The sequence below is a fragment of the Vulpes vulpes genome, chromosome 4 (genome assembly GCF_048418805.1).
Source record: "Vulpes vulpes isolate BD-2025 chromosome 4, VulVul3, whole genome shotgun sequence".
Classification (NCBI taxonomy): Eukaryota; Metazoa; Chordata; class Mammalia; order Carnivora; family Canidae; genus Vulpes; species Vulpes vulpes.
The window spans coordinates 24,242,603-24,314,691 of record NC_132783.1 but is presented as its reverse complement, the minus strand read 5'-3'; the positions used below and the strand labels follow the sequence as shown (position 1 = coordinate 24,314,691).

Genomic DNA, 72,089 nt, shown 5'->3' with positions numbered 1-72,089 from the left:
CCAATTTTCCCAACACCATTTATTGAAGAGACTGGCTTTCTTCCAATGGATAGTCTTTCCTCCTTTATCGAATATTAGTTGACCATAACGTTCAGGGTCCACTTCTGGGTTCTCTATTCTGTTCCATTGATCTATGTGTCTGTTTTTGTGCCGGTACCACACTGTCCTGATGACCACAGCTTTGTAGTACAAACTGAAATCTGGCATTGTGATGCCCCCCGCTATGGTTTTTTTTTTAAAATTCCCCTGGCTATATGAGGTCTTTTCTGATTCCACACAAATCTTAATATAATTTATTCTAACACTCTGAAGAACGTCCATGGTATTTTGGTAGGGATTGCATTAAACGTGTAAATTGCCCTGGGTACCATTGACATTTTCACAATATTAATTCTGCCAATCCATGAGCGTGGACTATTTTTCCATCCCTTTGTGTCTTCCTCAATTTCTTTCAGAAGTGTTCTATAGTTTTTAGGGTATAGATCTTTTACCTCTTTGGTTAGGTTTCTTCCTAGGTATCTTATGCTTTTGGGTGCAATTGTAAATGGGTTTGACTCCTTAATTTCTCTTTATTCAGTCTCATTGTTAGTGTATAGAAATGCCACTGAATTCTGGGCATTGATTTTGTATCCTGCCACACTGCCAAATTGCTGTATGAGTTCTAGCAATCTTTGGGTGGAGGCTTTTGGTGTTTCTACGTAGGGTATCATGTCATCGGCGAAGAGGGAGAGTTTCACTTCTTCTTTGCCAATTTGAATGTCTTTAATGCCTTTTTGTTGTCTGACTGCTGAGGCTAGGACTTCCAGTACTATGTTGAATAGCAGTGGTGAGAGTGGACATCCCTGTCTTGTTCCTGATCTTAGGGGAAAGGCTCCCGGTGCTTCCCCATTGAGAATTATATTTGCCGTGGGCTTTTCGTAGATGGCTTTTAAGATGTTGAGGACTGTTTCCTCTATTCCTACACTCTGAAGAGTTTTGATCAGGAATAGACGCTGTATTTTGTCAAATGCTTTCTCTGCATCTAATGAGAGGATCATACGGTTCTTGGTTTTTCTCTTGCTGATATGATGAATCACATTGATTGTTTTATGAGTGTTGAATCAGCCTTCTGTCCCGGGGAAAAATCCTACTTGGTCATGGCGAATAATTTTCTTAATGTGTTGTTGGATCCTATTGGCTAGTATCTTGTTGAGAATTTTTGCTTCCATGTTCATCACGGATATTGGTCTGGAACTCTCCCCTTTGGTGGGATCTTTGTCTGCTTTTGGAATTAAGGTGATGCTGGCCACATAGAACGAATTTGGAAGTACTCCATCTCTTTCTATCAAACAGCTTTAGTAGAATAGGTATGGTTTCTTCTTTAAACGTTTGATAGAATTCCCCTGGGAAGCCATCTGGCCCTGGACTTTTGTGTCTTTGGAGGTTTTTGATGACTGCTTCAATTTCCTCCCTGGTTATTGGCCTGTTTAGGTTTTCTATTTCTTCCTGTTCCAGTTTTGGTAGTTTGTGGCTTTCCAGGAATGCGTCCATTTGTTCCAGTTTGCCTAATTTATTGGCGTATAGCTGTTCATAATATGTTTTTAAAATCGTTTCTAATTCCTTGGTGTTGGTAGTGATCTCTCCTTTCTCATTCATGATTTTATTAATTTGAGTCTTCTCTCTCTTCTTTTTAATAGGTCTGGCTAATAGTTTATCTATCTTAATTAATTCTTTCATAAAACCAACTCCTGGTTTTGTTGATCTGTTCCACATTTCTTTTGTTCTCAATTTCATTGAGTTCTGCTCGAATCTTTATTAACTCTCTTCTGCTGGGTGTAGGATCTATTCGCTGTTTTTTCTCTAGCTCCTTTATGTGTAAGGTTAGCTTTTGTATTTGAATTCCTTCCAGTATTTGACTGGATGCTTGTATTCTGATGTATTTCCCCCTCAGGACTGCTTTTGCTGCATCCCAAAGATTTTGAACGATTGTATCTTTATTCTCATTAGGTTCCATGAATCTTTTTAATTCTTCCTTAATTTCCTGGTTGACCTTTTCATCTTTTAGCAGGATAGTCCTTAACCTCCACGTGTTTGAGGTCCTTCCAAACTTCTTGTTGTGATTTAGTTCTAATTTCAAGGCATTATGGTCTGAGAATATACAGGGGACGATCCCAATCTTTTGGTATCGGTTCAGACCCGATTTGTGTCCCAGTATGTGGTCTATTCTGGAGAAAGTTCCATGTGCACTTGAGAAGAATGTGTATTCAGTTGAGTTTGGATGTAAAGTTCTGTAGATATCTGTGAAATCCATCTGGTCCAGTGTATCATTTAAAGCTCTTGTTTCTTTGGAGATATTGTGCTTAGATGACCTATCCAGTGGAGAAAGCCTTAAATCGAAGTCACCAAGTATATTATTATCTAAATATGTCTTAATTTATGTTATTAATTGATTGATAGTTTTGTCAGCTCCCACATTCGGGGCATATATATTGAGGATTGTTAAGTCCTCTTCTTGGATACATCCTTTAAGTATGATATAGTGTCCCTCTTCAACTCTCACTACCGTCTTTGGGAAAAACTTTAGTTTATCTGATATAAGGATGGCTACCCCTGCTTTCTTTTGAGGACCCTTTGAGTAGTACATGGTTCTCCAACCTTTTATTTTCAGGTTGTAGGTGTCTTTCTGTCTGAGTCTCTTGTAGACAGCAAATAGGTGGGTCCTGCTTTTTTATCCAGTCTGAAACCCTGTGCCTTTTGATGGGGTCATTAAGCCCATTCACGTTCAGAGTTACTATTGAAAGATAGGAGTTTAGTGTAATCATGATATCTATTCAGTCCTTGTTTTGTGGATTGTTCCACTGAACTTCTTCTTAAAGGGGAATTTTAAGAGTCCCCCTTAAAATTTCTTGCAGAGCTGGTTTGGAAGTCACATATTCTCTCAGTGCCTGCCTGTCTTGGAAGCTCTTTATCTCTCCTTCTATTCTGAATGAGATCCTTGCCGGATAAAGTATTCTTGGTTGCATGTTCTTCTCATTTAGGACCCTGAATATATCCTGCCAGCCGTTTCTGGCCTGCCAGGTCTCTGTAGAGAGGTCTGCTGTAACCCTAATACTCTTCCCCATAATAGTCAGGGATTTCTTGTCTCTTGCTGCTTTAAGGATCTTCTCTTTATCTTTGGAATTTGCAAGCTTAACTATTAAGTGTCGAGGTGTTGAACTGTTTTTATTGATTTTAGGGGGAGATCTCTCTATCTCTCTAACTCCTGGATTTGAATGCCTGTTTCCCTTCCCAGATTAGGAGGGTTTTCAGCTATGATTGGTTAAAATACATATTCTGGCCCCCTGTCCCTTTCGGCGCCCTCGGGAACCCCAATTATATGTAGGTTTTTCTTCCTCAGGCTGTCGTTTATTTCCCTTTATCTATCTTCATGGTCTTTTAATTGTTTGTCTCTTTTTTCCTCTGTTTCCCTCTTTGTTGTCTTCTATGTCACCCACTCGTTCTTCCAGCTCATGAACGCTCGTTGTGAGGACTTCTAGTTTGGATTGCATCTCATTCAATTGATTTTTAATTTCTCCCTGATTAGGTCTAAATTCTGCAGTCATGAAGTCTCTTGAGTCATTTATGCTTTTTTCTAGAGCCACCAGTAGCTGTATAATAGTGCTTCTGAATTGGCTTTCTGACATTGAATTCTAATCCAGATTTTGTAACTCTGTGGGAGAGAGGACTGTTTCTGATTCTTTATTTTGAGGTGAGTTTTTCCTTCGAGTCATTTTGCTCAGTGCAGAGTGGCCAAAAACAAGGTGTATTGGGAAAAGGAGAAATTGAGAAGAGAGAAAGGAGGAAAGAAAAGAGAAAAAGAAAAACGAAAAAAGGAAGAAAAAAAGAGGAAAAAGAGAAAGAAAAAGAAGGGAAAAAAAGGCCAAGGGAAACAAATAAAATTCAGAAAGCAAAAAAAAAAAAAACACAAAAAACAAAAACATCAAAAAAAAAAAAAAACAAAAACAAAAAAACAAACAAACAAACAAAAAACACAGGGGAGTATCTTCTGATTCTGTATACTTTAAGTCCCTTGACTTCCCCTGGAACTTGTCCGTCTAGTTGGTCTCTGGGGGACGGGCTTGTTGTGCTGATTTTCAGGTGTTAGCGCTTGGGGGAGCTGCTCTACCCCCTGCCTGGTGCAGGGCTCAGAGGGGCTTGTTTACCCCTTGAGGCCCCAGAAGAAACACCTGCAGTGGCAGCGGCCTGCTCTGGAGCCCTGGAGTCAGCTCCTGCAGTTACTACGGAGCTCTCCATCTGCTGGGGCCTGGATGCTCCTTGGTCGGGGCCGCTGATCTGCTCAGCTTGGGGCAGGAGCGTCCTTCCCATCCTGGACCCGCCTGGCCTCTGCCTGTCCCGGGAGGAGGCCGGATCCTGGGCTGTGTCCCTGGCGCCCTGTGCTCCTGGGCCTGTGCTGTGGGATTTGTGCTCCCACCACACAGCCGCCTCTCTGCGGAACTGTGGCCCTAGCCCCTGTGAGCTGCTCCCGGGTCCAGCCGTGTCTGCGCTGCAGCGCTTTAGGGAGCTCAGCACACTCTCCCCGGGGCGCAGTTGCTCTGTTAGTGTCCCATGGAGCCTGCGGGCATCCCCGCCTTTCTGGGGTCCTGCTCCAACTCCCTGCGAGGCCTTTCTGCCCAGGAAGATTGGTGAAGCTCCTGCTTCTCTTGGCCTGGGCTCTCCTGTCCTGGGGACACTCGCCCTGGCCTTCGCCTGGCTCCTTGCGGGGCCCCTCCCCCTTGGATGCCTTTTGTTTCTTTATTTCTTTTTTCCCCGTCTTCCTACCTTGATAGAAGTGCGAACTCTTCTCACTGTAGCATTCCAGCTGTTCTCTCTTTAAATCTCAGGCCGAATTCATAGATTTTCAGGATGATTTCAAGATTATCTAGGTAATTGGTGGGGACAGGTGATTTGGGGACCCTACTCTTCCGCCATCTTGCCCCTCCCCTGGAAAATGTTTAATAATAAAAACAACTTGATATAACATCTTCTTTGGAGCACTACAGAATTAGACATTTATGTATTCCTAAAAATGCCAAAATGATTATGCCAATTAAAGATCTTAGATACTAATTGTTATCTTTATTTTACAATATGCTGAATGTTTCCTGACTTGAAGCACTTGGCAGGTTTTCTGGTCATCTGTTATTTAATGACCTGATACTAAGATCAGCCTTAATCACTGGAATAATAAGTGAAATTATAATTGTTTTTTAAAAACTCCTTTTGAATGCATTCCTTAATTTGAGTTTTGAAGCATTTAATCAAACAAATAATCTTACCAGTGTTTTAAATAACTTGTTAAAACTTAAAATGAATCAACTCATTTGGTTTCTTCAGTAGCACACCCAGAGGAAAGTCTCAGAAGGCCATCCAGGATGAGATCCTCTCCGTAATCCGACAGATCACAGCTACCATGACGTTTCTGCCGCTGTTGGAAGTCTCTTGTAAGTATTATATGACTTCATGATGGTTCAGATTTGTTGTGGAAAGATTAAGCTATTACTTTAAGAATTAACAGTTTTGTTGAGTTTTTTCTTAATTATCCATGTCATGGTATATAAGTGAGAAAAACGTCATGAATCTAAAGCGATGCTGGTTGTGTTTTATTTACAAGTGCCGAATAGGGAAAGAATGAAAGTTTTCATTCAGTACTCCTGAATATTTTGACGTAATTTCTTCCATTACTTTTATTTTATACACATTTCCTTGTATATAATTAAGACTTAGACAGGAATAACTGTGTCTTTCTTTTCTGGCTTAGTTACTCCTTCATTCATCAGATATACCCTAAATGCCTACTTTATGCCTTCCATGGTTCTGGGCATTGGGATACAGCGGTCACAAAACCAAGATGTTCTTTTTCTCTGGCTTAGATTCATGCTGTCTCGTGATCAATTATATACTTTCTGCAAATATCTTTAATGGCTTTTCTCTTTGAAGAAAAAAAAACAATCGAGTTTTTCATTAAGTAAAAAGGAGTACAGTATTTTCTGTACTAAAATTTCCATTGAAGAAAAGCAATTAGCTAATATAACTGATTAGAGATCAAGCCAAACTAGCTTTTCTGACATGATAGGTGGCTCACATGTGAGGGAGAGAGGAAGGATACTTGTACCTTTCAAAAAATAATTGTACTTTAATGATCTTATCCCCAATTTAGGTTCATTTGACCTACTGATTTATACAAAGATTTGGTTGTACTTGAAAAATGGGAAGAGTCGGGACCACAGTTTATTAGCAATTCTGAGGAAGTCTGTCTTCATTCATTTACTACTACTATCCACAAAGTAAATAGCATGGTGGCCTATAAAATTCCAACCAGTGACTGAGGATGAGATTAGGACAGTGATGTACTTGTAGTTCTCAGATGCGGTTTTCCTGAAACCAAGTCAACTATAGTTGATAAATTTTGTATCACTGGTTAATTTTTAGACTGGGGAAACTTAACATTATACATCTATTGAACTGTGCATAATTGTCCCATTTTTTGTTACCTGTATGACTTGATACAGGGTTGGCATAAATTATTGCACATTATTCAAAAGGGAACTAGCAGATCACATCAGCATTGTTGTCAATTCCTTGAAAGTGGTAACTGTAGATGGATAACTTTTGCCATAAAACTAAATGCCTTCTTAAATCAGACCTTTTGGTCAAGGACTTTGCCTCTGGATTATAGGTAGGGAGATATTAAATGAAAATACAGCAACAGAAGTATGAATATTGAGAGTCTTTGTTTAGATTCTGAAATTATCTAATGACAACCTGCAAGTAATGAAACATTGCTCATAATAGGTCTCTGCCATTTATTTCATTTGTATATTTTCCATATTGAAAACACTTCCAATTATTTGATTTTGATTTGTTGTAGAACTCGAACCTACAAAGCTATGTGCATTGCCACTGTTTAAATTCCTGTGATACAGAACTCTTAATTTTTTATGTTTTATAAAATCAAGCTTTAAATGATGATGAAATGAAGTTAAATATGTATGTTTAAAATTTGTCTTAAATATGTTTATATTGGTGTGGTATTAACACATATAATAGAATGGATTCAGTATAGCAAATAATATCTTGTGCCTACTGAGGCCTAAGGATACCAACTTGAATAAATCTGGAGGTACTTTCAATTTAACGAACAAGCTTTGATTATATCCCTTTAATCTTATAACCTTAGACTTAAAATAAGAATCATTCTCTGTATAAAATAATACATGTCATTTGGAATTAATTCATTTTAGCATGTAGTGGACTGGAGAACTTTTCTATCCTCTTAGCTTTATTGCCAGCCTAGTTTTCCTTATTTTTTAAGGGTCAGTTTAAGGCAAACTTCTGACGTCTTTTCTAATCTCTATTCTAAATGTTACCTTGTTTTGTAATTAAGTGCTTAGTATCAGACACCGTTCTAAGCTTTTTATATGAATTAACTCATTAACCTTCACTATAAAGTAAAAACACATAGCCTGTATCACTCATTCAGAAATGACAAAGTGAGCACCTGTTAAAGTGCCAAATATTAGGATGAATGAAACAAAGTCTTGGTCTTTCTGAAGCTTGAGATATGGAGAGGAAAATAGATGGCAAGCTTCCAGGCAGTTACTACACAGGTTTATCTCATTATGTATTTGTTTTTTCACCTGAGTAATCTAATTTCTTTGATCCAGTTGCCTGCTTGTTAAGAATAAAAGGCAATTCTCTCATTGCAAGACAAATAAGTGCCAGTATTTGATGACAGGTATAGTGAATGCTATTATGAAAGCCCATTGCCTGGAGAATTGTTGAAGCTATCTAATTGAGGTCCACCCACATATGTCCTTTTCCTGAATAAGAAAAGCAGTTCTGAAGAAAGGAAAATGATGTTGAATTAAGGTGTGGTCAAGAGTCTGGTTTTCCAAACATGAGGTATGTTACAAAGTGGACACTAGTAAGATTAAAGCATTTAAATTCTGTGCTGTTTGTAACCTCTAAACATGAAACATTAGGTTGAGAAGGAAAGCAGAACTGGAAGTTCAGTAAAAATATGAAGAGTTAAAAAATCTGGTCCTACTTTTGGGACAAAAGTTTGAAATTCTTTTTAGAAAGCAGTAACTGCTTTAGGAAACACTAAATGCCTCTGCTAAATAACCAGAAATAATGTGGTCATTCCCTGAAAAATGTTCACCAGTAGCAACTTTCTTAATAGATCACGGATAATACTTAAATTTCTGTCAGTTGTTTTTATTCGCCAAATTAAAAAGTCCTAATATTACCACTTATACTTCGTGGCTTATACCACTACTGACTCCTACTAGTACATATATTAGAGTTGAGTGGGAGCCAAGCTACAAGCTTTATTGGCAAAGCTCAACCGGAAAAGCTTTAGCCTATGGCTCCAACTAAACTTGTCCTGCCCTCTTTTCCTATACCTTGAAGTCCACCTTAAGAGGAAGATATTTAAACCAACAGATGTAAGAATTGCAAATGACCTATGAACAGTGGGTATTATATGTAAGTGATGAATCACTAAATTATACTCCTGAAACCAATATTACACTATATGTTAATTAAAATTTAAATAAATGTTTGGAGGACAAATAAAAAAGCCCTACATGACTTCCACACCATGTTATACAGTGAAACCAAGATTCTAAGAGAGCCTAATGGGCCTGCCCTGGACTCTTGACTCAGTTTTGCTTACCATAGGTAGAGGAATGGAAACATGTTCCGACTGGGCCTATCCGGGTCTGAAATAGAGCCCCAGAAGGGACTGAACCACACGTCTCCAGGATTCTTCTCCCAGTGTCATCAATTGGAGAGAGGAGTCAAGCTTCCATGGGAATTCACACAGAGGTGTGTAATAGTCTCATGTATTAATTGGCTTTTGCACAAACAACCATAGAATAACAATTTTTTCCCATGTAGTCTGTGGGTTATCTGGAGTGCTTGTCTTCTTCTTTGCCCCTGCAAATCTGCAGGGCACGTGTCTCCTTCTATCATTGAAGGGGCAATGGCTCACCAGGACTCCTAAAGCTTATCTTCAGAACTTTCACACTGACATTTTTGCCCATATTCCACTGATGCAGGTAAGTCTTAAGGCTAAGCCAAACTTCAATGGGGCCAGAAAGTACACTCTTCCCATGGACGTGGGGAGAGGGCTGTGCGAAAATCTGATGAAAGTGATAGAAAGATCAGGATACCTAAATAATGCTACCCTGTAACTCGTTTTCCATCAGATGTCACTAATGCTACAATATTCAAATTAAGGTGAACTTTTAACTTTAGTATTCAGCCTTTCCTATTCGAAATTAACATTGGGATTTCTGGCTACAAAGATATAAAGACATCAGAGGAAGAAAACACAGCACCTGTATTGGCTAGGTAATTTTTCATTTAATTTTCCTGCTTTAGTGCACAAGTAGAATTGCAGGATCAATGGACACACAAACAGCTCTACATTTTTTAAACTTTAGGTGGTCTCTTCTGTCCATGATCAAGAAGCTCATTTGGCTCCTCAGCAAGCACATCAAGAGAAGTGTGTATTCACCTTTCCTAAAGGCTCCTACCCTTTTACATCCTTTTAGCAATTGAATGTCCATAACACATTACTTTCCATTTACTGTATTTACAAAACTCCAGGTTTCTTTGGGAGCGTTGTAATTACACTGTCCTCAGATGACTTTAACCAATTAATGGCAGGAACCAAAAGACAGAGGACTGAATCCTGTAAGTTATCTATATCGTTCAAAGAATAAATCAAGTGTGAATTTGTGAACCGTTGTGCAACACTTTCCCAACCAGTCAAAAGAATTGTTCATTAAATAACCTTTTACTCTTTAGGGAATTAATTTTTGGCTAAAGTTGTAAGTAATAATATCTTCATCTTTTTATTAAATATGTAAAGCTCTGTTTTATTTTTGTACAATGTAACCATGATAAAAACTTGTGTGTTGGAATAACTATGGAATAGAAATGCTGCTAAATTTCAAATTTTATTAGTTACACCTTCTTAGAGCAGATCTTTGTTTTTTATTTATTTTTTATTTATTTTTTACTGGAGTTCAATTTGCCAACATAGAGCATAACACCCAGTCCTCATGCCTTCAAGTGTCCCCCTCAGTGCCCGTCACCTAGTCACCCCATCCCCCCACCCACCTCCCCTTCCACTACCCCTTGTTCATTTCCCAGATTTAGGAGTCTCTAAGAGCAACTCTTTAAAGATCTTTCCATTCTTCATGAATATGACTTTGAAAGCCAGCAGCATTAACTGCTGTTTATTTTTAAAAAATCTTGTTGGGAAATCTACTTAATCTTCATTAGAGTTGACAGTCCTCTTCCAATCTGTCAAAAACATGGTAGCCTTAGCAACAAAACTATCAGAAAAAGCTTAGAGAGGAAAATGTCAAGAGTTGACCCTCTGATTACAAAAGTCAGTTTATGTTACCATTTCACCTATTTTTGTGCTCTTACCATTTGATCTATTTTTATACTAGAGAAACATAATTTTCATTTATTTGTATAAATTCCATTCATCTGTGTTTATCTGCACCATTTTGCTAGGCAAGCTTGTTTGCACAAAGGAACACATGACATCAAAATCTTTATTGTTTTGGCATTTTATCTGTGCTAACAAAAGCCTCTGATTATAGGCACGACCACACATACTCCACTATCCATGCAAGGGAAAGATCTCAAACCTCTTCCAAAACTATCTAGTTATGGACATACCCAGTGGATACCTAGACATGGATCTGAATTTCTTTCTGAACGGCAGTGTCACTGACTCACATGCATTATTACTTAATCCTCACAGCAAATCTAGAGGGGTTATTCCCATTTTACACGTATAAAACCTGAGACTCAGGAAGGCCAGGTAATTTGCTGAACTTCAGACATCCAGGATCTAGCCCCAGGCCTGACCCTAAACCAATATTCTTTCTCATTGTTTTTCAGAAACTAGGCAACAGCGGAAGGTGCCCTGCTCCAGCTGCAGGGACTCAGCCAGAAAGACTGGAATACTACATGACTGTACCTGCAAGTTGGGGAAGGAGAACTCAACACTATTTGAGTATTGAGTTGCATTCATTTTTTAAAAAACACTTTTTCAAAATAAGCTATCATTAAATGTTTATATGTACATAGTATTTTTGCTGTATAATAGCAGCATGCATTTTCTTCCATCAATGTTTTCTTCTCTCATTCTTTCACTTGTTTATGTAACTACATGCTGTGTTGGAATTTGGGCTTCTTTACAGGTTGGAACCAGTTCGAGAAAGGGGACACAGCAGGCAATTGAAATGTATGTTATCATCCAAATTATAGGGTTCCCTAGTAAAGCTGGGTAGAGGCTTAGACGTCATGCAAAAACAGGGTTTGCTACTGCATCTCCATAAACAAGCCATGGGATGGCCAGACAACTGCAGTTGTCCTCACTCAAGCCCACTCCAATAGGGGACCAAGAAACTCTAGTTTCTTGTACAAAAGTACAAAAAAAAAAAAGTACAAAAGCTCTACACAGCTTCTATAGGTCTTAAAAAGGTCTGCTCTACGTTGCTTGGGATGGTGTGAGAAAGTGAAGAGAGCGACCCCAAATCTCTTCTCCAATACCATGTTGTGTCATCAGGATTCGAGTCGAATCCTGAAGAGGGGAATAACACGCATCCCTCCTAATGCTTGCCAGCTATTTAATTTTTTAAATATATTACATTGTGGATTCCACTGGCATCATGTGAGTTGTTTTAAGTAGCATACTCCCAGGCATTTTTTTTTCAGTTTTATTAATTATGTATGCATTTTCATCTGTAGTCAGAAAGATACCTGTTTTTTTTTTCCTAACATGTTTTAACACATATTACCCTGAGCAAAGATTGTAAAGTCCATGCTGAATACTTAAAAACATGTATTTGTAGAAAAGTCATGAAGGCGGTGTACGCATGATGGAAGGCTGAGAAACAATGTCATAACCCTTTGTACTCAGGCATCAGAAGGGGACCAGGCAGCTGTCCCTCTCAGCCAAGTGGTGCATGCTCACAGTGCTGCTGTGCTCACACAGACCCCATGTCTGCTTCTCCCTACACAGAGTCCTTCTGGGACTTCTTGAAGGGCATTTTGCTTTTTGCCCGTAAAAGACTAGCACCATGAGTCAGATAGTACTAAGCTGAAAGTTCACTCTCTAATTCTATTTCTTATCACTAATTATGCCCAGTCATGTTGTCCAAAATAGCTCACCAGACTTATGAAATGAATACAGAGAACTATATCAATATGAAAATGTCCCAAATTTGAACAATATGAAACTGATTTTTGTTACTCAACTTCCCCACAAACTAAATCCCTTTGCAAGGAAAAGCTCATGGAGCTTTTATTTAAAGTCCAAATGCTCTCACTCTCCATTTTATACAATTGGCTCAGTGTAAGCCAGAGGCTTTTACTTAGAGCCGAGGTTCCTATAGCTGCAGCTGTGTCCTGGGATTTCACAGGAATGAGTATAGCTTCTTCAGCCTCTTCAAAGTTGCTTCAAATCTCTAATTAGTTCTAGTCTCCAAGGGGTCAGCAGTCACAAAAGAAACTGTCCACTATAGAAGTTGTCACAAACAAAACTGTGGTACCCCAATTAAGTGACTATGTAATGTCATCTGATACTGCTATCGGAGCACAGCAGATAACTTAGTAGCACCTATGCTGGAGACAGCGAGGACCTGGTCTAGGTCCGGTGGCAAGCCAGCCAGCTGCACCAGCACTGAATCCATGGCCTGTGAATCTGTATGACTGAGCAGAAAGTGCCCATCAATAGTTGTGCTTCCCCATGTTTAATATAGGTATTCCTTTGCTTTTGCTGTTGTTTTGTTTTGGTGATGTGTGCAGTGGTCTCCCATATATATTATCTACTTTCAGAGAGTGACATTTGAGACATTATTGCCGTCTTCAAAAATGTAGATAGGTATTCTGGTTTCTTCATTTCCTTGTGTCTTGTGTCTCATGTTTTGGCTACTTTGGTACAAGATTGTGAGACCACAAGTCTAGAGAGAATTTCTCCTCCCACATTCTCCCAAGTTGTTCTCTCTAGGACAGGGAAGTACACTCTCCTCTTAAAATGCATGAGGAATGGGAAAATGAACATCACCCTACTCCCTTAGTGCTATGTTTTACTAGTATATGAAGTTTTATTTTTTCTGAAAATGATAATTGTCATCTCTCTTCCATAGATGTTTCATTCCTACCTAGGCAGGTTGAGTTGGGCCAGGCAAAGCAGTAGTTGGACAGAATCAAGATTCTAAGAAAATAAAATACTGTGATCACAGTAAGAGGCAATGAGTCAAGATTAGTCTTTTGTCAAGAAGTAAAAGAAGGATAACAAAGTTTAGCAAAACTTTAAAGAGGATCTAGATATCACAGATTAAAGTAGTCAAAAGTTAGTATTCCAAAGAGTTGCACATTGAAAAGATAGAACCCAAGCACAAAACAAAAATATTCCAAAAAACTTAAATTCAGGACAGAAACTTTTTTTAGAAGCTTTTTAAAAATTTTTATTTATTTATGATAGAGAGAGAGAGAGAGAGAGGCAGACACAGGCAGAGGGAGAAGCAGGCTCCGTGCACTGGGAGCCCGACGTGGGACTCGATCCCAGGTCTCCAGGATCATGCCCAGGTCCAATGGCAGGCGCTAAACCGCTGCACCACCCAGGGATCCCCAGGACAGGAACTTTTCTAGTCTCTTATTCCTTCCTGCCTCCATAGGATTGGACTACTGGTGTGAGGAGAGAGATTGCAGATGGGAAGGAAGTGGTGCCAAGAGCTGCAGCTGCAAAAAGTCGAGTTGGTTTTGTTTCTTCTAACTTTTAAACTTAAAATTAATACATACACATGTTTTAAAAATCAAGCAGTAGAGAATGATACCAAGAGAAAAGTAAATTCTCAGCCTGAACTTGTTCCCCGACTTATTTCCAGCTCCCCGTTTTTAAGTATTTTCTGTTCTCCTGGTGGTTATCACAGTACCTCTGAAATATGTGTTAATACTTGATTTCTCCTTTTATCTTGTTTATCAACCTTAGATAGCATCTATTGGAAGATGAGAAACTTATTTCTTTGATCCATCCATGTCTACATTTTTCCAGTTACATTGCTTTGATATTTCTGGTGATTATCATTTTAAAGAGTATATTTAAACTCTATTTTGTTACATCAATTTTACACGGTATATAATTGATTTCTTGCTATATAAATAAATAGGTGAGAAAAATCTGTGACATTATCTTCCATATCTCTCTGCTGCTTTAATATTCAGACTTCCAGTATTTCATATTATCAGTGTTAATATTAGTCAGATTCTCTTTTACACTTGTTGTCTTCCAAGCTTTGTTTGTATGTTAATTCTACCAATTAAAATAGCTTTTCTGTTATTCCAATGATTAATTTTCTCCTTACTGAAGGACTAAATAGGTCTAGTTATTGAGGAAAAAAAAGGGTAACCTTAGGTCAGGAAAACTGAAAGATGAATGTTCCAAGTGTCAAGGTCAAATAGGATTCCTTGAACTCAATCTTCAAGACTTTCTATTCAATTTGGTCGATGATACCTTTAATATACAAGAAATATTTATCTGCCTTTGTTCTTATTTTGTAGCCACCTCTTTTTTGGCTTCTTGACTCTAAAGATGTATGTTGGTTTTGTTTTCTTAATTTTTTTTCCCGTTCTCTTGTTTTCCTCAGGAGTCTACTAATATCTCTTCCACTTGCACCTTTTTTTTTTTTTTTTGGTTTATTCTAAATTTTCTGGGTCTTTTTCCCAAATATGCGAGTGATGAAAAAGGTTCATCAGCGCTGGTAGCATGATTTTCCACTGTGGTATTAGACCTTTTTCTTGAATGAAAAATGGATGGCAGGGTCTTTGTACATATAAGCTAGTAGTACTGTTTTAGGGTACATTTCGGTATTTTGTTCATCATGTATTTTTTGAAAATTGACTTCTAAAAATATTACATTAAAATATCATATCTTCTTTACTTAGTTTTTTGGTGCATCTCAAATTTTGTGTGCCTGGTTTCACTCACTGCAGTATCTCTATCTGCTTTGGGACAAGGACCTGGAAGGTTAAAAGTAATTTCCAGATATGGTCAGTAGAGGGCAGCAAAGGGTAGTGGTGTGAACACTCAACTGCCAAGGCCTGGGCTTCCCTTTTTTCCCTCTTTATAGAGATCAATTAGTGGTAGTAGAAAATCCAGAGTGCCAGAATCAGGATAGAAATTACTCATAATACTGATCCAGGATGGGTATCAAGCTTAGAAGGCAGTGGAAATGTTTAGCCACAAATTCATAGCCTGGTATCTATCAAAGAGATGTGAACCACTGGACATTAGGAGGGGAATCATTAGACTTTCACAGTCCTGACTCTTACTCCCAGCCTGTCTAAAACCTAAGATCTCGTTCTGTAAAGTATCAGGAGTCTCCTACCCACATTGAGAGCTGATGCAAATTTCCTGTCATTATCTGATACGTCATTTGCAAATATCTTCTCCCACTCTGTAGGTTGTCTTTTAGTTTTGTTGACTGTATCCTTTGCTGTGCAAAAGCTTCTTATCTTGATGAAGTCCCAACAGTTCATTTCTGCTTTTGTTTCTTTTCCCTTCGTGGATGTATCTTGCAAGAAGCCACTGTGGCCGAGTTCAAAAAGGGTGTTGCCTGTGTTCTCCTCTAGGATTTTGATGGAAACTTGTCTCACATTTAGATCTTTCATTCATTTTGAGTTTATCTTTGTGTATGGTACAAGAGATTGGTCTAGTTTCATTCTTCTGCTTGTGGATGTCCAATTTTCCCAGCACCATTAATTGAAGAGACTGTCTTTCTTCCAGTGGATAGTCTTTCCTCCTTTATCGAATATTAGTTGACCATAAAGTTGAGGGTCCACTTCTAGATTCTCTATTCTGTTCCATTGATCCATGTGTCTGTTTTTGTGCCAGTACCACACTGTCTTGATGACCACAGCTTTGTAGTACAACCTGAGAATTCTCACAGAGGAAGACATAGACATGGCCAACAAGCACATGAGAAAATGCTCTGCATCACTCGACATCAGGAAAATACAAATCAAAACCACAGTGAGATACCACCTCACACCAGTGAGAATGGGGAAAATTAACAAGGCAGGAAACAACAAATGTTGGAGAGGATGAGGAGAAAGGGGAACCCTCTTACACTGTTGGTGGGAATGTGAAATGGTGAAGCCACTCTGGAAAACTGTGTGGAGGTTCCTCAAAGAGTTAAAAATAGACCTGCCCTACGACCCAGCAATTGCGCTGCTGGGGATTTACCTCAAAGATGCAGATGGAATGAAATGCCGGGACACCTGCACCCCGATGTTTCTAGCAGCAATGTCCACAATAGCCAAACTGTGGAAGGAGCCTCGGTGTCCAACGAAAGATGAATGGATAAAGAAGATGTGGTTTATATATACAATGGAATACTACTCAGCCATTAGAAATGACAGATACCCACCATTTGCTTCGACGTGGATGGAACTGGAGGGTATTATGCTGAGTGAAATAAGTCAATTGGAGAAGGACAAACATTGTATGGTCTCATTCATTTGGGGAATATAAATAACAGTGAAAGGGACTAGGATGGAACGGAGTAGAAATGGGTAGGAAATATCAGAAAGGGAGACAGAACATGAAGACTCCTAACCCTGGGAAATGAATAGGGGTGGTGGAAGGGGAGGTGGTCGGGGGGTGGGGGTGACTCGGTGGTGGGCACTGAGGGGGGCACTTGACAGGATGAGCACTGTGTGTTATTCTGTATGTTGGCAAATTGAACACCAATAAAAATAAATTTATTTAAAAAAAGAAATGAAAGGAGAAATAACAAACAATACCACAAAAATATAAAGGATTTTAAGAGAATATTATGAAAAAATTATATGCAAAGTCATTGGGCAACCTAGAAGAAATGGATAAATTCCTAGAAACATATAACGTCTCAATGCTGAGTTGGGAAAAAATACAAAATTTGAAAGACTGATTATCAGCAGTGAAATCAAATCAGTAATCAAAAAACTCCCAAGAAAACAAAAGTACAGGACCAGATGGCTTCATAGGTAAATTTCAGCAAACATGTAGGGACGCCTGGGTGGTTCAACAGTTGATCATCTGCCTTTAGGTTGTGATCCTAGAGTCCTGGGATTGAGGCCCACATCGGGCTCCTTGAGTAGAGCTTGCTTCTCCTTCTGCCTCTGTCTCTGCCTCTGTCTTTTTCTGTCATGGATAAATAAATAAAATACTTAAAATTTTTTTTTACCAAACATATAAAGAAGAGTTAACACCTACTTTTCTCAAACTACTTCAAAAAACAAAGAATGAAAGCTTCTATGTATTCTGTGAAGGCAGCATTACCCTGATATCAAAACCAGATGAAGACACTACAGAGAGAGAGAGAGAGAAAGAGAGAGAGAGAGAGAACTACAGGCCAATATCTCTGATTAACATACATGCAAAAATCCTCAACAAAGTATTAGCCAACCAAATCCACCAATACATTAAAAAAGTCATTTACCATGATCAAGTGGGATTTATTCTTAGTATGCAAATGTGATTCAATATTCACAAATCCATTAACATAATACATCTCATCAACAAGAGAAGGGTAAAAAACGATGATCATTTTAATAGGTGCAGAAAAGCATTTAAAAGTACAACATCCATTCATGATACAAACTCAACAAAGTAGGTTTAGAGGGAACATACCTCAACAGAATGAAGACCATATGTGAAAAAACTACAGCTAATGTCATACTCAATGGTGAAAAAGTGAGAGCTTTTCCCCAAGGTCAAGAACAAAACAAGGATTTCCACTCTCACTACTTTTATTTAGCATAGTACTGGAAGTCCTAGCCCCAGCAATCAGACAAGAAAAAGCAATAAATGGCATCCAAATGGGTAAGGAAGATGTAAAACTTTCACTATTTGCAGGTGCCATGATACTATATGTAGAAAACCCTCAGGATTCTACCAGAAACGGAGTAGAACTGATAAATGAGTTCAGGAAAGTCACAGGATACAAACCAATATACAGAAATCCACTGCATTTCTATACACTAATAATGAAGAGCAAAAAAAGAAATTAAGAAACAGTCCCATTAACAATTGTACCAAAAATAAGATACCTAGAAATAAGCTTAAACAAGGAAGTGAAAGACCTATATATATATATACACACTGAAAAACTATAAAACATTGGTGAAAAAAATTGAAGACAACACAAATGGAAAAATATTCCATGCTTATTGATGAGAGAACAAGTATTAATAAAATGTTCCATACTCAAAATGATCTACAGATTTGATGGAATCCCTATCAAAGTACTAATAGTATTTTTCGCAGAACTAAAACAAGTAATTCGTAAGGATGTATGGAACCACAAAAGACCCCAAATAGCCAAAGCAATCTTGAAAAAGAAAAAAACTGGAGGTATCACAGTCCCAGATTACAAGATATATTACAAAGCTGTAATAATCAAAACAGTATGGTATTGACAAAAATGGACAATAGATCAATAATACGGTATTATGGGCATAAAGATCACCTTACAGTATCTCTTCTATTTGATATTTAGGGTGAAAACATAGGTGTTCGGTGAAATAGATGAAAACAGACCCGGGCAGCCCAGGTGGCTCAGTGGTTTAGCGCTGCCTTCAGCCCAGGGCATGATCCTGGAGACCCAGGATGGAGTCCCACGTCAGGCTCCCTGCATGGAGCCTGCTTCTCCCTCTGCCTGTGTCTCTGCCTCTCTCTCTCTCTCTCTCATTCTGTGTCTCTCATGAATAAATACATAAATAAAGTCTTTAAAAAAGAAAACAGACCCCATCATTATTATTCTCTTTAGAGCTCATTCATCAAATTAAAATAAATCACAATGGTATTATGGAAGAAATTAAGCTTTATTACTGCAAAGGTAACTGTGACATGGTAAAAGAAAGCTCCCTTTAGCTTTCTCAGGCAAACTTTTCTCTCCTTTGCTTTACTACAAGGAGAAGATGCTATCAAAAACTGTATCTTTCTCAATTAATTCCTTAAAACCAGTGACTCACCATCCTGGTTACATGTAAGAATCACTCAAAGAGCTTTTTCCATATCTGATGAATCAGAAGCTCTGGGGGAGGCAGTTTCAGAATGAGTGCCTGAAAAGCCTCCCAAGTGAGTCTGATGCATATCAGAATTGATCAACAGGACGAGATTCTAAAAGGAGAGAAGTTTTCCTGGCCTCTAAATCTCTAACCTCTCTGAAGGGAGACGCAGAGAATGGGACATATTCTGAGAATTGGGGAAGGTGCAGAGAGAAGTCTGCCTATATTTTTTTACCTGAAATAGATTATTTTTTACCTGAAATAGATTTTGACAGGTGCTTGATGGGAGGCCAGAAAGTGTTGCCCAATGAGCCTCCATGGTTCTGAATACAGTCAAGCATGGCCAGACTAGCACTTGTCCTTTAAAAGTGGTGAGAAGGGGCGCCTGGTGGCTTACTTGGTTAAGTTTCTGACTCTTGATTTCCGCTCAGGGTTATGATCTCAGGATCATGAGACAGAGCCCCAGGTCAGACTCCATACTCAGCACCATTTGTGCTTCTTTCTCTCTCTCTCTCTCTCTCTCTCTCTTTCTTTCTCTGCCCCCCCTCTTGTGCCCATGCACTGTCTCTTTCTCTCTCTCTCTCTCTCAAATACATAAAATAGTTATTCTGTATGTTGGTAAATTGAACACCAATAAAAAATCAACTTATTTTAAAAAATAAATAATAAAAATTTAATAAAAGTGGTTTGAAGCCTGGAGGCCACTATCTACATGCCACTTCTGTGTTAGTTTGGTTTTAAGATGAGAAGCCTTAATAAAGTCTAAAAGGACTACCAGGACTTGTGCTCTCACCTCTACCTAATTTACAGGCCGATTTCACTCTCCTGTACCTTCTGCCTGTGTCTCCAATCCAGCAAAGTCTTCCATGTTTCTGAAACATCAGTTAGTCACATTCTGTCCCTTCAACTGACAAATGTATCTTCCCTCCCTTGCCCCTTTCTTCCTCTTTCTCTCTTCTGTGTAGTCCCAAGTCATTCTTTAAAGGTCATTTCAAATGAGCTCGTCAAAGAAGTCTTCCTCTCCATAATTGAAATCAGGTGTCAAGTCCCTCTCTAAATTTCTCATCTCACTCTTTAATTTTCCTCTGCAGTACTTTCCAGAGGCTGTGTTAGGCAGTTCTTGATGGCATTCTCTGTTTAATATCTGTCTTCCCCCCTCCTCACTTAAATCCTGGTTTTGTGAGACTTGGGCCTGGCTCCCTGTTGCCCAGACCTATCAAGTGCCTTTCTCCTAGTACAGGTTCAAACACTATCCGTTGAATGAATAAAGTAAATAAGACAAAGACTATTTTATGTCATGCCTTTTCCCCTGTCCATCCCTGCCAGAAAACTATTTCATTCACTTGTTCAATACAGAATTTTTTTATTCCTCTGATGCGTCAATGTTTGTGAGAATTTAATGATAAATCAGACATAGACTCCTTCCTTGAGGTCCTTAGAGTCTAGTGGGGCATAAAAGATAGGTTTTCACATGCCTGTTACAGGAGCCTGTAAGAGAAACCACAAACTTTGTCTGTAGGATCAAATTTCAGTCCTCCACAGTTGTCAAAGAAAGACACTGTCCATGTGGGAAGAGTGGGGGTGGGGGGTCCTCACAGGAAGCTGCGTGACCTCCTGAGTCAGCTGGATTTGAATCCTTCATGTTACGTCACGGCTGCTTGGATTCAGAGCCCAACCTGTATGCGCAGGAGCCTCGTCATCTGTAAAATCATCAGTTTCCTAGTGGAAAGGGAACACTGTCTTCATGTAACATGTTTTTAACAGGCTCCTGTAGGTGCTTGGACACTGAAGGAGATGTCCAGGTGGCAAATCAATGGTTAGTATCACTAACCATTTGGGAAATGCAAGTGAAATCCACAGTGAGATATCACACTACACAGCTATCAAAATAGCTAAAATAAAAAATGACAACACCAAATGCTCGTGTGGATGGGGGGAAACTGAACGACTCATACAGTACTGGGGAGAATGTGAAATGGCACAGCCATTCTGGAAACCAGTTGGACAGTTCCTAAGAAAAAACTATAAAAACAACAACAACAACAAAATAGCTAGCATATGACCTGGCTCTTCCCGTCCTGGGCATTTAGCCCAGAGAAGTGAAGACTTCACACTGACACAAAAACCTGTACACAGATGTTTATAGTAGCTTTATTAGTGACAGCCAAAACCTGCAGACACTTCGAACTCCTTCATCAGGTAGTTACGCAAACTGTGATACATCCATATCATGATGTACTACTAAGGGACACCAAGAAATGAACTGTGAATCCTTGCAGCCATCTAGATGAATCTCCAGTTACACCAAATGGGAAAAAGCAAATCCCCAAATGTCATAAACTATGTGATCCCATCTGTATGACATTCTTGACATGGCAACCTTTTACACATGGAGAACAGATTTTGTGATTGCCCGGGATTAAGGAGGTGGTGGAGGGGGAAAGAAATTTGTGTGGTTGTAAATGGGGAATAGGAAGGACCCTTGTGGTGATGGAAGTGTCTCTGGAAGACTCCATCTGTAAAAAAAACTGATGTCATCTCCCTGTGTTATTTCTTATAGCTGCAAACGAATCTACAGTTATCTCAAAATAAAATGATTACTTTTAAAAAATCAAAACTTGGAGGCCAAGAAAAGGAAACCAGTATGTCAGTTTGGCAGTTACAGCATGAGCTTTGAATCTGTGACATCATAATGGCAGTGACCGCGGACCGCTGCGGAATCTTGAGGCTTCAAGCAGTTGACAGTACTCTGCCAAGTGCTGTAGACTCCCTTGATTTCCCGTCCCACGAATTGAAGAGAAAAGGATGTTCCTGTCAATCAGAAAGCATGCTGAGCTCACAGGTGGTCATTCAAGGCTTCAGCGCATGAGGTAGTCTTCTGATACACTATTTCTGATCATCCAAACAGACCGGCAATAACAGGAACTGTTGTTTTCTTTTGTTTCCTCTAATACATAGAAACTAAGTAGTCACTTCAGCACCAGCTTCCTGAAAAGCTGCTCCTGTTCTTAAGATTCAGTGCTGCTGAGCAGAAGGGAGCAGGCTTTATACATCCTTGGGGGAGGCGGAGACACTTTCTTGGCTCCACGAGAGAGCCAACTCTCTCTCTCCATGAGACAGAATTTTCAGTGGGTCTATGAAAATACCTGTCCTAGTTATGAAAGAATTTTTACATTCTGTTCAATTGTGTTGTTTTACCTATTTTGACCAGGAATTCCTGTCAGAGCTCAGCCAAGGAATAGCTAAACTCTTGTGTTCAGAAACTTTCTGAGGTTTCCAATATTTTTGCTGATCTTTGAGAATTTTTACCCCAATTTTGAATATTGAATTAGATAAGATGGGGGTCAACTTCCAGGATCTTCAGTTATCTTCATTTTATCTTAACATAAAAGCAATTTGTAATTGATTCTTCACACGTTGTTTTATTTTATATTAGGCCACAAGTTGTCCTGTTTATTGTTGTTGTTCATTCACCTTCTTGTAATGTGCTCTACCTTTGGCTTCTTGGCTTTTGCCTACCTAATGGCTCACAATTAGCTTTGCTGCTTTCTCCACCACACCTCTAAGTATTGGCAGGCCCAAGGGCTTTGTCCTTGAAAATGTCCTCCCTCTGCATCAGTTTCCCAAGTGTCCTCACCACTTTCTATAGCTTTCGGTAACTCAGGAATCCCTGATCCTGAGCTCTGGAGCTCTGCTTTGGGGGTTGAGACTACATTTTAGTGTTGTGTGAACCTTGAAACTTGGCATTAAACTATATTGTGTATTTGACCAGTAACTAGCTGCTCTGTGTTTGATGTGTTGTAGGAAGAGCTCGTCTGTGGAGGTGGACACCCACAGTGAAAGCACTACATCATCTGAGGGTGCCACTCGTACCCTGCTCATCCATGGTCCCATTGAGCTCAAGAAAGGCTGGAGGAGGAAGAAGTGGCAGCTTTTCTTGTACAGCGATTTATTACTGATGTCTAATACCAAGTAGGTGTACCATGTTTGGTGCTCTTGTGATTCTCCAAAAAATTGCATTCCCATTAACCCTTACTATTCGAAAACATTACATTTTTTCCCTTTTGTGTTTGCCAATGCTTGAATCCTTCATTCCATGAGTACTTCTGGAGGTCTTGTTTTGTGTCATGTCCCTGCAGCAAATACAATTGCCAATGTGACAGGCCAATGTCTCTCCTGCCTGGGACTTACAAATGGCAAAATAAGAGGGGGAATGATAATGATTAGTGCTGCTGATAGAAGGTGGATAGGGGGCTGTGCGGAGAGGGTGGGAACGTGTTAGAGAGGAATAGTCTAGGAGGGCTTCTCTGAGGTGGAGCATTAAAACCAAATCTATGAGAAGAGAAGCAGCCACATTCCCAGACAATGTGCCTGAGCCGTCGAGGCTGAGGGACTTGCAGGCCTACGTGGGTACAATCTGACCCCTCAGAGAGAGGGGCTCAGGGAAGCCTGATTTGACTAGAGCCCAGAGCATAGGCCATGCTATCAGATATGATACTATGCTCAGGGGTCTAGTCACACAGGGTCTTCACAGGCCATGGTAAAAAAGTGGAAATATTTTGCCAAAGGATTTTTAACTAGGGGACTGACCAAATCTGATTTATATTTCTAGCAAATTTTTCTGACTGTTGCTAGATAATAGATGGATGGGTAAGCAAGAGTGGAAGCAGGGAGAGTAGTTAGGGGAGGCCATAGTCCTGATGGATGGTATCAGGGCTCTATCTTAGCAGTTTAGTAAAAAGGAAAGATGGAGCAGGTTAACCCGGGTGGCTCAGGGGTTTATCTTTGCCTTTAGCTCAGGGCGTGATCCTGGAGACCCAGGATTGAGTCCCACATCAGGCTCTCTGCAGGGAGCCTGCTTCTCTCTCTGCCTGTGTCTCTACTTCTCTCTCTCCTCTCTGTGTTTCTCATGAATAAATACATAAATCTTTAAAAAAAAAAGATGGAGCAGATAGATGGAATCTAGGAGAAAGAATCGACTGTGTGCACTTTCCTCTCAACCCTGAACACAAATGCATCGAATATCCAGTCTAGAACATGATGATTGCTCAATAAACGTCTGGGAGCAGTTCATGGAAGGTCACCTGTTTACTTACTCCATCTCTGTTTGCATTATTCACAAAACATGGAAGACAAAGAACACTCCCACAAACAAAATATCAAGAAGCTATGGTCTTGCGAAAAAACTAACTCCCTCTTTTTTTACTGCTTTCACCCTAGATCCCAGTTATGCCATGTCATAGGTAAGACATGCTAGTAATAATTTGGCAAAATGCTATACTCATCTGAGTTACATTAATAGTAATTTATCAGGGGCTTACTACATGTCAGATACTATGCTAAAAAACTTTATGTACCTAATTTTGTCCAACCTTACAACGACCCTGTGAGATGGGAGTATTTTTATATTGGAGAACCTTGATGCTCAGAGGTCTAATGGATCTGCCCAGGTTACCATATTAGTAATGGACAGAGTCTACATTTGAAATCAGGTCTATTTATTTCAAAGCACAGGCTTTTATTCACTATGTGGTGCTACCATTTCTATTCTCTCTTTTTTCCTGAATTTCATACAACATTCCATGAACACCTAGATTCTTTCACTATTGAAAGCAACCCTTCCTTTACATTGAGTGAACAACTAACTCCAGTCTGCTTGGTAACAAATAGATCAGAACGCTTAGCGAATTGAAAAATGAAGGAAATATAGCTATCAAAAAATCAGAGGCAAAGATAGTAGTAAAATATATTTGAGACTAGGGAAATTGCCCATAGATGTAACTTCGAGGGTGGTGATGTCATAAGGAGGCCAAAGAGAAAAAGAATGTCCAGGCCTTGGCATGAGGTCCATATGAAAGACTCTCTTCCTCTTGATAGAGGCCCATGTCATTATTTTAAAAATGCAGACTAGTTACCATTCTCTTTATTTAACCAAAGTGAGTATGGGAGACCAAAATATGCGGGATGCATGCTGGGAACCACACTAGGAACATCACAGATGCCTCACCCACCTGGGTTTCTCAGTGATTGAGCATCTGCCTTTGGCTCAGGTCGTGATCCCTGGGTCCTGGGATCGTGTCCCACATCAGGTTCCCCACAGGGAGCCTGCTTCACCCTCTGCCTATGTCTCTGCCTTTCTCTGTGTATCTCTCATGCATAAAGAAAATTTTTCTCACAGCACTCCAAGGCACATATTTTTTTTTTATCATCGACAGGCTGCAGAGATGAAAATGGGGACAGAGGAAGTCTCAGAAATGGTCCAGTCATACATAGGGAAATCATGCAAGAGATTCCAACCCAGGCCTGCCTTCATCACAAGGCCATGTTCTTCCTCGCATACCATGTTGTACCCTTCCATCCTTAGCCCAAGAGACATGCTAACAAATAGCAAACTCATTTCCTGGTTGTTAGGACCTTGCAGACCACTCATATTCAATTTGTAAGGGGAATATGTTCTTCTTTTTTTTTCATCTTTGTAAGTATTATAGCCTTTAGGGAGAGGAGAAGACTTTCCTTTTCTTACCAGAACTATTTCTTGTCCTGGGTGCTGCCTACCTCTCAGCGGGTTTTACAGAGCCTACGATATTCTGCTAAAAAGATTTTTATATAAAGATAGTGTTGTTTTTCCACTAGAGAGTTGCCTCTATTGAAGGGCTGAATTTTTATTTCGAATAGTTCATTAAGACAAAACAAGTTGAACATTTTTCATCTTTCACATATTGCTTTTGAGATATGTCCTTATGTCTACTCAAGGGTTTTTATATGACAAAATCTTTATCAATTTACTTGTTAATGTTCTTTGAAAGGGACTCGGTTCCCAAAAGTTTATCTTATATACTTTATATTATACATTGGTAATATTAGAAAATGTAAGTGATCACAGGCATTTGAGTTTCATATTTAAGCCAAGGTCTTTGATATAGAGAGAACACAGATTTTAGAATTCCGAGTTCGAGATATCATCATGGTCAGGTTCTGGTGAGAGCTCTTTTTCTGCTTGCACGTGGCTGCCTTCTCACTGTGTGCCCCAAGGCATTACCTCAATGCATGTATGTACACACATACAGATCTCTCCCACTTCTCACAAGACCATCCATCTTACTGGATTAGGACCTTACCTTGATGATCCCATTTAAACTTAATTACCTTCAAAAGCTCTATCTCCAAACATGATGATATTGGCAGAGAGGGCTTTATGGTAAGAAGGCAGGAAAGCAGTGGGAGGGAGACACCATTTCATCCATAGCAGTAGCAGGCAGCACTTAATGCCTGCCACAATCTTTAGAAAACTACTATGAGATCATTCCCATAGTAAATATTTGGGTATATTTATGATCACTGTTAATATGAAAAAATTTACCTTTTCTTCTAGAAGGAAAAACTAAAAAGAAATAGCCCCTGAAATAACCAACATATTTAATCCCTGTCATGCCTTGGTCTTACATGGAGGAATCAATACCCTCAATCAATCTATTCAAATGAATAATCTGAGTTTAGTGCCTAATTTTTCCAATTAGCAATAAAAAGGGGGTAGGGTGACCCAGGTTCCATTTTACCTCAGCTCACCCTCAGGCTTCAGCTGGAGACTCTCTCATCTTTAGGTTGACACTACAGAATTTAACAGAAATTGAATAAATAGTTGATTAATTTCTACCAATTTTTCGGTCAGAATTAGTGAATTTTGGCTTGTGTGTAACAATGAGGGGAATTAAATGTTTGTTTCTTCACAAAGAAATTCTATTTCTCTAGTTGTACAAGATGTTAATAATAGTGAAAATTGTTTGGGGATTTTTGTCACTTCTTTCATACACTAGAAACTTGTGTTCGCAAGAATTGAAGTCAAATGGAACCTTCCTTATCACTTTTGATATTCATTAGAATGCTAAATAAGTTATTTTTCAGATAAAAATTACTTTAAAAATTAAAGTACTTTAAAGTACTTTAAAAATTAAAATAAAAATTATTTTATTTTTAAGAACAGTATCTACTTGGGGCCCTTGGGTGACTCAGTGGTTGAGTGTCTGCCTTTGGCTTAGGTCATGATCCCGGGGTCCTGGGATCAAGTCCCCCACCAGGCTCCCCAGAGGGAGCCTGCTTTTCCCTCTGCCTATGTCTTTGCTTTCTCTCTGTGTGTGTGTCTCTCATGAATAAATAAATGAAATCTTTAAAAAAGAGAGAATAGTATCTATTTGATAAAATATTAAGGTATTTGTACTAGTAGAGACCCGTGAATAATTTAGAAAAAGGGACTGAACTTAGATCACACCCTTTTTAAACATCACATTCCTCATCATTAGTTATTAAGGAATGTAGAAATGAAATAAAAAATGAATTTAATTTAGTCAAAAGATGAAGATGACTATTAACTCACTGTCGGTGAAATGACGAATAGTTACAGAATAGACTATGACCCCTTCTCCCAACATTTGTAAGAGAATGCCTCTATCTTGGAACAGAGGAAATCTCCCTAGAATCCTGCAAAACTCCACAGTTCACTGGGGCTTACCTTCTGGCATAAAGATTAAGGTAGTGGAAAGCAAGAAGGACATCATGTTAATACAACTATAATAAATGACTATTTTTAGAAATAAAAACTGCAGTTCTCCTCCTCTTCTTCTTGAGTCAGTTTACAGTAGATTAACACTTTCTAATTTCTGCTGAGATAATCCAATTGGGTCAGTGATTGAGAGTAAAGAAACACAGTAAGACCTTAGAAGAATCTATTGAAGTATAAAGCTTTGTTGTACACGTTGTAAATATTTCCAAGCTAGCAACTGGTTTTATTGATATAATGCCTTGAGATTTATCCTCTCACTCCCAGTGTAAATCCCACGAGAAAGCCTGATGGCTCTGGGGACAGAAATGAGGATGAGGGTAGGAAAGATGAAAAGGTTACTTCACGGTCAAGTGGTTACAAACATGGGCTTAGGAGTTAGGCTGTCTGGGTTCAAACCCTGTCTCCTGCATTTGACAATTTATTTAAACTTTCTGTGAGTTTCCTTATTTGTAAAATGGAGCTAATAGAGACCATCTAGTGTAGTTGCTTGAGGATTAAATTTTTTATATTTATATTTATAAAATATTTAGAACAGAGCTTGGCATATGATAAGTGTTCAAAACGTTGTAGGAGAGTAGAAACCACACACTGGGCTCTAGGAAAATTCCTTGGTTCAACTAATCCTGGTGCCTTATTGAACTAAGGTTATTGGATGGATTTTTCCAGGTCAATGTATTTGGAAGTTTCCACACAGGATCTTAGGTGTCTGTATATACACAGATACCTATATTAGAAAGAAAAAAATCTGTAAGAACAAGCAGATACCTGTCTATCATTCCCCTTGGCCATATATTTTTGACGTGACAATGCCTTTGGAATTACTATCTAGAAAAATGATTTTATCTGTTAATTGACTATGTTCCATAAAAATCTTCAAGCACAGAGATACAAGCACTTGGGTGTAATGTTGAAATAAAAAAATGTGGAAAGATGTTGGTATCCATCATATTTATATTCATTGTGTCCTAAGTTTGAATCTAGATTATCCTTCAAGTGGGCTTCCTAAAAGATTTTTTTTATTTCATAAATCCCACTGAAGAGTTTAGCTCTAATTGTTCCATGAATCAGTGGAGCCATAGGGATTTTTGCACATGAGGTGGCTTTCATCTCAGTTTAGTTCAGTGTTTTCCACATGTGTTTCTGAATAGTAAGGAGTTCCAGAGTGGAGGATCCAAGTTCCCCAGGCATTCCTTATAGGACTTGTAACTATTTAAATCTCAAGCCCACCTGCGAGTCAAAGTTATGAATTAACCAAATTAATCAATTAATCAGCCAAAATAAATCAATGGTGGTTTTCATCTTTGAAGTCAAAGAGGATTAGGTAGAAATTATCAAAAACCCATTTCACCCCTTCTTATTCCTCAGAGAAACGGGAAGTATCCATGACTTACATATAAGACCTCCAGACCACTGATCTTGGATTGATTGATGGACAGATGGATGGATGGATGGATGGATGATTTTTCAGTTGGGCTCAGTCTGTAGGCTAACAATTTTTTTGTTTTAGCCAGAATCTAAGGGAAAATGGTATGGACAAAATTTTAAGAAGGGAAATTGAAAATAACCTATGCTTCAAAGGCTAGAAAATATTTTGTAAATTAACGTTGAAAGTAACTTTTAAATCTTTCTGATCCAAGCTTATGTTTTTGTTTTGATTTCATCTGTCTTCCTCACACTCTTGAAAAGATTATTTATTTATTTATTTATTTATTTATTTATTTATTTATTTATTTTAGAGAGAGAGTAAACATGAGTGGGGGGCGGGGCAGAGGGAGGGAGGAATCCGACTCCTCATTGAATGGGGAGCCCTACACAGGGACATGATCTCAAGAGCCTGAGGTCGTGGCCCAAGCCAAAACCAAGAGTTGGATGCTTAACTGACAGAGCCACCCAGGTGCCCCTGGTTTGTCTCTCTTAAGAAAAAAAAAAAAGCATATAACTGTTTTTATAAGTCATGTATCAGGTACCTTTCTTCAGCCCCTCAAACACTTTTTGAAGTATGCAAGTCATAAATGAATAATTAACTGCAATATTAGCCATAAAAATTATCTGTAATAAGTAACAAATCCAGCAATAGAAAATGAATGAATGGTTTTCCTACAAAGCTCTAAAATATACAGTGGTTACTCAATACTCACCATTCAAAAATATGGCTATTTGCTGCCTTTAGAGGAAGTGTTTTCAGGTTTCCAAGCCAGAGTTTGCTCAACACACACATTGCAAAGGCCCATCTAACCATTTTCTGTGTGTGCACAGAGGGTAATAGAGATGCGGGAGACATGATTTGCCCTGGAGCAGTGAGAACTGGTCTCTAAAGAGCACAGCTGCTCCCATAACATTTTTGAAATGAACTAACAGAGGTCTTGTTTGGGATCTTTCTAGGTATAAGAAAAACTTTAAGATAAAAAAGAAAATACCACTGAACACCATGTGGATTGCCAACTGCATGGATACAGTGGGAGATGCCAACATCCGTTCTGGGAGGTCCTTTGTGTTGGGCTGGCCCACGGTGAACTTCGTGGCCACCTTCAGGTAAGACTGATGCCTTGGTGTCCTGTATCTACATGGCTTGAAAAGGATAACATTGTAATCTATTGTCTACCAAGCTGGTGACTCACTTCTTGACCTCCCATGACACTTGTTTTGCCTTGTACTCTGCGTAAGAAGGTGCTTATATCCACAAGGAAACAAGTAGATAATGTATAGTGGGAACTACTGGAGTAATTTCCTTCGGTTTTGATCAATGGTTTTTCAAATTTTGTTGTCTTACCTTTATGATGACCTGCGAGATTTTGGTGGAGTGGGGTGAGGAGAAGAAAGCAGTGTGTTAAGTGCAACTGCGTAAAACAGGAATGAGGCTTGGGGTGTGGATGTTTCAAACAGAGATGCAAGTGTGGCATGATCCCTGTAAACTCAGAGGTGTCTGCTCAGGATATCCAGGGTCGAGAGCCACATTCCCATCCTCATGTCAGCCTAAGAATGTGTCTTATACAACTAAACTCTACTCAATGGAATCAAATGAATAATCTGAGTTTAGTGCCTCAATGGAATCATATTTTGTTTCAGATCGTTACCAACTAAGATAATCTGTACACAGCAATTCAGGCAACCTAGTATTCAATGGCATGATCAATTTATTTGTATAATTACATACTGTTGTTAAGGGAATTAACTTGGGAGTGTAAAAGCAATTTCTCAAATTTAATTGGACCCTTTAATAGTACTTGCTCAAGAAATCTATTCCGGTGATTTAAACATGCAGATACCTCCTGGGAATCAGAGGGCAGGATCTTGGAGAGGAGACCTTGAACCTCACTCTGTTGTAGTTGTCCCAAAAGAAAGAAAGAAAGAAAGAAAGAAAGAAAGAAAGAAAGAAAGAAAGAAAGAAAGAAGAAACCAAGTTTTTATCAACAATATACAAAATGTGGTACAGGAGCTAGGGACAGGAGGGAAGGGAGAGTGACTGCTTAATAGACACATGTTTGCTTTGGGGTGATAAACATGTTCAGTCACGATCGTTGCACAGAACGATGAATATAGTAAAGGTCACTAATGGTCAATTTTCTTTTATGTGTAATTTACCACAATAAAAAAGAATGCTGGTAAGTGATAAGTCCACGTGTGAATGAGCCTTAAGACATTTGCAACTTTGGATATTAAATGCTGTGAAAATTTTAGCAGAGAAAATATTAATCTTTAGTAATTTTGCATCAGGGGATTGATCTTTCTCAGAAGATCACAGTGATGAAGAATAAGGTTTTTAGGAACTAATTTAACATATTACAATCTGCCATATGCATAAGGAAATAAAACTATTACAGGTGTTTTTTTCCAAAAAAGATATTCTTGTTTCTGAGCCAAGACAGTTCCATCAAATTGCTAAATTTCTTAAATGTGATTTAATTTGAATGGTAATATTCTTTATATCTGAATAGCCCTTGCAGCTGCAGGAACACTCTGAGCTATAATTTAACCCCTTTCCAGTTCTGGAAACTAAATATCAGAGTGGTTAACAACATGCCCGTGATCTCATAGCTTGCATCACATAGTCACAATTAAGTTTTCAGATTTGAAATCAACTTTTCTCCCTCTTTAGGATCTACTTCCCATTGCTTTAATACCACTCACAGAAGAGTGGAGTCCATCAAAACCACTCTAAGGGGAGTACAATTTACACATCCACATCCCTTAACAACGGGCTGCTCATATTTTTAGTCTGGAGTGGTGATCTTAATATGTTAGTAGGAGTATCGTACGTTCCTCAATTTTTTTCTTCTCATTTTTTAAATTGCAGCTCTTCAGAACAAAAGGAAAAATGGCGTTCTTACCTTCAAAGGTATTTTGTCAGTGTAATATTATAAGTCTTTAACCCATGATGAAAAAAATGTAGATCTCTTCAAAGCAGTGTCCCCAAACTATGTTCCCTCCCCTTAGTAGGAATTGTTACACTATCCTCCAATGATTTCTTATTTAATTGTACCCTGCCCATTACTACAAATAACCTGCTCTCCTTTACATCCATATATTGCTTATTTTTTTAATGAAATTCTGGTTATTACTCTCATCTTCCCCCACTTTCCAACCTCATGATTATAGCTAACATTATTCTCAAAACATATATTAAATTTCCATAAGTGCAGTTTACCCTACCAAGTAATGCTCAAAGCAACTTCTCATTCCTACATTTGAAGGTGCTAGTATGCCCTCCGGTCTAGGCAGGAAAGCTTTGGTGCCTGGATCTGCTGGTCAAATCTCACATGACGAGAGTGATCTATTGTTTTCCTAGTCACAGCTTATTTTCCTGAAATATTTTTGCATGTTTCCTTCCAACCCCCAATTTTTTTTTGCTGAGCTTATTTATATGCATTTAAAAATAACGAAGTATGTTGAAAATATGATCAACATAAATTGATTTGAAAGTAAGGTAATAATAAAAAAAATAAAAAAAAATGAAAGTAAGGTAATTTATCCTACTCTCTTTTGGGTTACTATCGAATTGGATTAGGTACATCATGCTAGCCAAAGAGAAGGAGCAGCCAAAAAGCATTCCCCTCAAAATCTTCACTGAGAACATCAAGAACTGTGCCTGTGTAAGTATTTTTAAGACCAACAATTAAATTCTGAGTTCCTAATTCTGACTGAATGAAAAAATGGGATAGAGGTGGAGACACAGAGAGGGAGGAAGCAGTGAGTTGGGGAGAGAGGAAGGAGAGAGCAAAAGGTAGGAAGAGAGAGAGAATATTTAGAAAAGTGCCATGAGGAAAAATGTATTTTCCCCCTCTCCATGTACTTCTTTATAGACCTAAAAACTGTGTCCTAGGTAACATGAAGCAAGAGGAATACATACTACAGTGCTTAAGCAAGGAAAGAGTATTAGATGTTATGTGTCTATGACATTTCTCTGGATCCTTCTAATTGCTTATAGTGGCTTGTAATACAGTGATTTAGAAGGAACCATCATTTTTTCCAAGGGCCACCACTTACATACAGAATGGTCTGGATTGTCTCCACAGTCCTTTTTCCCCTCCAGATATTTTATTTAGTATAACTATAAACTCAGAGAAAAGTTGTAAATATAAAAGTAATACAAAAAACACCCCGTATACTCTTTATCCAGATTCACCTATTGGTAACACTTTATTCCATTTGCTTTATCATTTATTTTCTTTCTCTGTGTCTATTACATGTATGTGTATACATACGTTTGAGGGTCATACATATACTATAGCCCTTTTTCCTTAAACCTAAGCATTTCTTAAGAATAAAGATATTCTACAGTTATCACCTTTAGTGAATTTAACCTTGGCGTAATACTTTACTCTGCCATTCCCATTCTCATTTTGTCAGTTGACCTCAATAATGTCTCCTTTCTAGTACAGGATCCACTTAAGGATCAGGTGTTTTATTGAGTAGTTATGTCAAATGCAGAGGAGTTTCAAAAAGTCTTTTGTTCCAAGGAATATCAGGATTGAATTGAACTAAGAGGGATGACACTTTTAAGGGATCAGCATATTTCTATTTCAATTTCTTTATACTGTGGGGAGGAAAAAATCAAACCAATTGGCCCAGTTTTGTGTGTAAAATTTGATTTCTGAAATTGTAGTACAGTAACCAAGACATTTACAGTGATGAACAAGATACTTTGGGTATCTTTAAATGGTATTTTTTGTGGTTGTTGTTATAGTTCGAAGTAGCTCTAGATCACACAAAACAGCATTTGAAGGTGGAACAAAAAAGGTATTCCTGGCTAAAGCAAAAGCCATGCAAATAGTTTGATCTGTTGTTAAGTGCCAGCTAGATGCACTGCATGAAGGAGAGAGAATTCTCTAGCAGCAGAGCACATTCTTGTCTCTGCCTTTGATATCAATTGTGGCAGTGGTTTACATTCAGAACTTTCCTTGGAAAATTACCTTGAGATTTTTAAAAATCAACTTTATTGAGGTATAGTTTTGGTGAAATAAACATTTCTGATGTTCTTCACCCATTCTTAAAGATCCAAGTTTCCCACTGCACTGTTTCACTTCATCCTAGAAAGATGATTCTTAGCATTCCTTGTGCAGAACTGCTGCAAACAGATTTACTTAATTTCTTTTATCTGAATATGGCTTTATTTCACACTGACTCTTGAAGGATATTTTTGGGGGTGTAGAATTTTGTTTGCAAATTTTTTTCCTTTTAGTCCTTTAGAGATGTTCCAGTCTTTTGGTCTTGATGCTTTCTGATGAGTAGTCTGTGATTAAACATTAATCCTCAGTAGGTGATTTGTCATTTTTTCTCTAGCTGCTTTCAAGTTTTCTCTTTATTTTTGGTTTTTAGCAGAGTGGCTATGAAGTTCCTAAGCATGGTTGTCTTTGAATCTGTCCTATTTGACATATTCTGAATTTCTTGAATTTGTAAATTTATGTCTTCACCAAATTTGGGAAATTTTAATCATTATTTCATCAAATATTTCCTTCCTCATTATTTCTCTTTCTCTCCTCCTGACAGTTCCATTCTTTCCATATCAGACACTTTCACATTGTTCAGAGATCCCTCAGGCTCTGTAATTTTTTTTCAATCTTTTCCCCCCTTTTCTTCTTCACACTGGATAATTTCTAGTATCTATTTTCAAATCACTGACTTCTTTTCATCATCTCCATTATGCAATGTAGCCTAGTCAATAAATTTTTTAAAAATATTTTTCAAAAAAAATAAATAAATAAAAATATTTTTCCGATAAAAATTTCTATGTTAAATATTTTTCCTCTCAAATAAGGAAAAGTCATTAATACTTCTTATTTCTATACTATGATGCCTCTATTTTTGTTTAATGTGAACATATTTTCATTTGTATCATTGAGCATTATTGTAATAGCTGTGTTTGGCTAATAGTCTAAGCATCGAGATCATCTCAGGTGTGGCTTCAGCTCTTGAAAATTGATCTCATTTTCCTGGTTCTTCATATATTAAGTAACAGTTTTGACTCATGAACATAACCTAAGTTTTCTTTTTCTTTTGAATTATTTCAAAAAATAGTTTATTTTTCTGAAGTTATTTGTTTAGAGAGAGTTCTATCTAATGGAATTTGTCTGTTGGGAGAACCTACAACATGCAGGAAAATATACATACATCCCTTAAATTACTATTTGAATTGCTATTTGAATGATTATTGAATTACTTTGGGACCATCTGTGATATCAAGCAATTGCATTCAATTCATAAGAAGAAAAATACAATGAAAGGACAAGGAGTGATTTATGAAAGAGTTTCTTTTAACTTTGCTTTTAATATTTTCAAGGCCTGTGGGTGTCCACTTGTGCTGTTTCTTCTTTATGCACTGTTTCCCGAAGGACACAGGCCCCATTGCCTAAACATGTTATAAAAACTGTATGCATAGTAAATGTTCTGGTTACATATTCTCTTATATGACTTTCGTAATTTTTGTAATTCAGATAGTTTGTAATTCAGATAGTCTTATAGATCCATCTCAGATTGCTATTAACCCCTTTCAGAAAATTTTCTTTAAACTTTTCCTAGTTGTATGGAGCAGTTTCTCAATGTATGGTCTGATAGAGAGGTATTAGAAGTACCTACTTGCTGGCAGAGTTGTGAATGGAACATCAACTTCTAACATTTCCAGTCTCATTTCCTAGATTCATCAGTCTTAAGAGATTGCAACAATGGAAGTCTTAGTTAACCATGATGCCTGACAAAGAAAATATGGACTAAATAGTAGTTTTTAAAAAGTGTCTTTCATAGCCAGTTCTTATCTGATTTTACTGAAACCGACTATGTAATTACAAAGGAACTAAGCCAAAAAAAAAAAAAACCCAGAAACAAACAAACAAAGGAACTAAGCCATACTATACAAACACAACTCAGTAAGAGAGGAAAGTATCTAGTGCCTTCCTTTAATACTATCCCCCTCCCACCATTTTGGAAATAGCCTTATGGAGCTGAGGGTCACCCCATGTGCCCTCTTAGAATTCTCAATTTTTCTCTTCCTTGCTTCAGCTGCTGTATTTTGTATGCCACAAATTCTTGGAGGGAAATATATGTTTTACTGACATGTTTCCTACTAGCTTCATGTTATATAAAAAAATGAAATTATAATTAAGGGTTCGTGTTCTACACGTGCTTTACTTTGTCATTACCTGGAAACAAGCTTTACTTTTGGAGTATGGATAATAATTTGACAATTATTTGGTCACATGCTTTAAATTTTAAAAAAATTGTAGCAATTTTTCTTATTTATTTTTTACAGTCCGTAACTGTAACAGTGACAAATTCCGACACAGCAAATGACACTATCAACATGTTACTAACAATGCTGGGAATAACCGTAAGTTGCCTACTATCTATTTTTAGTTTACGAACCAACTTTGACTTTTGAGTTTTGTGAGTGTGTGTGTGTGTGTGTGTGTGTGTGTGTGTGTGTGTAGGTGTTGTGCACCTCCCATCATAAGACAGCTGATTATTGTGGATAACATACTCATATTTTTCCTTCCAACTTTAGAAATTGAAGGCAGCGAAGCTATAGTATTAGCTTATACATGAGTGCTATTCTTATATTCCCATTTGAAATTTTCTGCAAATTCAAAGTTATAGCCTAAAATTGGACTATAATTTTAGAGTGCTAATAACAATATGCAGTTTACTGTATATATTTTAAATACAGACAATAAAGATGTTTCTAAGTTTCTTTTTTATTGTTGTTTCTAAATTTCTAAATATTTCCTCCTCTATTGGACTCTTCTTTCTGTGTTTTCAATTCTGATACGTCTCCATCCCTATTGACCCTAGTTATCACACAAGGAAGGACTCAATCCGTTTAATGAATCCTAAATTACATGTTCTGTTGTACATTTTGACATAAAGACTACATGGCTACAAGCTACCTCCTTTTGATGCAGATCCTGAGGATGAAGCAGCTCATACCCTTTAGCAACTGGTCAAGACAAAGACAAGTTCTGAATAAGACCATGGATCTGGGGCTGATCTCTTTTTATGAAAGAGAAAGATATTTGAGGATGAGGTTTTATAAGGGAAAAAAGAGGGACAGTGATAGATAGAGAGAACCAAAGGGAGCACTTGGAAAGCACAGCTTCTTATCCAAAATCCTCTGTAAATGTGATGTGACATAATCATAAGATGGTTTGTAAATTCTATCTGAGCCAATGGTATAATAAAGGCCTTTAAAATTTCAGAGCAACGAGAATTTGGCAGAAGAAATCAATGATTTCTGTACAAACAACATTTAATAATACATCCAAAATAAAATTGAATTTATATGTACTGACTAAAGCACATCTTTACATACGTTTCTAACCTGTATGATATAGAAACCCTAAGTAAGAATTAAATCCTGGAAAAGAGAGTGAGTGGTTTGAGGGATGAAGGTGGGGAGATTGACTAATGATTTAACTCATTTTATTTCATGTTTGTGATTTTCTTTACTTAAAGCGATCAATGTCACTAGGCAAAGAATTTCTATTTTAATGAAGAACTGGGCTTATTTGGCTTTATGTATACCTGATTTAAAGGATTCCAGCATGGCATTTCCAAACCCTACCCTACCTTATTAGCTCTTACTTCTTATTTGCAACACAATCTTGAGCAGATTTAGCTGTGTGTGTGTGTGTGTGTGTGTATCTGTGTCTGTGCCCATACCTATGACATTCCTTCATAAGGTGAAGGCCATGATTTTTAATCAGGAGTCAAGGGCACATGATAACTATTACCAATAATTCCATTTCAAACGTTTTTTTGCTTTAGTCTCCAGGAAGACTCTTTAAAATAGTTCAGCAATCTTTATAATTTAGAATTGTTTGTTTCAAACAATTGGGATTTTCAGTATTACTGGGCAATAATTGTGCTGGGAGTAATCATTTTCTGCATCTGACATGCTGCCTAGAGTCCTCATCCTTTCTCTCCCTAAAGTGGAGTTTGCCTGCCCCAAAGCCAGTGGCAGACTTCCGTCCACTATCTCCTCAATGTCTCTTGGGCATTTGTCTCCTTTGGCTCAGGGCTGCTGAGCTATTGATGCCTCTCAAGGTACTTTGCTCAGGATTAGTCATAGCAGAGTATATGGCTCTCTGGACAACATGCATCTCTGGGCAGGGACATTTGGAGACAAAGGCCAACGCTATCCAAGGAGTCTAGAGACAGCAGAAGAGAGGACTCTGAGATGAGACTTTTACTCCATAGTAAAGGGACACAAATCTCATTTCTTACACCATGGGCCACCCACAAAGTGAGGGGCTGGCTGTACTGTGGTTTCCCGGTCTTTATCAAAAATTGCAAGAATCTGGGACAGTCTATTGGAAGCTGTGAGGGGAACTAGTTAACAAGTACTATAGCTACCTCCATGGACCAAATACCATTTATCCTGGCCCCAATTCTTTCTTTTTGGAAACACAGATATGCTAAGGAAATGTGTTCTTCAAGTACTGTGAAAGATATGTTTTGACACCTAGTTCTTTTTGTTTCCAAGGGCTCTGAGAACGACTTCCAGCTGTGGGCGAGTTCTGGCAAGGAAAAACTTCCACTAATTGGTAAGTGTCAGGGAAAATCTAAGATGGGATTGATTAGGTTCAAAATTGTAACTCTAAGTTTCAAAGTAATGGTTGTTCTTTCTTAAGCTTCAAAATCCTTAAAAGTGAAAATCACATGCAATATTCACTCACATGTTTAATAAAGAATTACCAGGTACTGTTGCCCAGGCATTGATAACATCTCTTCATTCAGCAGCTATGATTTAGTGAGGGAGAGAAATGTAAATTTTTGTTTCTACTTCTTTTTACCTGACAAACAGAGCTGTCTTGAAAAAGTGTGATTATTTACTATTTACTTACTTATTTACTCATTAGGTATGAAAGCAAAATGGATTGGAATTTTTCCCATACATTTATTTTTCATATGTCAATTTTGAATTCTAGTTCCTAACTGCTAAGAAGCCTCTATTTGTGAGAATTCTCTAAAATCCAGTTATGTCTCTGAATCCAGGTAGAGATATGTATTTAACACCCCTGCCCTGTGCCCAGTTTTCTCTGCATCATAAGGAAAATGAGATAATCACATTTAAACTCCTCTCATCTTCACTGATGAAATCGCCTGCACTTTGCTGTTTCTCAGGTTTTTTCCATCACTGTTCTTAAGGTTATTGATAAACAGATTGCACCTCTTCTAAAATAGTTATTAGCACAAGTTCTCTGAAAAAAAAATCTTTGGATTAGCAAAATTGTTTAGTGTTTCCAGTAATGGAAGGGTTTAAAGAAAAAGAAAAAGAAGACAGGATTGGTAGCAGGCCTTGAAGTATAGTAATGGATGGTAATGGTGACAATAATCTCTTCTAGAAATCTTAAAGCATTCCTTCTTACATGAAATTTTTTATCCTTTTAATAAACCTGTGAAGCTATAACTCTTTTTCAAATAATCTGGAAATCTAAACAACCAATTTCCTTTTTTTAAAAAACAACCAATTTCTTTCTGCAAAATATATATTCCCAGTCTTAGACTATAGAGTCACAAAGCTCATCACTGAGAACAAAACCCCTCAGTACCACTTCCTGTTTTGAATTAATGTTGACATCTTTGTAAAAGTTGGACAGGGGCAGCCCTGGCGGCTCAGTGGTTCAGCGCTGCCTTCAGCCCAGGGTGTGATCCTGGAGAGCTGGGATCGACTCCCACGTTGGGCTCCCTGCATGGAGCCTGCTTCTTCCTCTGCCTGTGTCTCTGCCTCTTTCTCTCTCTCTGTTTCTCATGAATAAATAAATAAAATCTAAAAAAATAGTTGCTTAGCAGTAAAAAGGAAAAAAGTTAAATACTTATATATGTTTTAATAAAGTGCATTAATTTAGATAAAATGATGTAGATGGTAACTTTTGAGACTTTGAATAGCTTCACACACGAACGCAGCTCTAAGGAATCTGAAGAGCCTGTCGTTCATGATGATCCATTAGAGCATTCAAAAATGCATTTTTTAAAACATACTCTCAATTCTCAATTGTGGATTAACTCCTGGTTATCTTGGTTTGGTTGTATTGCTGTCATAGAAGCTTCTTTTTCCTTAATGGAGCGAAGTCCCTGTGATTCTTGTGAACATTGCATTCATGACGGATGAAAAGAACAGCAAAAGCTCCTTTAGGTACATTCAGTAATAAATCTGGAATGACAGAATGAGAATTTTCATTCTATTCTTAAAAAATGAAATCCATATCATTTCATAGGGTCTTTGAGAATTCTCTAGAGAGGAAAAACAATTTAAAGCATAAAAGAGCAAAACAAATCACTTGGCAGGCAATTCTGGATAGCTCTGGGTGTGGTTTTCTATTCTCTAACCATCGTTTTACAGTTTGCTTCTGGGTTTCCCACTCTGCACACCCTTCCTTCTGATCATTGCCTGGCAGGACACCCCATAGAGGGAGGGCAGCAGTGGAAGGGAACCATAAAGCATAAGGGCAACCCATCCCACTACTCTAGAGTAGCTCTGGCTGGAGAATTGACAAAAGGAAATGAACAAAAAATCTGTTCGACTGACATTCTGTTGGAGAGAATAGTGAAGATAGCAATTCTATATATATATATACTCCAAATATTTAAAAATTTATTAACCAAAAAATAAAAATAAAAAATAAGAATATTAACCACCAATGCTTATTAATATATTCACTCTGATAAGTTTGTGTGTGGACAAGCATTTCAAAGAATTAGTGTAAGGCTCGACGGGGTCAAGTAATTTGCCTAAGATGTATAGATGTAGTTAGTGTCAAGGCACAAACTAGAAAACCTTCAACATTCTCAGATAGTTACCCAGCAAAAGTCAGCATTGTTTATTGCACTCATGAATATATGTATTTCAAGCAAAGTAACATGCTTTCAATTGTTTTCTCTTCTTAAAATCTTTCCCTTGGGCACACGCTTTCTGTAAGGTGTTCCCACAAGGGTGCATATGATGCTCACTGAGGAGGCACAGCCTTCTTTATCTAGAAGTCCCAGAAAAATACCAACATATACAAATAGGGTGATGCTTACACTCAGGTTTGGTTTGATGACAAAAATACCAACATATACAAATTTTTTCTTGATGACAAGAATACCAACATATACAAATAGGGTGATGCTTACACTCAGGTAGTTTGATGACAGCCATCACCATCATCCTAAATATTCAGGTTTCTTTCCATACAGGACATGAACATCCCTATGGAATTAAAATGAGCCATCTTCCATCTACTAAAGCACTGCCAAAGGAAGCAGAGGACTCCATCTCTCCTTCCCCAACTCAGGAGTCCCTCCTTCTGGAGCAGAAGATCACAGAGATGCAAATCCATTTCATACTGAAGCCCAGGCACCCAGCCCAGAACAAGCAAGGGAGAGGTGAGCCGCTTGCTTTTCTTCAAGTGCCTTCCCTTGGCTCATGTCTCCATGCTTAAACACAATTCAGACACACAGTTTATTCTTTCTGGGTGAGCTTATTGTCATCAATGAGGAGGAACAGTATAGGAAAGAATGCAAAAACTACCCAAAATCAAGCTTAGAAAAATTCAAAAGTCTGACATCAAGACCCAACTCATTTCTATGAAGGTTGTTTCCTTGTTTTAAATCTTTTGGGAAGACCTTTAACTCCTGTCTTTCTCTATACCCTCAGAGCACTTTCAAGCCTGCCCTGAGCCATGCCTTGTGCTGAGTAGTATATCATATATTTAGTTTAACGAGTTGTAGGTAGCATCATTTATGTTAAAGTTGAGCAAACTGAAGCTTTAAAATGCTGAGCTTCATAAGTGGCAGGACCAGGATGCTTCTGGTGCAGTGCTGGCACCCACATGAGTGGAGGTGGTGATGCACTCACTACATCCCAGAAAAGCCAAGTGGCCGGGTGTTCAAGGTTATTTGGTGAAATGTTCCTCATGTGCTTATCCTTCGAAACCTTGGCTCATCTCTGGACTCTTCAAAAATCAGTTATTTAAGCAATGTTAAGGAATCTTCAAAGGAAAACATTCACAGCTGAGCACTAGAAACTTTGAACTCAGCTTTTCACTGCTGGTCACCTTTTCTTTGGAAAGCTCTTCCTTCATAGGGAATGTTGAGTAATTAAAAATCATCTCTGGAAACTGGTGCCTTCGTATATATATATAATATATATATGCATTCATAACCTCTATAAGTGCATTCATAACCTCTCATTGTTTTTTTCGCTTCTATGATTTCTTTCAAGCCTGGGACTTGTGTGTAGATGTATATTTACATATATGTTTGAGTGTGTGTGTGAGGAAGTAGGTTTCCACACTTCATTGTGGTTTAGGCTCCTTTCAGTAAATGTTAAACCTATTTAACCAAAAACATCATCTCTGGGTGGGTTAGTGGGATATGACAAGAAAACACAGCCACCACATAGCCAGCATGTAATGACAACATCCCAAGGACCCTGACTGCAGCAAGTCATCCTTGAAGATGGCCCAGAGCAGAGGAACATAGAAGTAGGGCTCAGGCAGATTGTGTCCTGAGAAGCAGATCCTTTGGATGGTAGAAACTTGAGCACTCAGAAACCAAAGAGGAAATCTGGGGCTGAGGGGAGACTGGCTGTGAAAGCAGAGGAGTACCAAACTCAGCCTGATTTGCATACCAAATCCTTCTAGCTTTTAAAATCAGATCTGACACCTGAACCCACTGATCACTCCAGTAGAAAACACATCTACAGGTTCAGTGCCTCCTGATGCCTTGTAACTGGCAGTAACTGATGACACAGGGAGTACTCACCTTGAGTCTGATCGAGTCTCTAGGTTTAACCATCAGTCTGAAGGATATGACCAAGAACTTATCAATGCCATGAGGATGCTGTTAGCCAACATCAGGACGTGGAGAGTTCTACACAACAAATGACTCAGTTTCACTCTTCTAGCCACTACAACGAACACGCTGCAAAATGGCAATGGTGAAAATAATGCTAAGTGAATTAAAATACACTAATCTCCCTTCTTCCTTAGATTCAGGCCAGACCATGAAAAGCTCTGCTTTCAGAGACTGGGCCTTTTGGCGGCGCTCTGGCACTTGCCAGAAAAACCAGTGCAGAGTTGCACCATCGGCAATACCACAACAGCTCTTTGGGGTTTCACTCACAAATATATGTGATAAGGACAACTTGCCCTTCCCAATACTGGTAGGTCTCAGTTTGGTCTTTTTTTTACCTTCCTGAGGAGAGGGACCTTGGAGAGGCAAAGTGTTCTCATGCAAACCTACCCTCAAATGGAGAAATCATTAGACAGTCCCTGGCTTTGGCTGAGAAGCTTTGCTAGTGTCATTTGATTTACCTACTGAAGAGTCATTTGGCCAATACAGCAGAACAACGTTTTGCCTATTCCACTTGTTTCCACCGAGACCCATGTAGGCCTGTTCAGATCAGTCAAAATGGACTCTGTGTGCATGAATCATCTTCACATTCTGCTGTTGTCTTCCTGAACTCACAGTAGTCTCAGGTCTCCTTCAACGGAGTCTACTTAATCTAACAACTGAAAACATCTTACCTAAGCATAAAGACTCATCCTGAGGCATATATGAATCTGCTAATTCTAAAAGAGGATGTTAAATGACAGCCACAGAGTTTGCCCTTGTTATCTCAAATCGGTGTACTGAATTGTCAGTGTGGAAATTTCCTGAGTACCCAGGACCTCTGCAACCCTACACTACATTTGGGAATGTTATCCTAGGTGTGAAGAAATTAACCACGTTAGTTCCATGCTTGCTACTACCCCGTCCTTGCATCACATCAATTTTAGGGGGTAGCTAGAACTATTATCCTCCATACTTTACAAATGAATTAGCTTTCAGTACAGTTCACATTTGCCCCAGGTCACACAAATGATCAGAAGCATAATAGGTTTCCGATCCCTTGGTCTATCAGACTCCAGCCCTTATTATCTTTCTACACTGCAGGGAGGGGACATGAAGATAGAGCAAAGGACAGTGAAAGACTCATGAAGGAAATGTAATCAGATAATAAGAAGAGAGCTTTTGAGCTTTTTTTTTTTTTAAGGAAGAAGGGAAATAGAGATAGTTGGAATGGAGGATACAATCACTTAAAGAGGAATCAACAAATGGGAAATGAGTATGGCAAAAAGATTTCCATACTGGGGGAAGAGCATCTATGTAAGAGAATAAGGAGCCAAGACTGGTAAAGTAGGAGACAGGCGAGGATTCCACAAAGGCCTTGAAACACAGAAGTTTGATTTAAAAGGGCAAATTCAATGAAAAAGCTGATTAAAATAAGTGATTACAATGTTTCAGTGTATGACTGTACGGTGGATTTTTGGGTAGAAACTATAGAGAGACATTGACTAAAGAATCTAAATTGACTTTAGTCCTTCCAGCTCTAAAACCGTACACCATCCAATAGCCTAGCTCTTTCTAAAAGGAAACAAGCTTCTGCTCTGGGCTTGGGATACAAAATGTATATGCTCTTCTTTTTTTCCTACAGGATATGCTTTCCGTGATCAATCGGAAAGGACCACTCCTGGAAGGCATCTTCAGAAAATCAGCCTGTATAAAATCCTGCAGAATCCTAAAAGAGAAACTAAATTCTGGGGACAGAGTTAACTGTTACAGCAAATCTGTTCATGTGGTAGCATGTGTTTTAAAGGTGGGGAAAGGTCTAGCTTTACCACACATGGGTAACTGAAGCTGTGATGGTGTCTTTCATTATGATTGCCCAGGAACCAACATAGGCATAACTGATTAAGAACTTGTCAAACTGGAAAACACTTCATGAAATCAAATTTAAGGAAGCTACTGTAGGAGTTAAAAGCCCCATACATTAGAAATACTTTCTGTTTTCACCACAAACAGCCTACCTGAGGACTCCATGCAAAATACTAATACTAATATGATACTATTAATACTAAGAAATTTCAAAATATACACTCACACATACATAATATTTACCAAAGCAAACATCCTGCTTTGGATGACATCCTCACCACGATCCTAATGAAGGCAGTTTCCAAAAGAAAAATCATACGAAAAATTTGAGAATAGGTAGGGAATTTCACAATAGTAAGCAAATGTTTACTTTATGAGGAATCCAAAAAGGCTCAGTGAGGTGACCAAATCATTCTTAACCATCATTGTCGCATTGTCTCCTGTTTCTTGATGCCTTTTACTTTATAAGTCATGGAGGAATGATTTTGCCATTTGTGTCTCCTTTCACCACATCCTAGGCATCCTTTAGTTAATATTTGTGATGTCTAGCCCACCATCCAAGGTTATAACGACATGTTAGCCAGCTCTTGCTACATGCCAGTTTTGATAAACCTAACTTTTGGAGTAGGTGCAACAGACAAAAGTAGATTGGAATTCTGAAAATTCAATAGATCAACTCAAGAACTATATTAATTTGGAAATTATACAGCTACATCACAGATATCCCATTCTATTGCTAAAATGGGAATGGAGAAAGAAGTGAGAACTAGAATAGAGAATTTAATCCATCTACCTTGGCACTTGCTATCAGCTCTCAACAAAACTAAGTTAAGGCAGTAATGATGACACTCTTACAATCAAGGTCATATGTGGTCCTTCCTTGTCACATTTGGTCTTTTCTTGTCCCTCATTTCTGTTCAACTATATGAAAGATACCAATAGTCCCTGACCACTACTACACTGAGGTCCAGTAAAACACACCACTAAATATATATATAGGCATCAAGAGACAGGGGAAAGAATGATGATACATTAGGTACTCGAATAGCATGATAAGTGTTGCCCTCTTGAAGGTGCACACATGGAATTGATGTTTCTAGCAAGGTTTAATAGGGTCTTTTCTATTCCCGTGTTATAGGCACAGACTAGGAAGATGGTGACCACGTGTGCATAGAGTTCTTAGACATTCCTGAAGCTTTCCCTACTTAAAGTTGACTAATCTTTGTGGAGAATCAGACTCTGCAACCTTGGCCTGAATAGTATCATGCCAAACTATCTGGAGAATTGGCCTACACTAGAAATGAATACATCCTCAGGACCATCACGAGTTTGCCATTAGACTCTCTACTTTTGTATAGTTCAGGAAAGGAAGAATGATACAATTATGAGAGTAGCTTATGTAGTAGTTTGCAGAAAAGCACACAAAAGAGTAAGTGCTATATGATACAAGGGAGCTTTGTCCTCATTTACACTGAAGCTTAGGCTCTGCTTTGATGCTTTCATGTTTGTTGGAGAAAATCCACACACCTGCTTTTGCACGTACAAGTCAATGGAGAATCAGAGCAGAGTTCCATGTGGGTCACAGTTTGGGTATCTATGACGGAAGTAAGACTGAACTGAAGTTTGCAACTAAGTGTTTTCTCTGTAATATTTCCAATATATATTTTGTATATGTGAGTGTGTCTGTGTGTATTTTTCTTTTATCCACATAAGGATTTTCTTGAAAATATTGAAGGCAGTTTACTTTCATCGGACCTCTATGAAAAATGGCTTCGTGTTCTTGACGAAGTGACAGAGAAGAAAAAAATAAATGCAGCCCAGAGGTAATGATGCAATAATTACTCTACTCTGGTCATGGCTCAGAAATACAGCCAATATACTATTAGGAATATATTGGTTTACTTCTTGCCACTTTGACCACTAAAATAACATTCAATGCCACATAGTTTCAATTCTTGTCACCCATGGAGGGCAGTTTCAGAATACAGACATGCCTTATGGCTATTATTGTACTTCTCCTGACCTTATTAACATTGACTCATTAGTCATTGTATAACTTCTGAATATATGAAACTGGTAGACAAAAGTCAGTGGCCAAAGAGATGCCAGTGCATCAACAGCCAGTGGCATAACCTAAAGTTTGTCAAACATTTAAACGGAGTGGGTTAGCTCAGAAATTGAATTCGGTAAAACATTTTTGTATACGTTCATGCCTGGAACTCTGCTACAGCAGGCTGTATACTAGATCTAGAAAGATGTTCTCTGCTCTCCATCTCTATACTTCCAGCTGCTAAGTGCAGTGACTTGCCTTATTTAAAAGTGCATCTTTCTGACTTCAGGCTTCTAGCCCAGCTGCCAAAAGTGAACGTTGTTCTCTTGCGATACCTTTTCGGAGTGCTCTACAACATTGAGCAACAATCCTCATCCAATCAGATGACAGCTTATGAATTATCAGTGTGTATAGCCCCAAGCCTTCTTTGTCCACCTAATTCCTGCAGGTTGGAATTGGAAGAGAACTTCAAAAAAAAGGTAGGGAGAGCTCTCATATGTGTCCCCTCGGGTTTATAATCCAGGCTTTGAATCTGAAATGTGTAGTAGTAAATTGGATGGATCAGTTCTGAAAAGTGCACATCTTCCTAGGCTTTCTTGGAATGGCAGGTTTGTTATGCTTCTCTGGTGGAATATGGGAAGGGGTCTTAACGTGGGAAACGCAGAGCAGTTGAGTCACTTCTTTCCCATCCAGGAGATTCAATACTAGACTGACTAAACAAAAGAGAGAGGAGTGATGTAATATGGTAGAAAAGACCTGGGCTCCAGAGTTTGACAAGCCAAGGTTCAAATCTCAGCCTGATCCTTGAGGGAGAGCTTGTAACCTTGCGCAAAGACATGGTTTCCTCATGACACAATGGTAACAACCCCCAGTTCCTGTGGTCGTTACTGGCACATCCTAGGTGGCTTGGGCACTAAGAGCACCCATGGCTCCAAACACATAGCTTTGCTCTGCAAGTTGTGGCTCATTTAGAAAAACACTTGACTACTCTTTTGCCTCCGCTACATCAGACAGAAACTAGTGAGATATTCCAAAACATCCTGATGAAGCCACACATACCTAATAAGATGACAGCTTCCCCAAGCTCATGCCAAGAGCCAGCATTATTCAAAGTAAGACATGAGAAGGGACTGCGGCTAGACAAACATGTTTTCTCCCCAGCCCTGTGAGTTTTTACTCAAAAACAAAACAAAAGAAAACTTCAAAAAAAAATCCACAGGAATATCCACTTTCCAAAAAATATTTGTCCATATTTAAGAAATGGATATCATAGGATTTTGTCACTGCTTTATACATCTAAATCAGATATTTTCCTAAGTTACAACCCAATATTTTCTGGAAGCAAAATTTTAGAAAATAAGTAAACTTTTAGAAAGTGGGTTACTTTGAAAACTATCCTAGTTTTAAAGATGTAACCTTTGGTATCACAATGTTAGGTATTAAATTAGGCCACAAAGTAGGAGTTTAGCCCTCTGTCTAGTAGTATTTTAAAATCTGTACTCAAAGTACAATGGAAAGCATCACTCTATGTTATTTATTAGAGAACTTGGGTTTCTATATATTTTTATCAACTCTGAATTTTTCATAGAAGTCTTTCACAGTTTTGGTTAGATCCAAGGTTTATAAACAAAATGTGACCTATAACTCTTCCATATGAAAAAGAGCACCCCACTGTGTTCTTTTTGCATTACAGGCTTCTCTCATACAGTTTTTGATCGAAAATTGCCTGAAGATATTTGGCGAAGACATCACTTCTCTCTTGGGAGAGAATTCAAAGAGTTGTCATAACAATGGGAAGGCTGCAGGTACTGTGGATAATTTAATAGGCTTTAGGGAGACACAGGCAGCAAGGTTGCCAGGGGTCATGGCAGATACTTAGCCCTGTTCTGGAGCCCAGAGCATGCCCAGGGCAATGATTCCCAGCTGCTCCTTCTTCTGAAGGCTGGCTAGCAGGTCAAGGGAGGTTTCACACTGTTGGAGACCCAGGAAAGCATAGAAACTTCAAGACATTTTGGCAGTATTAGGAGATAGCATGGTATGATACAGTGTTTGGGGATATTTTTAAACACAATTTTAAATGGATCCCGCATCTATATTATATTTTGTATGTGGGTAAGCATATAATGCATAATTATTTATTTCTACTTATAATATATAAATCTGCTCTGGTTGAAACCATAGCACGGGGCTTTAATTCCTGCTCCATTCTCTTTTTGATCAATGGCTCTTGAGGCACCACAGGATTCCAGTGCTCTTTAAAATGAGTTGAAAATAACCAGCGTCATTGAGAGAAAAGGACTTGACTTGATGTCAAACAACCTCTCCAGAGTACAAACTCCAGTGCCCCCGTTGATCATCTACATGACCTTTGACCAATTACTCTAGCTCGGTATCACTTTATTCATGCCTAAAATGTGGATAAAAATAATGCCTAAATCTTAGAAGTGTTGTCAAGATTCAATAACATAAAGGATGTAAAAACGTTTCTAAAACACAATTAATAGAACTAGGAGAAGTTCCCCTGAGCCTAGTGCGAGTATTATTGGAGCCTAGCAAATCACAGCTCACTGGCAACACCCCATTTTTTGTAAATTGGAGTTTAGATTCAAAACCTGGAGACACATATCATCAATCCCTCCATACTTTTGACATGTCTTCGTTTTACGACATATACCTCATTGTGTTGAGGGAAGCTTTTGGATAATCCGTGTCATCAGGAGTTAAGATGAGTCTAGTACCATGTCTGAGAATATGCTGGTGCAAGACAAGTGTTTGTTTTTCATGTCGTCTGTGACAGAAAATCAAACTGTTGAATCCAAGCCAGTGAGAGTGATAGTGATTTCCAGAAGAGCACAACTGCAGAATGCTACCAAGTCCCCATGTGGTCCATCCACCTACATGTCTACAGTTTAGTAAGGCACTGAAGACTGGAATCTCCATAATGACCCTTGACACTTCTTTTTCTGTTTTTCCAATGAATGAGAAATGAACCCCTTCCAAGACCCAGCTATTTCCATTTAAAGTTTTTTCCTTGGTCCCATATATTCATATTGAGGAATCTTCCACAAATTATCTCCCCTTTTCACTGCCTACCATATCCTATGACCTACTTTTTGAATTGTATTGTACTGTGTTGTGTTGTATACTTTTATATGGATAATAAAAATCATTCCATTGCTCAGTACGTTAGACAACCATTTCTTTGGTTACGATTCACATAACACTTCAGTGGAGACTCATCTGAGCAGTTCTGGTCTCAGACTGGATTTGAAACCAGAGGATTACTAATCTCAGCCTGATTTGCATACAAATCCTTCTGGCTTTTAAAATCATATCTGACAGCTGAACCCACTGATCACTCCAGTAGAAGACAAACGTCTACAGGTTCAGTGTCTCCTGTTGCATTGCAAAGACAGTAACTGATGGCAGGAAATTCTGACCTTCAATCTGATCAAGTCCCAAGGTTGAACCATCAGTCTGAACGATAGGAGCAAGAACTCATCAATGCCATGAGGACCCTCTTAGCCACATTAGAACATGGAGAGTTTTACACAATAAATGACTCAGTTTCCCTCTTCTAGCCCCTACAATGAACATGCTGTATAATGGCAATGGTGAAAATAAGGCTAAGTGAATTAAAACACACTAATCTCCCTTCTTCCTTAGATTCAGACCAGAAGACCATGAAAAGCACTGCTTTCAGAGACTCGGCCTTTTGCCAGCGCATTGGCTCGTCCCAGAACAACCAGTGCACAGCTGTGCTGTCTGAAAAACCAGGAGAGCTCTTTGGAGTTTCCCTTACGGATATCTTTGATAAGGACATCTTGCCCTTACCCATACTGGTAGGTCTCAGTTTGGTCTTTTTTTTTTTTACCTTCCTGAGGAGAAGGACCGCGGAGGGGCCAAGTGTTCTCATGCAAACCAACCCTCAAATGGATAAATCATTAGACATTCCCTCGCTTTGGCTGAGAAGCTTTGCTAGTGTCATTTGATTTACCTACTGCAGAGTCATTTGGCCAATACAGCAGAACAACGTTTTGTCCCTTCCACTTGTTTCCACCGAGACCCATGTAGGCCTGTTCAGATCAGTCAAAATGGACTCTGTGTGCATGAATCATCTTCACATTCTGCTGTTGTCTTCCTGAACTCACAGTAGTCTCAGGTCTCCTTCAACGGAGTCTACTTAATCTAACAACTGAAAACATCTTACCTAAGCATAAAGACTCATCCTGAGGCATATAAGAATCTGCTAATTCTAAAAGAGGATGTTAAATGACAGCCACAGAGTTTGCCCTTGTTATCTCAAATCGGTGTACTGAATTGTCATTGTGGAAATTTCCTGAGTACCCAGGACCTCTGCAACCCTGCACTAGATTTGGGAATGTTATCCAAGGTGTGAAGAAATTGACCACGTTAGTTCCATGCTTGCTACTACCCCAGTCCTTGCATCACATCAATTTAAGGGGGTAGCTAGAACTATCATCCTCCCACTTTAAAAATGAATTTGAAAGCTTTCAGTACAGTTCACATTTGCCCCAGGTCACACAAATGATCAGAAGCATAATAGGTTTCCGATCCCTTGGTCTATCAGACTCCAGCCCTTATTATCTTTCTACACTGCAGGGAGAGGACATGAACATAGAGCAAAGGACAGTGAAAGACTCATGAAGGAAATGTAATCAGTTAATAAGAAGAGAGCATTTGAGCTTTTTTTTTTTTTAAGGAAGAAGGGAAATAGAGATAGTTGCAATGGAGGATACAATCACTTAAAGAAGAATCAACAAATGGGAAATGAGTATGGCAAAAAGATTTCCATACTTGGGGAAGTGCATCTATGTAAGGGAATAAGGAATCAAGACTGATTCCAGAAGGAATCAGGCGAGGATTCCACAAGGCCTTGAAACACGGGAGTTCGATTTAAAAGGGTAAATTCAATGAGAAAAAAATCTGATTAAAATAAGTGATTACAATGTTTCAGCGTATGACTGTCAGGTGGATGTTGGGTAGAAACTATAGGGAGACATTGATTAAAGAATCTAAATTGACTTTAGTCCTTCCAGCTCTAACACCGTATACCATCACATCGCCTAGCTCTTTCAAAAAGGTAGCAAGCTTTTACTCTGGGCTTGGGATATGAAATGCCATATACTCTTCTTTTTTTCTCTCAGGATATGCTGTCCTTTATCAATGAGAAAGGACCACTCACGGAAGGCATATTCAGAAAACCAGGTAGTATAAAGGCATGCAGAATCCTAAGGAAGAAACTAAATTCTGGAGACAGAGTGAGGCATTACAGCAAATCTGTTCTTGTGGTAGCATTTGTTTTAAAGGTGGGGAAAGTTCTAACTTTATCCGCACATGAGTAAGTCAAGCTGTGATTGGTGTCTTTCATTATGATTGCCCAAGGAGCGACATGGGCAGAACTGATTGAGAACTTCTCAATTCGGAAAACACTTCATGAATTCAAAATTTAAGGAATCTACTGTAGGAGTTAAAAGCCCAATACATTAGAAATACTTTCTGTTTTCACCACACACCACGCCCCTGAAGACTCCATGCAAAATACTAATACTAATATGATTACTAGTAATAATAAGAAATTTCAAAATATACACTGATACATACATAATGTTTACCAAAGCAAACATCCTGCTTTTGATGGCTTCTTCACCACACTCCTAATGAAGGCAGTTTCCAAAAGAAAAATCATATTAAACATTTGAAGATAGGTATGGAAGTTCACAATAGTAAGCAAATGTTTATTTTATGAGGAATCTAAAAAAGGCTCAGTGAGGCAACCAATCATTCTTAACCATCATTGTCGCATTGTCTCCTGTTTCTTAGTGCCTTTTACATTATAAGTCATGGAGGAAGGATTTCGCCATTTGTGTCTCCTTTCACCACATCCTAGGCATCCTTTAGTTAATGTTTGAGATGTCTATCCCACCATCCAAGGTTATAACGACATGGTAACCAGCTCTAGATACATGCCTGTTTTGATAAATCTAACTTTTGGAGTAGGTGCAAGAGACAAAAGTACTTTTGTATTCTGAAAATTCAGTAGAAGGACTCAAGAACTAGATTAATTTGGAAATTATACAGCTACATCACAGATATCCCATTCTATTGCTAAAATGGTAATGGAGAAAGAAGTGAGAACTAGAACAAAGAATTTAATCCATCTAGCTTGGCACTTGCTAACAGCTCTGAACAAAACTATGTGAAGGCAGTAATGATGACACTCTTAGAATCAAGGTCATATGTGGTCCTTCCTTGCCACATTTGGTCTTTCCTTGTCCCCCATTACTGTTTAACTACACAAAAGATACCAATAGTCTCTGACCACTACTACACTGGGCTAGAGTAAAACACACAGCAAATATATATATAGGCATCAAGTCACAAGGAAAAGAATGATCATCCATTAGGTACTTGAATACCATGGTAAGTGTTGCCCTCTTGAAGGTGCACACATGGAATTGATGTTTCTAGCAAGACTTAGTAGGGTCTTTTCTATTCCCGTGTTATAGGCACAGGCTAGGAAGATGGTGACCACGTGTGCATAGAGTTCTTAGACATTTCTGAAGCTTTCCCTACTTAAAGTTGACTAATCTTTGTGGAGGAACAGACTCTGCAACCTTGGTCTGAATAGTATCATGTCAAACTATCTGGAGAATTGACCTACACTAGAAATGAATACATCCTACACTAGAAATGAATACATCATGAGTTTGCCATTAGATTCTCTACTTTTGTATAGTTCAGGAAAGGAAGAATGATGCAATTATGAGAGTAGCTTTTGTAGTAGTTTGCAGAAAAGCACACAAAAGAGCAAGTGCCCTATGATAGAAGGGAGCTTTGTCTTCCTTTCCACTGAAGGCTATGCTCTGCTTTGATGCTTTCATTTTTGTCAGAGAAAAGCCACACACCTGCTTTTGCACGTGCAAGTCAATGGAGAGTCAGAGCTTAGCCCCATGTGGGTCACAGTTTGGGTATCTATGAAGGAAGTAGGAATCAACTGAAGTTTTCAGCTAAGTGTTTTCTCTGTGATATTTCCAATATATATTTTGTATTAAATATACATATGTGTGTGTGTGTGTTTCTGTGTATATTTGTGTGTGTGTGTTTTTTTTTATCCACATAAGGATTTTCTTGAAAATATCGAAGGAAGTTTACTTTCATCGGACCTCTACGAAAAATGGCTTTGTGTTCTTGACGAAGTCACTGAGAAGGAAAAAATAAATGCAGCCCGGAGGTAATGATGCAATAATTACTCTACTCTGGTCATGGCTCAGAAATACAGCCAATATACTATTAGGAAAATATTGGCTTCCTTCTTGCCACTTTGACCACTAAAATAACATTCAATGCCAAATGGTTTCTTTTTTTAATAATATATTTAATTGTTATTTATTTGTGTTCAATTTGCCAACATACAGAATAACACCCAGTGCTCATCCCATCAAGTGCCCCCCTCAGTGCCCGTCACCCATTCACCCCTACCCCCCACCCTCCTCCCCTTCCATCACCCCTAGTTCGTTTCCCAGAGTTAAGAGTCTTTATGTTCTATCTCCCTTTCTGATATTTCCCACACATTTCTTCTACCTTCCCTTATATTCCCTTTCACTATTATTTATATTCCCCAAATCAATGGGAACATACAATGCCAAATGGTTTCAATTCTTCTCACCCATGGAGGCCAGTTTCAGAATACAGGCATGCCTTATGGCTATTATTGTACTTCTCCTGACCTAATTAAGTAGACTCCTAAGCCGTTGTACAACTTCTCTTATATATGAAACTGGTAGACAAAAGTCAGTGGCCTAAGAGAGATGCCAGAGCATCAACAGCCCGGGTATAACCTTCAGTTTGTCAAACATTTAACCAGAGAGGGTTAGCTCAGAAATTGAATTCGATAAAACATATTTGTATACGTTAATGCCTGGAACTCTGCTACAGCAGGTTGTATACTGGATCTAGAGAGATGTTCTCTGCTCTCCGTCTCTATACTTCAAGCTGCTAAGTGCAATGACTTGCCTTATTCAAAAGTGCATCTTTCTGATTTAGGCTTCTAACACAGCTGCCAAAAGCGAATGTTGTTCTCTTGCGATACCTTTTCGGCGTGCTCTACAACATTGAGCAACAATCCTCATCCAATCAGATGACAGCTTATGATTTATCAATGTGTATAGCTCCAAGTCTGCTTTGTCCACCCATTTCCTGCAGCTTTGAATTGGAAGACAACTTGATTAAGAAGGTAGAGAGATCTCTCATATGTGTCCCCTGTGGTTTAGAATCCATGCTTTGAGTCTGAAATGTGTAGTAGTAAATTGGAAGGAACAGTTCTGAAAAGTGCACATCTTCATTGCCTTCCTTGGAATGGCAGACTTCTTTATCCTACTCTGGTGGAATATGGGAAGGGGTGTTGTTAAATTGCGAAATGCAGAGCAGTTGAGTTGCTTCTTTCCCATCCAAGAGATTCAATACTAGACTGACTAAACAAAAGAGAGAGAGAGTGGCATAATATGATAGAAAAGACCTGGGCTTCGGAGTTTGACAAGCCAAGGTTCAACTCTCAGTCTGATCCTTGAGGAGGGAGATTGGAAATTTGGTCAAAGCCATGGCTTCCTCATGACCTCATGGTAACAACCCCCAGCTCCTGTGGTTCTTACTGGCACATCCTAGGTAACTCGGGCACTATGAGTGCCCATGGCTCCAAACACATTGGCCTTGCTCTGCAAGTTGTGGCTCTTTTAGAAAAATACTTGGCTACAGTTTTGCCTCTGCTACATCCGACAGAAACTAGTGAGATATTACAAAACATCCTAATGAAGCCACACATACCTAATAAGATGACAGCTTTTCCCCAAGCTCATGCTGAGAGCCAGCATTCGGCAAAGCAAGACATGAGTAGGGACTGTGGTTAGACAGACAGACATGTTTTCTCTCCAGACTTGTGATTTTTACTCAAAAACCAAGCAAAAGAAAACATCAAAAAAGAAAAATCCACAGGAATATCCACTTTCCAAAAAACATTCTTCCCTATTTTAGAAATGGATTTCATAGGATTTCATGTATGTTTTACACATTTTAATGAGATATTATCCTAAGTTACAACCCAATATTTTCTAGAAGCAAAATTTTACACAATAAGTAAAGTTTAAGAAGGCAGGTTACTTTGAAAGCTGTCCTAGTTTTAACAATGAAACCATTGGTATCACAATGTTAGGTATTAAACTAGGCCACAAAGTAGGAGTTTAGTCCACTGACTACTAGTATTTTAAAATCTGTACCCAAAGTACAATGGAAAGTATCACTCTAAGTTATCTTATTAGAGAACTTGGGTTTCTATATATATTTTATCAACTCTAAATTTTTCATAGAAGTCTTTCACAGTTTTGGTTAGATCCAAGGTTTATAAACAAAATGTGACCTATAACTCTTCCATATGAAAACGAGCACCCCACTGTGTTCTTTTTGCATTACAGGCTTCTCTCATACAGTTTATGATTGAAAATTGCTTGAAGATATTTGGCGAAGACATCACTTCTCTCTTGGGAGAGAATTCAAAGAATTGTCATTACAATGAGAAGGCTGCAGGTACTGTGGATAATTTAATAGGCTTTAGGGAGACACAGGCAGCAAGGTTGCCAGGGGTCATGGCAGATACTTAGCCCTGTTCTGGAGCCCAGAGCATGCCCAGGGCAATGATTCCCAGCTGCTCCTTCTTCTGAAGGCTGGCTAGCAGGTCAAGGGAGGTTTCACACTGTTGGAGACCCACGAAAGCTTAGAAACTTCAAGACGTTTTGGCAGTATTAGGAGATAGCATGGTATGATACAGTGTTTGGGGATTTTTTAAAACACAATTTTAAATGGATCCCACATCTATATTGTATTATATATGTAGATCAGCATATAATGCATAATTATTTATTTCTACTTTGGTTGAAACCAGAGCATGGGACTTTTATTCCTCCTCCATCCTCTTTTTGATCAGTGGCTCTTGAGGCACCATAGGATTCCAGTGCTCTTTAAAATGAGTTGAAAAGAACCAGCATCATTGAGAGAAAAGGACTTGACTTGATGTCAAACAACCTCTCCAGAGTACAAATTCCAGTGCCCCCATTTATCAGCTATAGGACCTTTGGCCAATTACTCTAGCTCCGTATCACTTTATTCATGCCTAAAATGTGGATAAAAATAATGCCTAAATCTTAGAAGTGTTGTCAAGATTCAATAACATAAAGGATGTAAAAACATTTCTAAAATGCAAATAATAAAACTAGGAGAAGTTCCCCTGAGACTAGTGTGAGTATTATTGGAGCCTAGCTAATCACAGCTCACTGGCAACACCCCATTTTGTAAATAAAGTTTAGATTCAGAACCTGGAGACACATATCATCAATCCCTCCATACTTTTGATGTCTTCGTTTTACAACATATACCTCATTGTGTTCAGGAAATCTTTAGGGTAATCCATGTCATCAGCAATTAAGATGAGTCTAGTGCCAAGTCAGAGAATATGCTGGTGCAAGACAAGTGTTTGTTTTTCATGTCGTCAGTGACAGAAAAACAAACTGTTGAATCCAAGCCACTGAGAGTGATAGTGATTTCCAGAAGAGCACAACTGCAGAATGCTACCAAGTCCCCATGTGGTCCATCCACCTACATGTCTACAGTTTAGTAAGGCACTGAAGACTGGAATCTCCATGATGACACTTGACACCTCCTCTTTATTTTCCCAATGAATGAGAAATGAACCCCTTCCAAGACCCAGCTATTTGCATTCAAAAGATTTTCCTTGGTCCCATATATTCATATTGAGGATATCTTCCCACAAATTATCTCCTCTATCTTCAATGCCGACCATATCCTATGACATACTTTTTGAATTGTATTGTACTGTGTTGTGTTGTTTCCTTTTTATGGATAATAAAAATCATTCCATAGCTCAGTAGGTTAGACAACCATTTCTTTGTTTATGATTCACATAACCCTTCAGTGGAAGCTCATTTGATCAGTTCTGGTTTCAGCTGAGGTCACCTGTGCACTTACAGTTAGCCTGCAGCTCCTGTCGAGCTAACCTAGGTTTCTGTGTATTGGCACTGGCTTTCAATTGGTCCCCATGTCTTCCATAAGATAGCTTCTCCTCCTTTCATATGGTGGAGGAAGAGTACCCAGAGGCAAGAGGGACTTTTCAAGAGTTAATGTGGGAGAGGACTGTGCAAAGGACCACGCCAAAGGTGGTGGTTTTCAAGACAAGGAGGCATTATTTCTGGAGACCACACATCATAAAACTCACAGCAGCACCACTACCACACATATCCTTTCCTTCACTGGCTTTTCATCCTCAGTTCTGTACACCAGCATTTCCTAAGGGGTATTCCAAGTAGGGTAGGAAGTATCTTAGAAATACTAATTTTTTTTTTACCTGTGATATTCCTTCCCTCATCCTGCTTCCTACCGTAAGCTGCCTTCAGAGACAATTAAATCACCTCCTCAGGGCATAGAAGCAAGAGGAGAATATGAGGAAAAGGGATCTCCATGTTGCTTATGAGTTTTACAGTGTTAGCTTTCTAGGAAACAGAAATGATTCATGGCATAGAGTAGAAGATTTCGGTGGCAATCTCACGGGAAAAAAGCCTAAAACCTTTGGTAGGTACATGGGATATCTGCACCATTTCCTGCATGGAAACCAAATGGAAGCAGAAAATCCTCACAGAATAGTGAGCTGACATGTCTAAGAACTATGGGGCCCTCTATGTCCATGCAGAGTTTCTAATACCTCAACATGGAACATGTATCTCCATCAGTCCCAGAATAGTATGGAAGAAATAAAAAGCCACTGGGTGTGAAAGACATGCCTCAGCAATAAGAGTACAGGCCAATTTCCCAGGACCAGAGAGCAGTTTGGACACCTCAGCAACTATTTATATACATCAATGACACAGAGCCATTAGATAAGTGGCACTTCACCATTTTACAACTTGTCCTGCACCAGAAGACTCCGGAACATAGACACACTCATGGGGGCAATTAAGAAAACCTAAATCACTACAAGTCTCAGAACAGAGAATCAAACTAGGCATCAAGTGAGCTATTTAGAACTACAGAACTGTACATTTCTGAATCATGCCAGCGTGTAGACGGGGATTGCTATCAGTGCATATAGAATATATGATCCATGCATTGTTTTCCCTTTCCCAGGAAGGGTTCCCTTGTGAAATAGGTCTAGGAAATTCTTACTTTCCTTTTGGAAGTCAAATGCCCCAGTTTTCTTCCACATATATTTCACATTATTCGACCCTTTTGAAGCGACCCCATTCATTAATGATCCTGGGAACATTTATTGCCTTGTGCCGAATAGTATCTTATATATTTAGTTTAACTTGGTGTAGACAGCATCATTTACGTTAAAGTTGAGCAAACCAAAGCTTTAAAATGCTGAGCTTGCTAAGTCGCAGAACCAAGATGCTTCTGGTGCAATGCTGGCCCCACATGAGTGGAGGTGCTGATGCACGTACTACATCCCAGAAAAGCCAAGTTGCCCAGCGTTTAAGGTTATTTGTTGAAATGTTCCTCATCTTTTTATCCTTCGACAGCTTGGCTCATCTGTTGACTCTTAAAGCAATTGGTTATTTAAGCAATGTTAAGGTATCTTCAAAGGGAAACATTCACTGCTGAGCAGTAGAAATTTGAACTCAGCTTTTCACTGCTGATCTCCTTTTCTTTGGAAAGTTCTTCCTTCAATAGGGAATGTTGAGTAGTTGAAAATCATCTCTGGAAACTGGTGGTCTATAAATGCATTCCTAACCTCTTATTGTTTTGCATTTTCTATGTTTTCTTTCAAGCCTTGTACTTGTGTGTAGGTGTATATATACATGTATGTTTGAGTGTGTGTGTGAGGAAGTGTGTTTCCACACTTCATTGTGGCTTAGGCTCTTTTCAGTAAATGTTAAACCTATTTAACCAAAAACATCATCTATGGGTGGGTTGGTGGGGTATGACAAGAGAACACAGCCACCACATAGCCAGCATGTGATGACTACTTCCCAAGGACCCTGACTGCAGAAAGTCGTCCTTGAAGATGGCCCAGAGCAGAGGAACCAGAGAAGTAGGGGTCAGGCAGATTGTGTCCTGAGAGGCAATTCCTTTGGATGGTAGAAACTTGAGCACTCAGAAAGCCAAGGAGAGAATCTGAGGCTGAGGGGAGCCTGGCTGTGAAAGCACAGGATTACCAAACTCAGCTTGATTTGCATACCAAAAACTTATAGCTTTTAAAATCAGAAAAAAATAAAAAATAAAAAAATAAAATCAGGTCTGATACCTGAACCCACTGATCACACCAGTAGAAAGCAAACATCTACAGTTTCAGTGCCTCCAGATCAGTGTAATGGCAGTAACTGATGGCCAAGAAAATAATCACCCTGAGTCTGATCAAGTCCCAGGTTTACCCATCAGTCTAATGTTATTGGCAAGAACTCACCAATGCCATGAGGATGCTGTTAGCCAATATCAGAACGTGGAGAGCTCTGCACAAGAAATGACTCACTTTCCCTCTTCTAGCCTATACAATGAACATGCTGTATAATGGCAATGGTGAAAATATGTCTAAGTGAATTAAAAAAACACTAATCTCCCTTCTTCCTTAGATTCAGACCAGAACACCAAGGAAAGCAGTGCTTTCACGAACTCGGCATTTTGCCACTGTGCTGGCACTTGCCAGAACAACCAGTACAGAGCTGCACTGTCTGAAAAACCAGGACAGCTCTTTGGAGTTTCCCTCACGGATATCTTTCATAAGGACAACTTCCCCTTCCCAATACTGGTAGGTCTCAGTATGGTCTTTTATTGCCTTCCTGAGGAGAGGGACCTCGGAGAGGCCAAGTGTCCTCATGCAAACCTACCCACAAATGGAGAAATCATTAGACAGCACCTGGCTTTGGCTGAGAACCTTTGCTAGTGTCATTTGATTTACCTCCTACAGAGTCATGAGACCAATACACAGAACGACGTTTTGTCCATTCCACTTCTTTCCACAGAGACCCATGTAGGCCTGTTCAGATCAGTCAAAATGGACTCTGTGTGCATGAATCATCTTCACATTCTGCTGTTGTCTTCCTGAACTCACAGTAGTCTCAGGTCTCCTTCAATGGAGTCTACTTAATCTAACAACTGAAAACATCTTACCTAAGCATAAAGACTCACCCTGAGGCATATATGAATCTGCTAATTCTAAAAGAGCATGTTAAATGACAGCCACAGAGTTTGGCCTGTGTTATCTGAAATCGGTATACTGAATTGTCGGTATGGAAACTGCGGAGTATCCAGGACCTCTGCAACCCTGCACTAGATTTGGGAATGTTATCCTAGGTGTGAAGAAATTAACCACGTTAGTTCCATGCTTGCTACTACCCCAGTCCTTGCATCACAGCAATTTTAGGGGGTAGCTATAACTGTCATCCTCCACACATTATAAATGGATTAGAAAGTTTTCAGTACAGTTCGCATGTGCCCCAGGTCACACAATAGATCAGAAGCAGAGTAGGTTTCTGAACCCTTGGTCCATCTGACTCCAGCCCTTATTATCTTTCTACACTGCAGGGAGAGGGCATGAAGATAGAGCAAAGGACGGTTGAAAGACTCATGAAGGGAATGTAATCAGAGAATAAGAGAGCATTTGAGCTTTTCTTTTAAAGAGGAAGGGAAATAGAGATAGTAGGATTGGAGGATACAATCACTTAAAGAGGAATCAACTAATGGGAAATGAGTATACAAAAGATTTCCATATATGGGGAAGTGCATCTATGGAAGGGAATAATGAAAAAAGACTGATAAAGTAGGAGACCCGGCGAGGATTCCACAAGACCTTGAAACACGGAAGCTTGATTTAAAAGTAAATTCAATGAAAAAATCTGATTTAAATAAGTGATTACAAAGTTTCAGTGTATGACTGTAACGTGGATTTTGGGTAGAAACTATAGAGACACATTGACTAAAGAATCTAAATTGACTTTACTTCTGCAGCTCTAAAACTGTATACCATCCGATAGCCTAGCTCTTTCAAAAAGGAAGCAAACTTTTGCTCTGGGCTTGAGATATGAAATGCCATATACTCTTCTTTTTTTCCTACATTATATGCTTTCCTTTATCAATCAAAAAGGACCACTCATGGAAGGCATCTTCAGAAAATCAGCCAGTATAAAATCATGCAGAATCCTAAAAGAGAAACTAAATTCTAGGCACAGAGTGAACTTGGACAGTGAATCTGTTCTTCTGGTACCATCTGTTTTAAAGGTGGGGAAAGTTCTAGCTTTATCCACATATGAGTTACTCAAGCTGTGATGGTGTCTTTCATTATGATTGCCCAAGAACCAACATAGGCATAACTGATTAAGAACTGGTCAGATGGAAAACACTTCATGAAATAAAAATTTAAGGAAGATACTGTAGAAGGAAAAAGCCCCTTACATTAGAGATACTTTCTGTTTTCACCACACACCTCCCACCTGAAGACTCCATGCAAAATACTAGTACTAATGTGACTACTATAATAATAAGAAATTTCAAAATATACATTGACACTTTCATAACGTTTACCAAAGAAAACATCCTGTTCCTGATGATTACCTCACCACACTCCTAATGAAGGCAGTTTCCAAAAGAAAAATCACATGAAAAATTTGAGAATAGATCTAGAAGTTCACAATAGTAAGCAAATGTTTACTTTATGAGGGATACAAAAAGGCTCAGTGAGGCGACCAAATCATTCTTAACCATCATTGTCTCCTGTTTCTTAGTGCCTTTTACTTTATAAGTCATGGAGGAAGGATTTCGCCATTTGTGTCTCCTTTCACCAGATCTTAGGTATCCTTTTGTTAATATTTGTGATGTCTAGCCCAAAATCCAAGGTTATAATGACACGGTAACCAGCTCTAGCTACATGCCTCTTTTGATAAATCTAACTTTTGGAGTAGGTGCAAGAGACAAAAGTACTTTGGTATTCTGAAAATTCAGTAGAATGACTCAAGAACTAGATTAATTTGGAAATTATACAGCTACATCACAGATATCCCATTCTATTGCTAAAATGGTAATGGAAAAAGAAGTGAGAACTAGAACAAAGAATTTAATCCATCTAGCTTGGCACTTGCTAACAGCTCTGAACAAAACTATGTGAAGGCAGTAATGATGGCACTCTTAGAACCAAGGTCATATGTGGTCCTTCCTTGTCACAAGTGGTCTTTCCTTGTCCCCCATTACTGTCCAACTATATGATAAATAGCAAAAGTCCCTGACCACTACTACACCGGGCTACAGTAAAACACACCAGTAAATATATATATATATATATATATATATATATATATATATATATAGGCATCAAGACACAGGAGAAAGAATGATGATACATTAGGTACTCGAATAGCATGATAAGTGTTGCCCTCTTGAAGGTGCACACCTGCAATTGATGTTTCTAGCAAGGTTTAGTAGGGTCTTTTCTATTTCCGTGTTATAGGCACAGCCTAGGAGGATGGTGACTACGTGTGCATAGAGTTCTTAGACATTTCTGAAGCTTTCCCTACTTAAAGTTGACTAATCTTTGTGGAGGAACAGACTCTGCAACCTTGGCCTGAATAGTATGATGTCAAACTATCTGGAGAATTGGTCTACACTAGAAATGAATACATCCACAGGAACATCATGAGTTTGCCATTAGACCATCTACTTTTGTATAGTTAAGGAAAGGAAGAATGAAGCAATTATGAGAGTAGCTTTTGTAGTAGTTTGCAAAAAAGCACACAAGAGAGTAAGTGCCATATGATAGAAGGGAGCTTTGTCTTCCTTTCCACTGAAGCGTAGGCTCTGCTTTGATGCTTTCGTTTTTGTTGGAGAAAATCCACAACCTGCTTTTGCACATGCAAGTCAATGGAGAGTATGAGGTGAACTCCGTGTGGGTCACAGTTCGGGTATCTAGGAAGAAATTAGGGACTGAACTGAAGTTTTGAACTAAGTGTTTTCTCTGTGATATTTCCAATATATATTTTGTATCATATATACCTATATATTTGTGTGTGTGTGTGTGTCTGCGTCTGTGTGAGTGTGTCTGTTTGCATGTATTGATTTATTTTTCTATCCACATAAGGATTTTCTTGAAAATATCGAAGGAAGTTTACTTTCATCGGAACTCTACGAAAAATGGCTTGGTGTTCTTGACGAAATGACCGAGGAGGAGAAAATAAATGCAGCCCAGAGGTAAGGATACAATAAGTACTCTACTCTGGTCATGGCTCAGAAATACAGCCAATATACTATTAGGAAAATACTGGCTTCCTTCTTGCCTCTTTGACCACTAAAACAATATTCAATGCCAAATAGTTTCAATTCTTCACACCCATGGAGGCCAGTTTCAGAATACAGGCATGCCTTATGGCTATTATTGCTCTTCTCCAGACCTTATTAACGTGGTGGACTCCTTAGCCATTATACAACTTCTGTATATATGAAACTGGTAAACAAAAGTCAGTGGCCTAAAAGAGATGCCAGAGCATCAACAGTCTGTGGTATAACCTTCAGTTTGTCAATGATTTAAACAGAGTGGGTTATCTCAGAAATTGAATTCGGTAAAACATTTTTGTATACGTTCATGCCTGGAACTCTGCTACAGCAGGCTGTGTACTAGATCTAGAAAGATGTTCTGTGCTCTCCATCTCTATACTTCCAGCTGCTAAGTGCAATGTCTTGCCTTATTCAAAAGTACATCTTTCTGACTTTAGGCTTCTAGCTCAGCTGCCAAATGTGAATGTTGTTGTCTTGCGATACCTTTTCGGAGTGCTACGCAACATTGAGCAAGAATCCTCACCCAACCAGATATCAGCTTATGATTTATCAGTGTGTATAGCCCCAAGCATTCTTTGTCCACCTAATTGTGGCAGCTTGGAATTGGAAGAGAACTTCATAAAAAAGGTAGGGAGAGCTCTCATATGTGTCCCCTGAGGTTTAGAATCCATGCTTTGAACCTGAAATGTGTAGTAGTCAATTGGATGGATCAGTTCTGAAAAGTGCACATCTTCATAGGCTTCCTTGGAATTGCAGAGTTTGTTATCCTTCTCTGGTGGAATCTGGGAAGGGGTGTTGTTAAAGTGGGAAACGCAGGGCAGTTGAGTTGCTTCTTTCCCATCCAGGAGATTCAATACTAGACTGACTAAACAAAAGAGAGAGAAGAATGATGTAATATGGTAGAAAAGACCTGGGCTCCAGAGTTTGACAAGCCAAGGTCAGATCTCAGCCTTATCCTTGAGGCGGGAGCTTGTAACCTTGGGCAAAGCCATGGTTTCTTCATGACACAATGATAACAACCCCCGGCTTCCGTGGTCCTTACTGGCACATCCTAGGGGCCTCGGGCACTATGAGCAACCATGGCTCCAAACACATTGGCTTTGCTCTGCAAGTCTTGGCTCATTTAGAAAAATACTTGGCTACTGTTTTGCCTCCGCTACATCAGACAGAAAATAGAGAGATATTCCAGAACATCCTAAAGAAACCACACATGCCTAATAAGATGACAGCTTTTCCCCAAGCTCATGCCACGAGCCAGCTTTAGGCAAAGCGAGACATGAGAAGGGACTTCAGTTAGAGAGACAGACATGTTTTCTCCCCAGCCCTGTGAGGTTTTACTCAAAAACAAAACAAAAGAATACATAGAAAAAAAATCCACAGGACTATGCACTTTCCAAAAAATATTCTGCCCTATTTAAGAAATGGATTTCATAGGAATTTGTCTCTGCTTTATACATTTTAATCATACATTATACTTAGTTACATCCCAATATTTTCTGGAAGCAAATATTTACAAAATAAGTAAACTTTCAGAAGGTAGATTACTTTGAAAGCTATCCTAGTTTTAAGGTGTAACCTTTGGTATCACAATATTAGCTATTAAATTATGCCACAAATTAGGACTTTAGCCCACTGACTAGTAGTATTTTAAAATCTGTATTCAAAGTACAATGGATAGTATCACTCTATGTTATTTTATTAGAGAAATTGGTTTTCTATATATTTTTATCAACTCTGAATTTTTCATAGAAGTCTTTCACAGTTTTGGTTAGATCCAAGGTTTATAAACAAAATGTGACTTATAACTCTTCCATATGAAAAAGAGCACCCCATTGTGTTCTTTTTGCATTACAGGCTTCTCTTATACAATTTTTGTATGAAAATTGCCTGAAGATATTTGGCGAAGACATCAGTTCTCTCATGGGAGATAATTCAAAGAGTTGTCATTACAATTGGAAGGCTGCAGGTACTGTGGATAATTTAATAGGCTTTAGGGAGACACAGACAGCAAGGTTGCCAGGGGTCATGGCAGATACTTAGCCCTGTTCTGGAGCCCAGAGTATCCCCAGGGTAATGATTCCCAGCCGCTCCTTCTTCTAAAGGCTGGCTAGCAGGTCAAGGGAGGTTTCACACTGTTGGAGACCCACGAAAGCTTAGAAACTTCAAGACGTTTTTGGCAGTATTAGGAGATAGCATGGTATGATACAGTGTTTGGGGATTTTTTAAAACACAATTTTAAATGGATCCCACATCTATATTGTATTATATATGTAGGTAAGCATATAATGCATAATTATTTATTTCTAGTAATAATATATAAATGTGCTCTGGTTGAAACCATAGCATGGGACTTTTATTCCTGCTCCATCCTCTTTATGATCAGTGGCTCTTGAGGCACCACAGGATTCCAGTGCTCTTTAAAATAAGTTGAAAAGAACCAGCATCATTGAGAGAAAAGGACTTGACTTGATGTCACACAACCTCTCCATAGTACAAACTCCAGTGCCCCCATTTATCAGCTATAGGACCTTTGGCCAATTACTCTAGCTCCGTATCACTTTATTCATGCCTAAAATGTGGATAAAAATAATGTCTAAATCTTAGAAATCTTGTCAAGATTGAATAACATAAAGGGTGTAAAACACATTTCTAAAACGTAATTAATAGAACTAGGAGAAGTTCCCCTGAGACTAGTGCGAGTATTATTGGAGCCTAGCAAATCACAGCTCACTGGTAACACCCCATTTTTTGTAAAATGGAGTTTAGATTCAGAACCTGGAGACACATATCATCAATCCCTCCATACTTTTGACATGTCTTCGTTTTACGACATATACCTCATTGTGTTGAGGGAAGCTTTTGGATAATCCGTGTCATCAGGAGTTAAGATGAGTCTAGTACCATGTCTGAGAATATGCTGGTGCAAGACAAGTGTTTGTTTTTCATGTCGTCAGTGACAGAATATCAAACTGTTGAATCCAAGCCAGTGAGAGTGATAGTGATTTCCAGAAGAGCACAACTGCAGAATGCTACCAAGTCCCCATGTGGTCCATCCACCTACATGTCTACAGTTTAGTAAGGCACTGAAGACTGGAATCTCCATAATGACCCTTGACACTTCCTCTTTATCTGTTTTTCCAATGAATGAGAAATGAACCCCTTCCAAGACCCAGCTATTTCCATTTAAAGTTTTTTCCTTGGTCCCATATATTCATATTGGAGAAATCTTCCCACAATTTATCTCCTCTATCTTCAATGCCGACCATATCCTATGACCTACTTTTTGAATTGTAGTGTACTGTGTTGTGTTGTATACTTTTATATGGATAATAAAAATAATTCCATAACTCAGTAGGTTAGACAACCATTTCTTTGTTTATGATTCACATAACACTTCAGTGGAAGTTCATTTGATCAGTTCTGGTTTCAGCTGAGGTCACCTGTGCACTTGCAGGTAGCCTGCAGCTCCTATCGAGCTAACCTAGGTGTCTGTGTATTGGCGCTGGCTCTCAATTGGTCCCCATGTCTTCCATAAGGTAGCTTCTCCTCCTTTCATATGGTGGAGGAAGAGTTCCCAGAGGCAAGAGAGACTTTTCAAGAGTTAATGTGGGAGAGGACTGTGCAAAGGACCACGCCAAAGGTTGTGGTTTTCTAGAGAAGGAGGCATTATTTCTTGAGACCACACATCATAAAACTCACAGCAGCACCACTACCACACATATCCTTTCCTTCACTGGGATTTCATCCTCAGTTCTGTACACCAGCATTTCCAAAAGGGTATTCCAAGTAGGGTAGTAAGAATCTTTGAAATACTTTTTTTTTTACCTGAGATATTCCTTCCCTCATCCTGCTTCCTACCGTAAGCTGCCTTAAGAGACAATTAAATCACCTCCTCCCGGCATAGAAGCAAGAGGAGAATATGAGGAAAAGGGATCTTCATGTTGCTTATGAGTTTTACAGTGTTAGCTTTCTAGGAAACAGAAATGATTCATGGCATAGAGTAGAAGATTTCGGTGGCAATCTCACGGGAAAAAAGCCTAAAACCTTTGGTAGGTACATGGGATATCTGCACCATTTCCTGCATGGAAACCAAATGGAAGCAGAAAATCCTCACAGAATAGTGAGCTGACATGTCTAAGAACTATGGGGCCCTCTATGTCCATGCAGAGTTTCTAATCCCTCAACATGGAACATGTATCTCCATCAGTCCCAGAATAGTATGGAAGAAATAAAAAGCCACTGGGTGTGAAAGACATGCCTCAGCAATAGGAGTACAGGCCATTTTCCCAGGACCAGAGAGCAGTTTGGACACCTCAGCAGCTATTTATATACATCAATGACACAGAGCCATTAGATAAGTGGCACTTCACCATTTTACAACTTGTCCTACACCAGAAGACTCCGGAACATAGTCACACTCATGGGGACAATTAAGAAAACCTAAATCACTACCAGTCTCAGAACAGAGAATCAAACTAGGCATCAAGTGAGCTATTTAGAACTACAGAACTGTACATTTCTGAATCATGCCAGCGTGTAGACGGAGATTGCTATCAGTGCATATAGAATATATGATCCATGCATTGTTTTCCCTTTCCCAGGAAGGGTTCCCTTGTGAAATAGGTCTAGGAAATTCTTACTTTCCTTTTGGAAGTCAAATGCCCCAGTTTTCTTCCACATATATTTCACATTATTCGACCCTTTTGAAGCGACCCCATTCATTAATGATCCTGGGAACATTTATTGCCTTGTGCCGAATAGTATCTTATATATTTAGTTTAACTTGGTGTAGACAGCATCATTTACGTTAAAGTTGAGCAAACCAAAGCTTTAAAATGCTGAGCTTGCTAAGTGGCAGAACCAGGATGCTTCTGGTGCAGTGCTGGCCCCACATGGGTGGAGGTGCTGATGCACGTACTACATCCCAGAAAAGCCAAGTTGCCCGGTGTTTAAGGTTATTTGTTGAAATGTTCCTCATCTTTTTATCCTTCGACAGCTTGGCTCATCTGTTGACTCTTAAAGCAATCGGTTATTTAAGCAATGTTAAGGTATCTTCAAAGGGAAACATTCACTGCTGAGCAGTAGAAATTTGAACTCAGCTTTTCACTGCTGATCTCCTTTTCTTTGGAAAGTTCTTCCTTCAATAGGGAATGTTGAGTAGTTGAAAATCATCTCTGGAAACTGGTGGTCTATAAATGCATTCCTAACCTCTTATTGTTTTGCATTTTCTATGTTTTCTTTCAAGCCTTGTACTTGTGTGTAGGTGTATATATACATGTATGTTTGAGTGTGTGTGTGAGGAAGTGTGTTTCCACACTTCATTGTGGCTTAGGCTCTTTTCAGTAAATGTTAAACCTATTTAACCAAAAACATCATCTATGGGTGGGTTGGTGGGGTATGACAAGAGAACACAGCCACCACATAGCCAGCATGTGATGACTACTTCCCAAGGACCCTGACTGCAGAAAGTCGTCCTTGAAGATGGCCCAGAGCAGAGGAACCAGAGAAGTAGGGGTCAGGCAGATTGTGTCCTGAGAGGCAATTCCTTTGGTTGGTAGAAACTTGAGCACTCAGAAAGCCAAGGAGAGAATCTTAGGCTGAGGGGAGCCTGGCTGTGAAAGCACAGGATTACCAAACTCAGCTTGATTTGCATACCAAAAACTTATAGCTTTTAAAATCAGAAAAAAATAAAAAATAAAAAAATAAAATCAGGTCTGATACCTGAACCCACTGATCACACCAGTAGAAAGCAAACATCTACAGTTTCAGTGCCTCCAGATCAGTGTAATGGCAGTAACTGATGGCCAAGGAAATAATCACCTTGAGTCTGATCAAGTCCCTGGTTTACCCATCAGTCTGAATGTTATTGGCAAGAACTCACCAATGCCATGAGGATGCTGTTAGCCAATATCAGAACGTGGAGAGCTCTGCACAAGAAATGACTCAGTTTCCCTCTTCTAGCCTATACAATGAACATGCTGTATAAAGGCAATGGTGAAAATATGTCTAAGTGAATTAAAAAAACACTAATCTCCCTTCTTCCTTAGATTCAGACCAGAACACCAAGGAAAGCAGTGCTTTCACGAACTCGGCATTTTGCCACTGTGCTGGCACTTGCCAGAACAACCAGTGCAGAGCTGCACTGTCTGAAAAACCAGGACAGCTCTTTGGAGTTTCCCTCACGGATATCTTTCATAAGGACAACTTCCCCTTCCCAATACTGGTAGGTCTCAGTATGGTCTTTTATTGCCTTCCTGAGGAGAGGGACCTCGGAGAGGCCAAGTGTCCTCATGCAAACCTACCCACAAATGGAGAAATCATTAGACAGCACCTGGCTTTGGCTGAGAACCTTTGCTAGTGTCATTTGATTTACCTCCTACAGAGTCATGAGGCCAATACACAGAACGACGTTTTGTCCATTCCACTTCTTTCCACAGAGACCCATGTAGGCCTGTTCAGATCAGTCAAAATGGACTCTGTGTGCATGAATCATCTTCACATTCTGCTGTTGTCTTCCTGAACTCACAGTAGTCTCAGGTCTCCTTCAATGGAGTCTACTTAATCTAACAACTGAAAACATCTTACCTAAGCATAAAGACTCACCCTGAGGCATATATGAATCTGCTAATTCTAAAAGAGCATGTTAAATGACAGCCACAGAGTTTGGCCTGTGTTATCTGAAATCGGTATACTGAATTGTCAGTATGGAAACTGCGGAGTATCCAGGACCTCTGCAACCCTGCACTAGATTTGGGAATGTTATCCTAGGTGTGAAGAAATTAACCACGTTAGTTCCATGCTTGCTACTACCCCAGTCCTTGCATCACAGCAATTTTAGGGGGTAGCTATAACTGTCATCCTCCACACATTATAAATGGATTAGAAAGTTTTCAGTACAGTTCGCATGTGCCCCAGGTCACACAATAGATCAGAAGCAGAGTAGGTTTCTGAACCCTTGGTCCATCTGACTCCAGCCCTTATTATCTTTCTACACTGCAGGGAGAGGGCATGAAGATAGAGCAAAGGACGGTTGAAAGACTCATGAAGGGAATGTAATCAGAGAATAAGAGAGCATTTGAGCTTTTCTTTTAAAGAGGAAGGGAAATAGAGATAGTAGGATTGGAGGATACAATCACTTAAAGATGAATCAACTAATGGGAAATGAGTATAGAAAAGATTTCCATATATGGGGAAGTGCGTCTATGGAAGGGAATAATGAAAAAAGACTGATAAAGTAGGAGACCGGTGAGGATTCCACAAGACCTTGAATCACGGAAGCTTGATTTAAAAGTAAATTCAATGAAAAAATCTGATTTATATAAGTGATTAAAAAGTTTCAGTGTATGATGTAACGTGGATTTTGGGTAGAAACTATAGAGACACATTGACTAAAGAATCTAAATTGACTTTACTTCTGCAGCTCTAAAACTGTATACCATCCAATAGCCTAGCTCTTTCAAAAAGGAAGCAAGCTTTTGCTCTGGGCTTGAGATATGAAATGCCATATACTCTTCTTTTTTTCCTACATTATATGCTTTCCTTTATCAATCAAAAAGGACCACTCATGGAAGGCATCTTCAGAAAATCAGCCAGTATAAAATCATGCAGAATCCTAAAAGAGAAACTAAATTCTAGGCACAGAGTGAACTTGGACAGTGAATCTGTTCTTCTGGTACCATCTGTTTTAAAGGTGGGGAAAGTTCTAGCTTTATCCACATATGAGTTACTCAAGCTGTGATGGTGTCTTTCATTATGATTGCCCAAGAACCAACATAGGCATAACTGATTAAGAACTGGTCAGATGGAAAACACTTCATGAAATAAAAATTTAAGGAAGATACTGTAGAAGGAAAAAGCCCCTTACAT

The 72,089-nt window shown here is 38.9% G+C and overlaps 1 protein-coding gene and 3 long non-coding RNA genes across 4 annotated transcripts in view; all 4 read left to right on the top strand.

Moving 5' to 3' along the window:
- LOC140598442 (uncharacterized) overlaps positions 1-5,434 on the top strand; it is a 10,748-nt gene extending 5,314 nt beyond the window's left edge. Inside the window, exon 3 of the long non-coding RNA XR_012000873.1 lies at positions 5,353-5,434. This is a non-coding gene — a long non-coding RNA (uncharacterized lncRNA). The remainder of the gene's footprint in view (positions 1-5,352) is intronic.
- Positions 5,430-11,448, top strand: LOC140598441 (uncharacterized). The gene is made up of 3 exons (XR_012000872.1): positions 5,430-5,459; positions 8,701-8,847; positions 10,948-11,448. It is a non-coding gene; the product is annotated as an uncharacterized lncRNA (long non-coding RNA).
- Positions 11,449-22,703: 11,255 nt separating this feature from the next.
- LOC140598725 (rho GTPase-activating protein 20-like) lies at positions 22,704-47,401 on the top strand. The gene is made up of 12 exons (XM_072757252.1): positions 22,704-22,759; positions 22,909-23,076; positions 30,044-30,193; positions 31,956-31,997; positions 32,667-32,751; positions 36,405-36,482; positions 38,634-38,694; positions 41,330-41,518; positions 43,126-43,298; positions 44,613-44,774; positions 46,547-46,656; positions 47,173-47,401. Exons 1-12 carry the CDS (start codon positions 22,704-22,706, stop codon positions 47,399-47,401), a joined length of 1,503 nt encoding a protein of 500 aa, XP_072613353.1.
- A 5,881-nt stretch (positions 47,402-53,282) lies between these two features.
- LOC140598440 (uncharacterized) lies at positions 53,283-60,612 on the top strand. The gene is made up of 4 exons (XR_012000871.1): positions 53,283-54,138; positions 54,951-55,140; positions 56,372-56,483; positions 60,536-60,612. It is a non-coding gene; the product is annotated as an uncharacterized lncRNA (long non-coding RNA).
- The last annotated feature ends 11,477 nt before the right edge of the window (positions 60,613-72,089 follow it).

Coding starts and splice junctions, on each gene's coding strand:
- LOC140598725 (XM_072757252.1), top strand. CDS start 22,704: ATGTCCTCCCTCTGCATCAGTTTCCCAAGTGTCCTCACCACTTTCTAT. Junction 32,752..36,404: donor ACATCAAGAACTGTGCCTGT/GTAAGTATTTTT, acceptor TATTTTTTACAG/TCCGTAACTGTAACAGTGAC. Junction 41,519..43,125: donor CCAGAACAAGCAAGGGAGAG/GTGAGCCGCTTG, acceptor CTTCTTCCTTAG/ATTCAGGCCAGACCATGAAA.